The sequence below is a fragment of the Rhipicephalus sanguineus genome, chromosome 5 (genome assembly GCF_013339695.2).
Source record: "Rhipicephalus sanguineus isolate Rsan-2018 chromosome 5, BIME_Rsan_1.4, whole genome shotgun sequence".
Taxonomy (NCBI): domain Eukaryota; kingdom Metazoa; phylum Arthropoda; class Arachnida; order Ixodida; family Ixodidae; genus Rhipicephalus; species Rhipicephalus sanguineus.
The window spans coordinates 199248439-199320527 of NC_051180.1; the positions used below are offsets into that span (position 1 = coordinate 199248439).

The 72089-nt window shown below is 46.7% G+C and overlaps 1 long non-coding RNA gene across 1 annotated transcript; it reads left to right on the forward strand.

The window, feature by feature from the left end:
- The first annotated feature begins 21090 nt into the window (after positions 1-21090).
- Positions 21091-25750, forward strand: LOC125758514 (uncharacterized). Its single transcript, XR_007416148.1, has 4 exons — positions 21091-21258; positions 24851-24936; positions 25005-25150; positions 25602-25750. It is a non-coding gene; the product is annotated as an uncharacterized LOC125758514 (long non-coding RNA).
- Positions 25751-72089: the final 46339 nt, after the last annotated feature.

Consider the following 72089-nt stretch of genomic DNA (forward strand, 5'->3'; position numbering starts at 1 on the left):
TTGCGGAAATAAATAGATCGTCGTGGCTACCGACTACCTCACCCGGTACGCCGAAACAAAAGCCCTGCCCAAAGGCAGTGCCGCTGAGGTAGCCAAGTTCTTCGTTGAGAGCATCGTCCTTCGACACGGCGCCCCAGAGGTTCTCATCACCGACAGAGGTACGGCGTTCACGGCTGACCTAACTCAGGCGATCTTGGAATACAGCCACACAAGCCATCGCCGCACCACCGCGTACCACCCACAGACCAACGGCCTCACCGAGCGTCTAAATAAGACCATCGCCGACATGCTGGCCATGTACGTCGACGTCGAACACAAGACGTGGGACGCCATCCTTCCGTACGTGACCTTCGCGTACAACACGGCCGTACAGGAAACGACGCAGATGACGCCATACAAGTTGGTCTACGGACGGAGCCCGGCAACGACGCTCGACGCCATGCTACCAAACGTGACCGACGAGGAAAACATCGACGTGACCACCTACCTACAGCGCGCCGAAGAAGCACGACAGCTCGCCCGCCTACGGATAAAGAACCAGCAGACGACTGACAGCCGCCGCTACTACCTTCGACGACGCGACATGGAATACCAACCCGGTGACCGTGTATGGGTATGGACGCCAATACGCCGACGAGGACTTAGTGAGAAGCTTCTTCGACGATACTTCGGACCATACAGGGTACTTCGACGCCTCGGCGCACTCGACTATGAGGTTGCCCCTGACGGCATTACGAACTCTCAGCGGCGCCGTGCGCGACCTGAAGTCGTCCATGTCGTGCGCCTTAAGCCGTTTTTTGCGCGTTAGCGAGCCTGGGGACTCTATTTTTTTTTCCTTCGTTATTGTAATTTATTTGTGTATGCACTTCACTCTAAGAAAAGATCGAGTAAAAAGGGCGTCTTTTTGTCCCACAACAATAATCGTCATCTGGCTTGCTTGCGTTTCCTTTCTTGAAAACTCGGCGCTGGCCACTTTCCTACCAAGAATGCTATGTCACGCTGATAGCGCGCATGTCGTTCGTGACCAGAAAGTGCCGGGCGCGCGGCGATAGTGCAAGGAAAGGAAGGCAAAATAAATGACGATTATTGTTGTGGGACAAAAAGACGCCCTTTTTACTCGATATTTTCTTAGAGTGTTGTTTTTTTTCTCTTCTATGTTCTTTCATAAGCATCGGGACGATGCTTTTTCAGAGGGGGGCAATGCCACGCCCACTTCTTGTCTTGTTTTGATGTATTCGGGTTTGACCGGCAGGGACGGTTATCAACGCTCGACGCTGTCCGCGAAGTAGTGTTCTAGAAGCGTCGCGATTGTAGTAGATCGGTTTGTTAAGATTGCGCCCCGCACGCGAATGTTCCAGTTTTGTCTAGAGATAACGCCGCCACCAGCGATATTGCTGGAAAGTTCGATAGCGCCTGTATAAAAGCCGACGCGCTTGATCGCTTGTCAGTTGATCGACGGACGACGCCCTGTTCGCCGCTATCATTGTACAGCGTGTATTGCTGTAGTTCTAGTTCTCATTTTCCGGCCACAAGTTCGGCCAAATAAACAGTTTCACCCTGCAAAGGCCGACTGCTGTCTTCGTCGACGTCACGACCACGTGACAATATGCTGTCTTCTAACAGCGTCGGTTGAGCCTCAGCACAAGACTCACGAAAGAAAAAAAGTCTGTCTACCGCTGAAGGCGAGCACAAATTCGTGTTATAGCGAATAAATATCGCCTTCATAGCCGGATTGCCCTGCAGCGTGGCGATATTTCTTCTCGGGTCATCTAGATACCGAAACGTTTGCGCCCTGCACTTGGGTTGTTCTGACTGTTCAGAATCCGAAGCCTGTCCACATCTTCGGAATCCTAAGCCGTCTGACCCTATCGGCTTCAATGAAGCTGTCACCACCACCGACGCTACCAGCACCCATTTCAGAAAGCCGCAACAGGCGAAGTCAGCTTTGGCGGTGGGGGCGCCTGCTACCCCAAAAGACCGTTTCACGCATGTAATCAATTAGGAACGCACCCTGACATCGGAGAGGTGGCTGAAAGCGCGTCAAAGATAGCCATCTTCTAGTCCCTTCCTCCGCGACTACGGGAACTGCTTTTGGAAGTGCCGCCGCTTCGAGAACTGAATGCACGCGAAGCATTGCAACGCCTGTAAGGCGGTATCCGCGCGGGGGGTCGCGAAGTAATAGCTTGCCACCTGAAAAAAATTAGGCGTGCTGCACTGACCTTGAGAGACAGCGACTTCATCGGCAGAGGCCGACAACACTGCCCCCACGATTCTGCCGTCTGCGGCGTCGCGCGCTTTACCACATGGACCATTCTGTGCTTGTGCGGAAACCATCGCCGCCCTATCTGTCGGCGACCGGCGGAGCGCCTTTGCTTGTCTTGGCACAAAAAAGAAAAAAAAACGCCATTCCCCCATTGGGAACAAGCCTCAACTCATTTCCGACACAAAAAAACAATGTAACGAGATACCCGTGTCCAGCATAGTATCGCGATACATCGTAAATGTATTTTACTACTGAGATACAAATACATTTTTCAAATGTATCTCGATACAGAAATAGATACTCAAAAGTATCTCTCAAATACTATCGCGATACTCTTGTATCGCGATACTGCCCAGCCCTGATTACAGTATACTCTGTCTTTACCTTGCTCATGGCTGATTCTACGTCTTCGTAGAAGCGTGGACAATGAACTGCTAAAGTTTTCTACAAGCTCACCAGGAAACAGGTCTAGCAGATCTTGTTCTGGCTGCTGCTGGGGCTTGCTGGTTGGTTTGCCCCATTTTCGGGGCTCGCTTGTGCAGGAGCTGTCCTCATAACCATTTATGTACAGGCACGCAGCAGCGGCATGCTTCCACTGGCGCTGAATACCGGCTTTGAAGCTGCATTTCGCTTTGCTTATACACTCTTAGAAAACGACCGCTTAAAACAACGCATATAAGACGGAAAGTAGGTCAAATTTTCGACGCTTATAAATGGCTCTTTAAGCGGCCTACTTATACGGCTCTTTTATGCGGCCCCTGGCTAAGCGGCTCTTTCTTATGCGGCCGAAGTTTATGCGGCTCTTCCATATGCGAGGCCACCTCGTTGCCAGAAAGCCGTTTAAAAGTGACCGCTTAAAGTAACGCATACCGTCGATTTGGTTAAGCGGTATTTCAGGTAAAATCTGTCCGGCTTATATACGGTTCAATATGCGGTCGAAATATATGTGGTACTTTTCGCAAATTTCTAGAAAAAAGTAATTCTTCTACATTGTAGTTGATCCTGCAGTGTTCCTCTTTTTTTTTTCTTTTGTTCTTTTCAGCCTTCCAACTCATGAATATGCATTTACACATCACAAGAACACTGCACAGAGAGTCACAAACCATGTATCAACACACACACTCCACCACGGGGATTTGAACCCAGGCCAACCGCGTGACAAGCAGACACTGTAACCACTACGCCACCGCACCACACGATCTGGGTGGACTTCCGCGGCTTTATATATGCACTTCACGTTATCTTGGACGATTTTGCGATCGGCTACAACGCTATAATTTTGCATATATGAGAGGCATCGTTCGCGTATAATGCGTGTGTATACGAGTGCACGACCTTAAGCGAACCCTCGCGGGCAATCATAGTCAGTTTGTGTGTGGAATTATGCTTCTCGTCCGACGGCTTGCGCATCCCGCACGGAGACAGAGGTGAACAATGAACGATGCGTTTCCGAGTGCATTTCCATTTGCCGGCATCATACAGCAGCCGAACGTGCCCTGATGTGCAACCAGCCGCAAAAGAAAAGTTTTCTGCGATATTTGACGCAGTACAGGCGGTGGAAGTCAGCTGATCTCATCTCCACTCGGCGAAGAACAGTCTCCCACGTACTTCGCGAGCATCGCGTTGATGTCGGCGCGTTTATACGGACAGTATTGTGTAGAGGTTCATCTCAGGGAATCAGATTAAAACGCATAATCGCTTATTCGCGCAACAGATGGGTTTGGTGTAGTGCAGCGCGTACGGGGCGACGGGCCATCTTTCAGAACGGCCGCGCTCATTTCTCTCCGACAGGCATAGTATAGACGAGAGTGAAACGTTGTTGAGTCGAAAGAACAACCAGCCTTCGCAGAAAAACAATGCAGTCTTCCGAGCTCGAGGCTGACGGCGCCGATGAGCGATGCCGTGGAATTGTGCTGGGGAGGACGGCGGTTCTGAGGTTGGTCGTTCTCGTGGTTCGTTCGTTGTCGACAGTTGGAAGTGATGCTCCCCTTGGCTTCCACAAACGATGAAACGTAGCGCATGAGTGGCGCAGAAAGAGCACGCATGAAATCGCTTGCATCACCCGTTAGAACATACGTTTCCCGCCAAGCGTCGCATCAAAAGAAGCTAGCAATGCTTGGAATCGAATGAAGTCACAATATGATCCAGCTTTCAAGGATAAAACCATGCTATTTCTTCGAAAGTCAGAAGTGGCCTGAAGGATTCAGAAGGATCATGTGAGCAATTATACTGAATAATGCAAAGATTAACTTGAAACATTCTAATATTTAATGGGCGCCGTTAAATCTAAATAACCCCAAAGTAAATATGCACTTGTTTTGCACCTTGAAGTTTCATGAACGTTAAGCTCTACAACATGCCTCAGTTGACCGCATATCAGCGCCGAAGAGCGATCTGGTGGAGGCCCTGTGTTGGGGAACATGGCAGGTTCAAGGTTGTTTTCGTATTCCACCCGTTGTCGACGAGTGAAAGTGATTCTTTCCTTGGCTACGAGATGTGATCGGAGCGACAAAGGCCAGTATTACTTCACTCCATGTCATCCAGCCGAGTATACTCTGAGCTTAACGACGCTTTAATGTATAAACTAGCAAAATGCTGAAAGTGGCTGAACTCGGGCAGTAATCTTGACTTCTAGGAATAAATATTCACCTGTCTTAAAAATGTGCTGTCAGTAGCATCCTGCTTGATTCGGATCATGGGACACGACATGTAAACGTATAATACTAAATAGTAGATACAGAGGAGCAATTCTTATACTCAATAGGTGTCATACTTGCAAATAACAGCTGCAAATAAAAAGCATGCTTTCACACTAATAGCACAACCATAAATGTTGAGCTTTACGTGTCCCAGTCAACCTCCCTCATGTTCGATACCAGGGGCGTAGCCAGAAATTTCTTTCGGGGTGGGGGGTGGGGGGAGTCAACTATGCTTTATGTATGTTTGTGCATGCGTTTGTATGTCTGTGTGTATATATACGCAAGCAAAATTGAAAATTTTCGGGGGGGAGGTTGACCCCCCCACAACCCCCTGGGCTACGCCCCTGTTCTATACCATGTAGCTTTACGTGCACCTTTATTTAAATATCTGCTGTCATGCAACATCCTTAGCTTTGGCTAGTACAGCAGCTAATACAAACTGTGCTTGAAAATTAAAGACTTATTGCCAGTACCAACACTAGCTATACACAAAAACATTCTGCAGTAGTTCAAGCACAAGTGTTGCAGCTTTTTTTCAGAATTAGCAGCTCATATTGCGCTCACATAAGCATGCAGACATACACGTCTAAATGTGCAGCTATTATTCTTTTTTACGAAGAACTGCGCGAAATGAACTGGCACAAGGAGAGACGCACGGACAAGCGTCTTCCTTGTGCCAGTTAATTTCGCGCAGTTCTTTGTAGTCATGAATTACCAACTTGCCCAGCGATCTATTCTTCGATATTAGCCTTTACGTGCAGCCCACTTCCATGGCAGTTACCACGGCACACCATCTGTCAGACATCGTGCCACATGAAGGGTATTCGCATAAGTACTAGATTTGTCCTTCACTAAATGTTGAGACCTGAAATGTATTTGTTCTTTTTAAAGACGATAGTCTTTCTTGGGGAACTTAAACGCCGAAATTTTGGTCTGTCTTTCTGTCTGTCCTTCTGTCTGTCCTTCTGTCTGTCTTTCTGTTTGTCGGCACGTCCCTCGATTCAGCCACTCGGCCAAAGTTGAACCACTTGCCCAAGGGCCAGCCATCGTGAACGGCTGACTAGGTTCATACTTGTGTACATTGTTGATCAAAAAGCAAACATTACGCATATCTGAGGCGCAACATCACTAGGTAAGTATTAGACGGTGTGTTCCTTTAACAGAAAATACATAGATACGCAATTTTAAAGACCTTGATGGTATGCGTTTAACGTTGAGACTTAAAAGATTGCCACAGCTGAAGCGATCAGCGGTCCAAGCCGAGCAAGCGCGAGCGCCAACAACAACCGTCTTCGTCTTCTTCTTTCGCAGGCGTTCTTGTCTGCGCCCTACCATGTTACAAATCACTCCCCCGCGGAAAAGGAGCCATCCTGGCGACCTAAGGAACAGGTACAACTGGTGGGTCATAATGCGGCTTCAGTCGATCGACGTGAACAGTCTCGCGGCCGCGACGACGGCGGTTCGTAGATGATTGAACAGGCTCAATCATATAGTTAACTGGGGATGCTTGACGTAGGACACGGTAGGGGCCTTCGTACTTAGGCAGTAGCTTTGTGGAAAGGCCAGGAGCGGAGGTGGGAACGCGAAGCCACACCAACGTTTCAGGCGAATACGACTGAGGAGGCAGGTTTTCGTCGTGACGGTCCTCCTGGCCCTACTCGCCCTACAATGTTACAACCCTAGTTTCTTAAGGTGAGCTGAAAATGCGACTGCGCTGAAACTTGTCTTCCTCCGTGCCCTCTGCACAAGCTCATGTTGTGTTTCGGTTTCGGTTCAGTATTGCATTGTACGAATGACAGGGGGCGCCGCTCTGGCATTCCTGTTTTACCCAGGCGACGTGTAAAGTTTGTGGAGAGTACTCGTTGAGTGCGGACGTTTCTTCTCCTTCGGCGCATCGCGCCAAACAGCGTGTTCGGGCTGGCCGGCGTCCCCACCGGTTGCGTTGGTCACCGCCGGTCTTCGCCTGCCGCTGCGCCGGGACTACCAGCCCGCAACACAGCACTCATGTTTCCCGACGTATTGCCAGATGGCCCATATCTCACGCAGCGCCTCTTCTATCGTCTTTAGACGACATTTGCAGCGAAGCACGCAGATACGCGGCCAATTTTTTTTAGATGTGAAGCATCTTATAGCAGAGTTCAATCCGGTGGTGGTGGCGGTGTGCGGCGTGACCACCCTTACTGCGCATGCGCAAACCCTCTCCACTTCCCCTCTCCACTCCCATCTCTCCTCTCCTCTCCTCCCCTCCCCATTTCCCCCTCCCCCTCTCCACATCACCTCTCCCATCTCCCTCTCCACATCACCTCTCCCCCTTCCATCTCCCCCTCTCCACTCCACTCTCCCCTCCCCTCTTCCCCCTCTCCACTTCCCCTCTCCCCTTTCCCCCTCACCACTCCACCTCTGAAACGCGGGCTCTACATGCCGAAACACTGCTTGACATGCCACCCTCGCAGCGCGAGGGGCTTCCTTCGCGGCTGAGAGGCTCGCATGCACGCAAGAGTCTCCACCATCCCATTCCCCTCTCCTTGTTCTTTTCTTTCTTTTTTTTTTGCCGGATCGTTCAATAAAGTTGTTCACTCACTCACTCACTCGCATCGCCTCATGGTCCCCTTTAGCGGGAGATGGTGTGATTTCTGGCATCATTTCAAAACATGACCTTTCCCTTGCAGTGTTGAGACATATCTTTGCAGTATGTTAGGCATTGTGTCCAAATCCATCACTGTGCAAGACTGGCACTTATTTATGTCTGCATGGGTCCCTTATTTGCATTCTGTGCTCCAAGCCCTTCCCTTCACCAATTACTGTAGAACTGTGGCATTTAGGTGTTTCACCTGGCAACGCTAATTGTTGTTACATTTTGTGCCATTTCTTCGAGTACCCATGGCATTATTTAGTGCATTAAGTGAATGAAGGAACATGTTATGCTGCTGCACAGCTGCACACTGAGCAGAAAAATGAGATGCAGAGCCATGAGAGAAAATATAGAGAACATTGTCACGGTACAACGCAAACACAAGACAGTGAAAAGTTCTACAAGAGTAGGACAGCTTGTTGACACAAAAAATGGCAGGCGCAAACATGTCTAACAAGACTGAAACTTGGGCTAGTTGGTTGTCCTTCATGTACAACAGAGTGCTGTGTTTCGTGTACCTTTCCTCTGTCCGTGTGTGGTTGCACTGCCGGTTCATCATGAAGGACAAACATGATGTCTTCGGCAAAATCCCAAAGACCCACTAGGCATTGATGTTCATTGATGTCGCCATTGTCTTTCTCACCTGCAGAGCACACACGTCAATACATATACAATAGGATGTATCGTAAGGGTTTTTCACCTATATGCTCTGTTGTTGGAGTAATAAGGCATTGTGTGTACAAAATAATGAATGTAAAAATGAAATCACCCTAATAGATATGCCATATTCGTTATTGCTTAATTCTCAACCTCCACGTTCCACTTCAGCACCTGTGCACATAATGGCCCCCTAAAGGATCTCGGCAGTAGTTATCTCATGAACGTATCCTTTCAAAACAAATAAGGGGGCAGTCCACTTGTTATTTCTAGCAAGCTACCTTAGCAATTTGGCCTTGAACGTGTGCACTTTCCTTCCAGTTGTGTCCCAAACAGCAGTCAGTGGCCTATCGGTTATCAGTAAAAATTTTCTTTATGAACAGTCTTACAAGTTCAGTAATGCAGTATTGTAATGGATGTATCATTCTGACATATAGTTTATGCATTCAAAACTCTTCAGTTGAAATTCCTAACCGGTTTCTCTATCAGTAATGACCACAATTGCTATGCAACTCTCGGTACCATCATCTGCGTGCATGGATTGATGCATTCTGCAATGCTTCAATCATGCATCTTATCACTGGCCCTGTGATCTCACAAGTCACCTGTGTCCTTCTCTAGACAGTAACAGCTATAAATATTTTGCATAACTTAACTAGTTTTTTGTCCAAACAGCATGACTTACCTCTATTTGCACAGTCAGTAAGCCTGAACACACAGTGCACACTTTTGTAGTTTGACATATTTTATTTTCAATTACAAACAAAACTGTGCAACAATGTATACACCAATGCAGCGTTTGTAAACTAATAAGCGAATCTTACACTTTTACAGAAACAAGGTAACAAAAAACAACTGCGAAAGAGGTGATCAAATAATTGAACAGAACGAGTGTTGTTTTTTTACAATTTAGGGGTTTCAGGCCTTCTCATCTGACGAGAATTAATTGATAATGACCTAGCTTGAGTTTCAGCACGCCTATACGTAGAAAAAACTACTTTCTTGCAGAGTGCAGGTCAATACATACATTAAAAATTGCACCACATAAATGGCAGGAGCTACCTAAATGCCTTCAATTATAATTGCTTTACTTAAACACAATAAGATAACACAGAATTGACTAGAGTAACAAAGAAGTATTGCAAGTAAGTGGGCCTTGATCGACGCCATATATGCATCCTTGGAAACAGACGAAGGGCTTGAGGTGTGCTTCCTGCCTGTTTCTGGCACTTAATTTGCAATATGTGAGTAGAATACAAAGTGAAAAATATTCTGTTCTATATCATGAGCTGTGTAGCGAACGTAGGTACTATGATTTATCACAAATGTATGACTAAACTAGATACCCTCTATATTAGTAGGCCTGAAGTTTGAAAACGCAGCTTTTCTCTAGGTAGTGGCTAATAAAATTTCAAAACATGGGTATCAGCTGTGCATGAACGACAAGTGATATGCTAATATAATGCCCTAATAAGTAGGACTTTTCATAGTACATGCATCAGAAATAATACGATGACTGTGTATGTTATACTCCGAGAAAACCTACAAAATGAACAATAAATATGTATTATGAACACACACACATACACACACATACAGTTATTATTGCGCATGATGTCTGCAACAGATTCCAATGCTAATGTACCTGCTACTCAGGTATCCTCAAAAGAAAGAGCATTGAAAAGTGCATGAACATAAAGCAAACTTAAATGTCTCTAAAGTTTGTGAAAATTCAGCTAGCCAGCAGCCTTATCTACCCAGCCTCACAATGTAACAAAAACACACAAACGAAATAAAACTGCACAAAAAAGAAGTTAGGCGTTGTCCTTGAGCTTGTCGAGAATCTTCAGCAGTTTACTGCTTGCCCAGCAACGTGGAAAACTCTCTTCCTTGTGCAGCAAACTTTGAATTAGTCCCAATGTTTGGGCGAAAGTAGACGGGTAGGTAACATCCTTTATGTAATGTACGGTCAAACACCAGAAAAGTGTCTTTTCAAGCGTGCAGTCATCTTTCATGGTAACACGCTCGTCCTCAGCACAAAAGATAGGCTTTGTTGCCGAGCTCCAAACAATCATGGGCCCTGGCAACCCATGGACATCTGCAAGATACTGGAAAAAAGTAATAAAAACTAATATATGTTTTATGTTCTGCACAGCACATCTTCATACAAAAAGTTAACAATTCAGAGGTAGTGGATGGATGAATGCCAGCACTAAAATATTGCAAGCTTTAGATGCAAAACCGTGCATAAATTGAGATTGTTATGGGCGTGGTTTATGCCAGAGTAAATAAATCAGTTTCAGCCACCCCGATACGCAGCTATAGGTGCCACTGCTTGAAATTTTGCTAATGCATCCAAAGCAGCCACAAGTACAATGTCAGATCTCACAAGTGTATAAGCAAGCGTTTCTTTGTGTTTCACACGCAATGTTCATATCATATATCTGTTCCATGAAAATTGGTAAAAACAGCAGCCAAATGAGTGTACTGAGACCATAAGTTACGGAAAGCAGAGCGTTGGCTTGCTTCAATAGTAGGCTGAAATGGAGGCCTGAAGCCACCTCTCAATGATGACATATCCCAGGGGGTGACAGATGGCATGTGTGTTGGGCATGTCCTTTTGCACTAAACTTGAGTGCTGTAGTGTCACGCTCACAGGGCAAACCTGAAAATACCTGGTTTCTGTTTCTGTTGGGAAGTGGAAGTACCACAGGACAATCAAAAAGGCCCGAATGGATTGCCTACATTGACTTATATGATTGCTTATGTGTGTACGCCGTTGTGCATACAGATGTACTTGAACTACCTTAAACTATTTTAAACAAAGGAATTGACTGGGCCCTATTCAATTGCAGAAAAGGAACTTTGCTACAAACAAGGTGGACGTAGCGACAGAGTCCACATTGAAAAACTAAAGGCTATGTCCACACTGGGATACACAGAAGTTCCCACTCATCATGTAAGGTGGCTACGCATAGGCTAGTATCAATATTCTTTGCAGCACCAAGGAAACAAACTTCAATCTGCATGGATGTTCTAATACTGAAATTTGACATATAATCTTTCGTTGAGTGAATGATACAAATTACATTCAAAGTCAATCTCACAGTACTTTAGTAGACTCAAAGGGCCCACTTTGTGTACAGAGATGCATGCAGTGAATGGTGCTGTTGTATATAGTCTAATATCACAACTTTGCAGGTCCTTTCGGCTGTCAATGCACAAGTCTGAGAGTGGTGCCACCACCTGCTTATTGAATGTTGTATTTCTTTCATTGAAACTAAAGCTCTTTTGCAGAAAAACATTCTTGTATTCAAAAGTAATAAATGCGAAGCATTTCTTAGCGAACTTCTGCGACTTTGAGCGTATCTATCTATCTATCTATCTATCTATCTATCTATCTATCTATCTATCTATCTATCTATCTATCTATCTATCTATCTATCTATCTATCTATCTATCTATCTATCTATCTATCTATCTATCTATCTATCTATCTATCTATCTATCTATCTATCTATCTATCTATCTATCTATCTATCTATCTATCTATCTATCTATCTATCCGCTTACGACTTTGTGCTCTCCTGGTCGCTTGGTTAATCGAATGTACACCAAAATTGGTATGGCGTAACATGACTGTATGACGAACATAAATGACAAGTCATAACATGAAAATCATGACACGCATGTCATGTACAGCATGATTTACATGCTACGCTTATGGTGCGCTGGTGCCCGTTTCGCTGGCTTGATATACACCAAAATTGGGATATTGTGACGTGACTGTGTAACGAACATAAAAACACGAGTTAACATGAAAATCATGACACGCATGTCATGTACAGCATGACTTACGTGCCACGCTCATGGGGCGCTGGCGGCCGTTTCGCTAGCTTCATCTACCCCGGAATTGGTATTGTGCGACGTGACTGTGTGATGAACATAAAACACGAGTTAACATGAAAATCATGACACGCATGTCATGTACAGCATGACTTGCGTGCCACGCTCATGGTGCACTGGTGGCCGTGTCGGTAGCTTGATATAAACCAAAATTAGTATCTTGCGACGTGACTGTGTGACGAACATAAATAACACGAGTTAACATGAAAATCATGACACGCATGTCATGTACAGCGTGACTTACGTGCCACGCTTATGGTGCGCTGGCGGCCGTTTCGCTAGCTTGATATAAACCAAAATTAGTATCTTGCGACGTGACTGTGTGACGAACATAAATAACACGAGTTAACATGAAAATCATGACACGCATGTCATGTACAGCGTGACTTACGTGCCACGGTCATGGGGCGTTGGCGGCCGTTTCGCTAGCTTGATATAAACCAAAATTAGTATCTTGCGACGTGACTGTGTGACGAATATAAATAACACGAGTTAACATGAAAATCATGACACGCGTGTCATGTACAGCATGACTTACGTGCCACGCTCATGGTGCGCTGGCGGCCGTTTCGCTAGCTTGATATAAACCAAAATTAGTATCTTGCGACGTGACTGTGTAAAGAACATAAATAACACGAGTTAACATGAAAATCATGACACGCATGTCATGTACAGCATGACTTACGAGCCACGCTCATAGGGCGCTGGCGGCCGTTTCGCTAGCTTGATCTACCCCGGAATTGGTATTGCGCGACGTGACTGTGTGACGAACATAAAAACACGAGTTAACATGAAAATCATGACACGCATGGCATGCACAGCAACGACTTACGTGCCACACTCATGATGCGCTGGCGGCCGTTTCGGTAGCTTGATATACAGCAAAATTGGTATCTTGCGACGTGGACTGTGTGACGAACATAAATAACACGAGTTAACATGAGAATCAGGACACGCATGTCTTTTACAGCATGACTTACGTACCACGCTCATGGTGCGCTGGCGGCCGTTTCGCTAGCTTGATCTATCCCGAAGTTGGTATTGCGCGACGTTACTGTGTGATGAACATAAATAATAGGAGTTAACATGAAAACTATGACACGCATTTTCCTTAGTGACATACAAGACGATGTATGCAGCTCTTTGCTGGCTGCTTCGCATTACATCGATTCCCACAATGCGTGGGATCTGCCGGCTTTTTTGTGTTTGCATATAGCATAATTGGGCATAAAATTACCCTGAATATCTCCTTTCAACGTCGTCTTGACAAACATGTATTTATCGTCTGGTCAGACAGAATAGCTTTTTTTTTTAATTTCATATGCTGCGCCGAAAATTGCTGCATAATTGTGACAAAATTGTCGTGCGAAAGGAAATTCTTCAGTGGAATGAGCTAGCTATAGACTTAATTGTAATTTATCAACTCTCCACCAGAAACAAATATCTAAGTTATATCTGTTGCAGTACCTAAACGCAGATAAATAGTTACATTGTTTACGAATGTTTTACGATAGTCGTGCACGTACAATACTGATTCCGTTTTTGAGCAATATATGAGACATAGATCCGCTTCAGGTGCACAATTGTAGATGCTGCTTGATATCGTTCTTGATTCGCGAACCACATAATAGTGAGCAACAGTGTTTGGCTTTCTGATAATTTGCGACCTTCATGCATTTCGAAGAAAAGGTCCGAGCAAGAGGCTCTACCGATGCGCCTTTCACAGATCTATAGAGACTCGTTAGGAGCGGTGCTTTGTTTCTTACAGCACAACACAAAATTGGGAGCATCGAAATAAACTCACCCAGTCGTGCATGGTTCACGGGGCAGTGCCCGCAGTAGGAGCACCAGGCAACTTGATGTGGCAGGCCTGGTTCCCCTGGCTGGCGGCTGTACGCGAGCAATCCAATCTGATGCACTCACAGTCATAGGCGTGCGCACAGGGGGGGCAGGGTGGGAGGGCGCAAAATCCGTCCCGTACATTGACCCTCCTTGTCACCTAAGAGGGAGGGGGGGGCGCAAAATCTGCCCCATACTTGGACTTAATAGGGTGGGGGGCGCTGCGATGAACCTTCGCCCCCCCCCCCTAATGGGGAACCCTGCGCACGCCTATGCTCACAGTCACATCGCACTCACACGTGCCATCATAACTGCACGCTCTTCTCTGAATGCCTTTGACGTCGGTCGAGGTGTACATCCCATGCAGCAGGGCCTGATCGGCACTGCCGAAACGTTGAAGCACGCCAAGACGATCGCGGGACGGAATTCTCAAACGAAAACAGAGAGACCACGCAAGGAGCGGAGCCCGCAAAAGAGGGACAGGAACACCGCGCGACGCGCAGTGGGAGAGAGAACCTGTAGGAGGAGGAAATAAGTCAGCAGCCGTGGAGTAGGGGAGAGAACGCGATCAAAGGTGAAAACCGTCCTTCGGCACGTTGAGTGTTGTAGGACGTCGCGGGCGGTGTTGCGTGATAATTGGTTGCGTATTCACGAGTAAGCAGAAACAAAGGCACGTCTCCAACTATGATATCCTTAACCCCCGTTTGTTCCCTGACCCACTCTGCTCTCTTCCTGTCTCTTAAGGTTACACCTATCATTTTCCTTTCCATCGCTCGCTGCGTCGTCCTCAATTTAAGTTGAACCCTCTTTGTAAGTCTCCAGGTTTCTGCTCCGTAGGTAAGTACCGGTAAGATGCAGCTGTTATATACCTTCCTCTTGAGAGATAGTGGTAGACTACCATTCATGATTTGATAATGCTTGCCGAATGAGCCCCATCCCATCCTTATTCTTCTAGTTATTTCACTCTCATGGTTCGGCTCCGCGGTTACTACCTGTCCTAAGTAGACGTACTCCTTTACAACTTCCAGCGTCTCGCCACCTATCGCGAAGCGCTGTTCTCTGCCAAGATTGTTCCACATTACTTTAGTTTTATGCATATTAATTTTCAGACCTACTCTTCTACTTTCCGTATCCAGTTCAGTAATCATGAGCTGTAATTCGTCTCCCGCGTTACTCATCAATGCAATGTCATCAGCGAAGCGCAGGTTACTGAGATACTCTCCATTAACTCTTATCCCTAATTCTTCCCAATCTAGGGCCCTGAAAACCTCCTGTAAACACGCGGTGAATAGCATTGGAGAGATCGTGTCTCCCTGTCGTACGCCCTTCTTTATTGGGATTCTGTCGCTTTCTTTATGAAGGACTATAGTGGCTGTGGGTGCGCTGTAGATTTCTTCCATTATGTTTATATAGGCTTCGTCGATGCCCTGATTCCGCAGTGCTTGCATGACTGCTGATGTCTCCACCGAATCAAATGCCTTCTCGTAATCTATGAAGGCTATGTATAGGGGTTGGTTGTATTCCGCGCATTTCTCTATCACCTGATTGATAGTATGAATATGGTCTATTGTTGAGAAGCCTGTACGAAATCCTGCCTGGTCCCTTGGTTGATTAAACTCTAATGTCGTATTAATTCTGTTAGCAATTATTTTTGTGAATAGCTTGTAGACAACGGACAGTAAGCTGATGGGCCTGTAATTTTTCAGGTCTTTGACGTCCCCTTTCTTATGGATCAAGATGATGTTGGCATTCTTCCAAGATTCTGGTATCCTCCCTGTCGAGAGACACTTCGTATACAGGGTGGCCAGTTTCTCTAACATAATCTAGAATTCAACTAATCTAGAATTCAACTAGACGTGAGGAAGGAACGGCAGAAACTGATACGCAAGAAGCCGATTAATGAACTAGCTCTGCGAGGGAAAGTACAGGAATTCAGAGTTTCACTTCAGAATAGGTACGCGGCTTTAACCGAGGAAACCGACCTTAGCGTTGACGCAATGAATGATCATCTGACTAGTATCATTAAGGAGTGTGCAGTGGAAGTCGGGGGTACAGTCGTTAGACAGGACACTGGTAAGCTATCCCAAGAGACGAAAAACCTCATTAAGAAACGTCAAGCTATGAAAGCCTCAAATGCAACAGACAAAATAGAGCTGGCGGAGCTTTCGAAGTTGATCAATAGGCGTAAAGTAGCCGACATAAGAAAGTATAATATGGAGAGAATTGAGCATGCTCTAAAGAACGGAAGAAGCCTCAAAGCTACGAAGACAAAACTGTGCATAGGCAAAAATCAGATGTATGCGTTAAGGGACAAGGATGGCAAGGTCACAACCAATATGGATAGAATAGTTGAGATAGCGGAAGAGTTCTACAGAGATCTGTACAGCAGCCGAGACAGTCAGGATGATAACGTAAGAAGCAGTAATATCCCAGAGGAATCTGACATCCCACCAGTATTAACAGGAGAAGTAAAGAAAGCCCTAAAGGGAATGCAAAGAGGCAAAGCCGCTGGTGAGGATCAGGTAACATCAGACCTGTTGAAAGACGGTGGAGAGATTATGTTAGAGAAACGTCTACAATACGAACTTGTATACTTTAAAGAAGAACGTTGCGAGGCGAACGAGGTGACTGACGTAACTCGGCACGGCCGCTGTCTTTCCAACCCACGTGCTTCCCACGTAATCAGATACGATCGGCGAAGATCAGGGAGCGCTGGCTTTATCTCGAGTTCACCGGCCGCATTCGGCGCCAACACAGGAAACACTACACGACGTCAACGTGGACTTGGAGCTGAGCACGCTCGCTCGGCGCTGTTCATATAGAAGTTTGTCTCTCGCTTCTCGCCGCGGCGCCCATCTCAATTTCCCGCATAAAGCAACGGGCCCCATATAAGCGTTGCGTCCGCTCGCGGCCGCATATAGCGGGCCCAGCCCGTCACCGCAGAATTTGTCACGCTTAATGGCGGTTGAAGGACCGCTAATATGGAGTAGCTTGTGGTGGAATAAAAATGGGCCGTTTGTGTGCTGGACGTTATACGGGACTTGAATAAGAGTGTATGTAGCTGGCGTTTCGCAGGGCACAGGTGAAGAAACAGTGGCAGTTTAGTTGTCTGGTTGCGTGAAGTTTTAAGCAGCACTATTACGCTATTGTCAGCTGGTTTTAGAACATTATCTCTTTCCTCCCCAGCCTATACAAAAGAAACATATGCATGCCTCAAAAATACGTCATCCATACACACAAATACAGTGACTCATAGTTACCCCACAATAACTTTACAATAAGTGTAACGGACCTTTAGTGAGTGACGAAGAGTGCACATGAGCGTGTTAACAAGTGTTGGTGAGTGGTAACAGACGTGTAGGGATGATTGGGGGCTGGTCAGTGAAAAAGAAAATTGGTAAATGTGGGTGAGCATTGGCAAGATTGAGAGAATTGCGACGTGAAAGAGTGCAGACAAGTTCGGGTGAGTACATATATAGCCTGCAAAATTATTAATCATTGAGTATCAACTTTCTGCTGACCTGTGCCCAGACACAGGTTCCTTTGAGAGTGAACAAATATTCGATCTATTTTTGGTGGTAGCACCGCATTGCTGGCAGCACCGTACTGCTACACAAATTAGCATGGGCATGCAACAGTCTGCCACAAAAGGTAAAATCCTATTGATGTGATACACATCAATGGTTAGTGCGAGTGGTTGCAGTAGGGAAATGTAAGTTATTGTGCTCGGCACATCAAACGTCTTAAAATGCAGTCAGTATGCATGCATGTTCAGAAGCTATGCGCTTGGCTGTATTGCTGCTTCAAAAGGGGGCTTTGTTTTATATGAGAAAGCGCATTTGGTAATCTAGCAGAAATTACAGCACAGGGACCCTTTACGCTTAAGCTCGACCAAAACATGCACCTGCCAGGTCAGCTGAACTGTGCTAAAAGATAGCTCCTGATAGTCTACAATGATGTAAGAAAATCGCACATCAAGCAAACGTTGAATTTTCGCCTTGTTCATTATGAGATATAAACTTGACAGCGTGATCAGCCTCGGAAAGAGCAGGACGCACTTGTTTGAGACCACCTTCTTCAGTGTCTGCCAGGTTTTCATAATCTGTACCAACTCGCCCACCTACCAATCCTTCTGCAATTTCGCTTTGTAACCATGCGTACCAAGGGCAGAAAAAACGTAAGTATTGCTGATGTAGCTTACGCTTGTAAGTGAAAAAAAGCATATTATCCGGAGAACACTGTTTACTGCTCTATTTAATCTTGTGACCAAGCACAGCTGATCAAACTGCGCTATAAAGGCAGCTATTATTTATAGATACACGCCGTTGCCCGTAAGTCTACAACTAAATTTCGTTTCGTTAATACACCTAAAGCAGAGAGACGTAGACGTAAAGTAACCATGCAGGGTATTTAACTCTGCTCTCTAAACAGTTTATATATAAACACAGGCACGCAAATATGGAGGTGCCGGAACACCACCTCTCGCTCGTTCGAAACGAGGTATGCCCCAGTAGTCAAGCGTAAAAGCTATAAATCGTGCAGCAGAACTACAAAAAATACTTATTTATTGCACAAGCGAACGGGAGTTGATGATCTTCCAGTCGGAGACCAGCGCCGAAGATATACATTGCCAAGAGACCGCACTTTCAATCAGTAAACTCGCTCGGCACATGAAACCTCGCAGTGACACGGTGACACTCATTCAACACAAAAGCAAGCAAGCTTCGCAAAGGAAACACATCAATAACGCCTGCCGTTGATCACTGACAGTTCTGCGCTTTCGGGAGTACGACAGGAAAGAAACAAACGTGTAATTTACTAATGCTCCCGCCAAGACATTTAGCCACAAAGGCGTGAGCCCAAAATGAGAGGAGCCGTGTGTGCGCGCGCAGCCAACGAAACCAACGGCAATCGTCACCGTGCCTGCAAAGCATGACCCCTTTGCGACTCCATCTTAAATAAAATAAACGTGGTGAAATAACTCAATTCGGTGTATACCTCTAACTCGACGTCGTAAACGATCTTGTCGGACACCAGCGACACGCAGTTGGCTTTCACTGTCGACATCACTGTCGACAATTTGTTGAATGCCGTACACATGTGGAAGCAGACGCTCCCATTTCTTGAGGTTGCCGCCACGAAAAAAGCTGTCGGCGTCGGCAATCTTCTTGAATCCGCATTGCAATCTTTGCATCGCTGTTCCGCAAGCAGGCGACCTGCCGCCGTCGAAAACTGGTCGCCGTGAGCACGCGCAGCGAAGGAAAGCGCGGGCACATCAACGTAAACAATGCGGAGAGTGCGCCTCGACGCGACCACACTGCGCGTCATTTCCACTTTGCGGACGCTGTTAGCAGGCCCAGGTTTTCTCGTCCGCCGCTGGTTCATGTGTGTGTGTGAATTTGGGGGGGGTCTTTCAGGGGCTCCGGTGGGGGCCGTCGCTTCCACAGGTTCAAAACCAGTGGGGGCATGCCCCACACTCGAGGTAACACCCTCCCTCGCCTTCTCTTCCCCTGGTGCCACCCTTGAGGCTAGAAACTCCTTTTATAAGTTAAACGGTGCTCTTCCTAAACGATACAAAATCTTCTGGAAGCCTGTGATTTCTGATACTCTGGTTGTCAGTGTTTTGTCTGTTTTCGTCTGGTTCAACATATCTGAATTCCGTCCTTAAATGGTTCTCGAGGAGGTATAGGCTGGCGCTCTGTCCTCAGAGCAATATATATTTCTTGAGTGAGCTCCAATTTTTTTGCCGACCTATGCGCACAGCACCAGAGCACCATGCCGCCGAAAACATTGGTCACGCTTTCCAAGCTCTTGTTGTTTCTAGACGCCAGTGCACATGAACTGGTTGTGAAATGAGGCTGATTGAAGTGGGAACCTTAAACAAAACGCGCTCGGGCCGCCGGCTTCCTGTCGTCAGAGCAAGGTTCCGTGAAGCAAGGTGGCATTACGTGATCCAAGTTAGCACGTCACAGGACTACAGCGCCCGTGTCTCCAGTGGTGGGCCTCGTGTACAATAGCACTAAAGAGATGCAGAAAGTAGAACTGTAGTGGCAAATTACGATCACATTCATACCATTCTTACTGTGAACTCAGCTTTAACAAGTAGGAAAATAAAGACTGAAGGATATGTACTTACGCCCCGTCACGTTTCTCGTAGTGGTCACAAACGCAGTCCGGTCGGGATTTGTCGAGAGCTATTCATCGTGATGTCATCCTCATTCGTTTTTATTTTGCTTCTGCCGGTGAGCGCGGTGGTAATAACAGCATGCAGACAGGTGTAGTTTTACCACAGTGATGCTGACGAATCGTTTGTACGAGCGAGCTTCGCAGCGATTCCGCGTCGGATTTCACACGTGTGCTCCCGCAGAGAACTACGGAGCTTCTATGGTTTTGATCACATGGTACATTTCTCCTCCTCACCTGCCCTTCGGATGCGTGCCACGGGCATGGCCCTGCTCTCACTGCTCTGCCGCGACTCTCTTTTTGGAGAACTCGATCAGAGGCGCCATGCCTGTGATCGGGTCCTCCAAAAAGAAATCGCCATAAATAAAAGCGCAAAAATAAAATACGCATGTACATAAACAGTATTTGGCAAAAAAATTGTAGCGCAGAGCAACACACGGAGAGACAGAGAGGACGGGACTGGCGCTATCCATAGCGCCAGTCCCGTCCTCTCTGTCTGTCCGTGTGTTGCTCTGCGCTACAATTTTTAAAGACGATAGTCTTTCTTGGGGAACTTAAACGCAGAAATTTCGGTCTGTCTTTCTGTCTGTCTTTCTGTTTGTCGGCACGTCACCCGACTCAAGGGTCGGTTTCTTCGTATACCTCCCATAGGACGCGAAATTCAAACGCTCCGCCGACGCAAGCGCCGACAGCGCCGAGAGCGCTATTGAGTTACGCCCCTTGCAGAAGGCCGCCAAGCTCAAAGGGCGATGACGTAGCGATTACGTTGCTTACGTCGTCAGGGCAACAGTAACAACAGCCGCTCGGCGTGTATCCGAAACATATCCCCTAGGATGGCTGGGACCCATACTGCGCCGCTATTGGCCGGAGATGGTCACGTGACCTACACGCACTTCCGGGATTTTTTTTTTGTTTTTGTTTGTTTTACGCCAACATGGCGGCGTCCATAAGCGAAGCCGCGCCCGCCGTAGAGATGACGCCGATATGTTTGGGCTTTTGGGACGGCGGCGTTTATGTCCGCTGTCGGCGGGCGTGGAAGACGCGGCACTTGTACGCCTTCGGATGTTAGCTGTTTTAAGGTAAGTAGTTGTCTTACCTGTGGTATTTACGCTGCGGTCTTCTGTTCCGCGCGTAATCTACATGTGTTTCAAAGTTGCAGTCTTTTGTGACGGGGTGCTGCTTCTTGCTATACCGCACGTTCACCCAAGAGTCCTTTGTCATCTTTTTCTTATGACGCGATGCACCGCCTTCCAGCTTTCGCGCTGTATAGTACCACTGCTTATGAAACGCATAGTAGCGGTTGGAGCCTTGGCGTTCTCTAGATACAAGTATACTCATTTACGAAGGACACTGAGATGCGCATAGCGGGTGCTCTCTCCCCCCCCCCCTTTTTTTAACACAGACTAGTGGGATGCTGTCAACATTTAGCAGTAAAAAATACACGGTGAAGATAAATCGTCTTTCGAAAATAGTAACTTAGCCTGTCCGATTATCTCTTCGCCAATCCGTAAAATTTCAAAGCCTTTGATCACTCTATCACATTAAAAGTAGGGAGCGCAGTTCTCCTTCTCATAGACTGATGGTTAAACTAACGTCCAAAAAAGATTTGTGCTGTTTTGAAAAATTGAAATAAGAAGCAGCAAACGGTACATGCCAGCTTCAATGCATATCTCTGTCATGTTGAATCAGACATGCAGTGCAAGTAGTAGTGTCCACTGTTGCCCATGCAACATGAATATTGAGGAAAAAAAGTGTATTATTGTGAAACAAAAGTTGGTTATTGAATTCAAAAACATAATTGGACAGTACAGACACGCATGATATTTGCAGACACAGTTATTAGAAATATTGTACACATTCCTTTTATTACTGTCACTGAACATATTACACATGAGTGCTGCTGATACAGATATGAGAAATGAACTGCAAATATGTTTTGCATGAAAAAAAGAACTGCGAGGAAGCATAGTGAAATGACAGACAGTATGAAAAGACAAAGACAAAAGGAGACAGACATGTGCACTCATAAAAAAAAAAGAAACGCTCTATATTTCATGCACTTCTGAAAATGAAATAATTTGCGAGTCAGTGCACACGTCTGTCTCCTTCTGTCTGTGCCATTTCGCGCCGTTTATCATTTCGCTGTGCTTCAAAACCAACTAGCCCACAAACAAGCATTAACTGCAGGAAGCTTTCCTAGACTGTGACATGTTTTGAAAGAAATGACTGTGAGAGAAGAGTACTTCACAGTGCATGTTATCCATGTTATCCAAGACATAATGTCATGACCACATTGAAAGGACACTTTCGGGACCCTATTTAAAATACTATGTTAGACGACAAGGCTGAAGATCTTTTACTTGAAGCAGGATTAGAACACCACAATACGTGAAGCGGTGTTAAATTTTGGAACAAACTGTGTGTTCTAATACCTTGAAGAGATGCCATAAAATTGCACCAGAACACCATTCACAGAAAGACGTGCTCTTACCCTTTTCTTAAATAGTGTGTTCCCTCGTCCGGTTGATGCAAATGCATGGTCCACCCGATGTAGCTTTCTTTATGGTCTGTCTGCAGCTTAGAGTTAGTCTTAATCGTTCTAGTAATTTTCTGCGTGGTATCATGTTGTTCAGCAAGCATCAACTCCCCCAAGAAAATGTTTTTGAACATCAGTCTTGCCTTGGAGGTAGCACTAGGCATACAATACAGCTTGGTAAGCACAGATTTGAACGTGAAAATCTGATTTATTTGTTTGTTTGTTTTAGTTATCTCGTACGTACTGTCGGTCTTGGGCAGGAGTGAATATAAAACGATGCAAGAATAAATGAAACAACATGAGAATACATAAGAGAAATTGTCGTGTACGGAACCTTACTGCTGCATGTGACAGCACTCTGCACTGCACACGACAAAGTAAATGTTAAATGGCATAGCTAGTTTATCAAAAGCAAGCAAAGAATACTATTACACACCTAGTTGATCAGAAACAAGAAAAAGAGATATGAGAGGAGAAATCACAGCAAGCAGTACGAGATTGTATCTGAAAAAATCACATACACAGCATCTTAATGTCGTCGCGTATGACAAGTAAGGAGTAAAAAAACGCAGCTACTTAAAACAAACAAAAAAGAATTACCGCATATCAAAGGTGTATGACAAGTGTAAGGAAGGCCGCGAAAACTATTAACGGGAACAATCGAATGCACTCAAGAAAAACTAACTAATTCGGCATTGAGACACCTCGGCAGGCAGATCCTTTGAAATATGGGTACTACTGCGAATGAACATGTTTTGTGCCGATATTCGCTGACCTTCATTGGATGAAAGGCCCACGTTTGCCACTTCTGTACTGTTGGAAAGCACTGTTTCTTATCTGCTCCTAGTTCTGTTGATCTATTCCTACTATCTATGTCAACCATTATAACTCTGGATTTCAGTAGGCTAGGGACTAAAATTTCAAAAAGATTAGGCAGGATCTGCAGTATAAAATAATTCTTTTTATTGCTTGTCATTAAAAATGAAATTACCAACAGGGACATGCCCAGCACGAGGTCCTTTCAAATGGCGTGGTCTAATGTGTACTTAGGGATGTGATCAATTGTAACCAATTTTCCGCAGCTTCTGGAGCAACTAAAACCTCACTTTCGAGCAGGAAAGCAGCCTTTCGGAGCAGTTGCCAGTCACGCATTTTCTAACACACATTTTGTCGCTAAACACGAGTAGTTTACCATGTTTAACAAAATAAATGTATGCACACATGCATGTATACTTGTCTATGATGTCCCAAAAGGTGAAATTAACCCACAGCATCTCGACTTTCTGCTGACAGCCCTAGATTTCTATATATCCATGACATCAGGCTGCCCAACATTTCCTTGTGATACACATCTCATTTGCTAATCAGAAAGGCTTCCCCTGATGCTTCAAGATGCATAAGTTTTCCACTCATATACTGTTTACTATCACAAAGAACCAGCCTTGTGATGACGCCTGTGCTTTCAATGCAGCCTAGGCATTCGAGTTAAGTGGAGAAGTACATGCTGTCGCACTTTATGGCCAGACTCGTTAGGCTTTTGGTTCTTTTGCAGTTAATAAATAATTGGTATATTGTAAATTCAAACAATGAGCAACATGAAATTTGCTAGAATGAAAGGTTTCGCATTTTATTTAAACAGGTTTTCTTAACTTGCACTTTAGCTGAAAAGTATTTGTATTGTATTTCACCGTGCTATCCCAGCAAAATCCCGCCGCCCACTGCAGTGGGCTGACATTGTTTATAAATTCTGTCCATTGTATGATATTAAAACTTCAGTGACCTGCATAAATCCGTTAGAAGTCAGAAGAAATAGATATCAAAATCAAATTTTTTCTAAAATTACCGAACTCGAACACCATGTTTTAATCACATGTGCATACTTCTTACTGTAGTTAATACAGTCAGTCCTCACATAAAAGACTGGAGTCACACAAAAACTTGTAAGTCTGTGCTTGTTTGTCTCACTTCCTTCTTAGTCTCCTGCCCCAACAGTCAATTCAACCAAGATGAACGCTCACCAACTAGCCCAAATTTCTACACTGCTTACTCATGATACATAGCAACTTCAGCTTCCACCTCCCCCTTCCAGTGTTGCGGTCTGGGTCAGTACAACAAACTCTCATACAACCTTCCAGGTTGCATGAGATGGCGGCAAGCACTGTGTTCATGTCTTTGCTGCTCAAGGTCGTCACAATGGGCAAAGTTGTAGCACAAATGACGGGTAGGTACGAACATTATTGCTGCAATTTACTTGCTCATCACCATTAACTCAATTTAATACATATGCAGACCCTCGTTGGTGTTCGCCCAGCCGTACGTACTTTGCTAACAGCCGCCCTACTGCTCGTTCACCGTCACCCCAACCACGCCGCTATTCCATGCTGACCAACTAAGTATCATCTCGGACGGAAAACGAGATCATGCAGCTCCTAGAGGTAGTGCTGCATCATTTTCGACTGATCCCAATCCTCTGTTGACACTCCCTACGAACAAGAACCTAATAGAAGTGCATGTTGTCAGTATTTCTTTCACGGCATTAGTCGATACTGGAGCTCAGGTGTCCATAATGAGTGCTCTCTCTGTCGCCGACTCAAAAAAGTACTCATGTCTGCTATAACTAAAGCCGCACACGTCACCGATGGTGGAACTGTTGCCTTCACTGGGATGTGTACAGGTTGAATAAGCATTGCCGGCCACCATGTTCCCGTCTATTTACGGTGCTCAACAATTGCTCTCACGACCTAATAATTTTGCTTTTGTGTAAAAATGTTTGAAGAGGAAGACCTTAGAAAGTTTTTGGTACTGGGAAAGCATAGAACGACCCTGCAGTCTGCTGTACGCAGTTTTTTTTAATTTCCTTTGTCTTGCTCCTATTTTTACTTTCAGCAGAGAGCCAGAAGACTGCACTGGAAACTCCATTCAACACCATATTGCAGAACATACAGTGATGTGACCCCAAGGCCCCCCGAGTATTTTCTGACATTGTTCCCACTATTGCAATAAATGATGAGATCACACACACTCTACTAGAATAAATGCAGTTGTCGTGCGCTTACAGCAAATAAAGTTCTTCAAAGTCTAATTTGTTTTGTGACTCATTTATGTTGCTTCCCCAACACCCACCATTATTCACAGCCAGGATACTAACTACCAGATGGACTGGTCCCACCCATGAAAATGTCATAGCTATTTAGCAACCACAGGAGATATACTTTTGTAATTAGAGCACAGGGTTTACGAAAGGACACAGTACATGGGTCTGCAATTGAAAATACACTATCTGACCTTGGAGTCACTGAAAAGTAAGTAGTGTCTGTGGCCCAATCTAAAATGAGACATGGGACAACTTAGTTACAAGATTCCTTGAGTAAATTCATTCTGTATGTGAATCTAGCAGTACAAATACAAATGAGGCTTATGAGAGCTTTGTTCCTTTATTAAAATATGCTTAGTATAATGCTTTACATTTCACATGGTAAGGGCTTCCAAGAAAGGTAGAAAGTCGTGGATTCCTTGTAATTCTCTGCAAATGTTTCATAAGAGATGCTTCCATATGTCATGAGAAAAAAGGACTAACAGTATTTTGGCAATGAACTAATGCAGATATAACAAAGTGCTTGAATCGAACTGAAGATGTGCAGATTAGAACCTCTACCACAAGGTAGTGCTCTAGTTGAAAGACGTGACGTGCAAACATAGACACACGAGAGAAGACATTGCAATCACCGCCTAAAACAACTGAAAAGGCACACAGTGGCCGAAAAGAAAGTACCTAGACACGAAACTTATCTGCGCATGCCCAGGCAAGATGTGATACCTATCAGTCCGCACACGTGGTGGTACACATGAGAGATAACCGTTAAGGCATTTAATTTCTTTATGCGCGTTAACTGACGGCTGGCTCACGCGTGCACTACCATTATTATTTACACGCCATGCCTGAACTATCAGACGTGTTGCTTCATTCCTGTGCCTGTAGAAAACTGCGCATTCATCGAATTTTGTCGTGCATTTACACTCTCAACAATGTCAAGATAGATGCATGCATCATTAACTTGCATAAAGCAGAAATAAAAATCCTGAACAGTTATCGATAGGTATCACCTCTTGCCTGGGCCTGCGCAGGCAAGTTTTTATGTTTACTTTCTTTTCCGCCGCTATGTGTCCTTTCAGTTGTTAGTCGGCGTTTGTGGTGTCTTGATATCTCTCTCGTGCCCGTGTTTGCACGCCCTGTCTTTTAACATGAATGCGAACTAGCTCAGCTCTCTCTTATTGTAGTGCTCATGCCGATTTGTCTCTTCCTGAATGAATTTCATCCAATTCATTATAAGTAACATAAAAGCATCAAATATGGAAGCATTCCTAATCTGTATTTCACGCCTGTCATGTCATGACAATTATAAAGCGCCTTGTTATCCATAATAAAAAACACAAGGGCCTTTTAGGAAGCGTAACATGAGTAATGCATATTTCAAACCAGGACCGTACGCAGGAATTTTTTTCGAAGGGTGTTCGTGTGTAGAACGGCTAGCTGCGGCAACTGATGGTCGCTGTGAAGGCATGGAACTATTTTAGTGTCACACGAAAAGTTAAAGCACGAAAAAATTTTGGGGGGTGTCAGAACCCCCCCAACTTCTCCTTAGTTACGGCCCTGTTTCAAACCCCCGTTCATATATATGTCTAATAAATACACTAGTGCCAAATAATGCCAAATGTCCTATAATTTATTCAATTAAGAGCTTACTTGACCTGTTAACCATCCTTGTCCATTTCATTCAAAATTTGTCACGCTTTTTCCCAGAAAAAGTACTATAGCGTCCATATAACTTGTAACCTACTTTGAAAACACACACCTATTTTGTAACAAGAGTCGGTATTTTAGAATAACAGAGAGCTGAGCTAGTTGATACGTTTTCATTCTAAAAAGACAGGGCGTGCAAACACGGACACAAGAAAGGAGTCAGGACACCACAAAGCACAAACGGCATTTGTGGTGTCCTGACTTCTTTCTTGTGTCTGTGTTTGCACGCCCTGTCTTTTTAGAATGAAGAGTCGGTAATAGTTCATTGAAGCACTTTCACAGATACTTTTGCTTGCATCAAGAACCTGCTATATATTATACTTTTGCTAATAAAACAGCAAATCGTTAACGAAGTATTGAGCCTTAGCAAACAATGTATTGTACTAGCAATCTACTTACTGATGTGATAAGCAAGCCTGATAAAAAACTAGACACAATATACAATTGAATGGAAAGTCGCAGTCAGTGTAAAATGATAATATACAGAAAAATAGCAGCATGGTTTACAAGTTGAAGAGGTTCCAGCTGGCATTTGGTTTCTCGTTAAGAAATATATGTGCTGTTGGGCAGGTAATGATGTATACATCAGAATAAACAGTGCACTGTTCTGTTAGACAAGCGGAAAGGGAAAACAAACACTTTTTAAGGATGAGATGGGATTTTGCTTGCTATTTTAATGTCATTAGTGAACCTTGAACATCACATTAATAAAGAAGAGTCTGTGCTCCAATTTCACGACATATGTCGTTATTTCTGTACTTCATATTCAAGTGGTATGTGCATCCATTTACTGGAGTAATTACTGGAGGGCAGGGGGTGGGGGGTAGTTCTAGGGGTGCTGTATATTTTGTCTTTGCATATTTCTTACAGTAAACATGTTCCTACTATAATGTACCACGTTGAGAGTTTGCAAAATATAGGTATATATTCTCCAAGTACATCATTTCTTGAATCGACTTCTGCTTTCTTCTGTTCGTGCTCTTTTTTTTTCTGATCATGTCGTTAAGTTTGTTAACCGTCCTTCATTTCAATGTATGTCCTGTTTTGGTTTCGATATTTGGGCCCTGATGGGCAATCAATTGGCATTACTACTTGGTTCTGCATGTCCAATTCACTGTGATGGATGCATTGCATGCTGACATGTACATAACATGTCCCATTACATGTTGAAGTAGTAGTTCAATGCAGCAGAGCACCCATTAAAATTACATTAGTTCACATAAAAGAGTATGCTTTGCTCCCTGCCTTTTTCAAAATGAGGTACTACACTTACCAGAAGCTTGGAAGTTTATCATTTAGAAAACGCAATTCCCGAAGCATGTTTCTTTTTTTTTACATTTGCGTGCGCTAAATTTTAATTTTAACGGCATCGAGCTGTGTTGTGAAGAATGAACAAATATCCACAAAGTGCCTCCTGTCTTTTCTTTCTCTTTTTTTTTCATCGTAGCTGAATAAGAATGCACTCATACGCCAGCAAAATTAAGTTATAGGGTTTCTTGCGTCGTGTCAGTTGTTATTGTTATTATTATTAGGTTTTAATACATAGAGAACACGAAGGCACAGAGGAAACAGAGAGGGTACAGGCTGACAACTGCCACCTAAAGGAGCACAATGCCTGCCTGCTCCTTGAACGGGCAGGGGGAACAGAGGAAATGAAGATAGGGGGGAAAGAAAGCGGAGAAAAAAACAAATAACACAGACGTAAACACAAATTAGCACGTGCTCGCTGCATAACGAATGCGGGACACTAAAAATTGTGCTTAGTGTCTCACATGACCCACATGACGGACTGTCTACACGTTCTTGACGGAATAATATCCCACGCACTCATACAGAGCCAACTTATATAAGAGGGCTCTGTCACGACGAGGCAATTCACGACCACGAATACGGGGAGGGAACAATCCGCTTGCTACACGCTGGTCAGGGTGCTGCTTCAGATGATGTCAGCGGATGAACAGGCGAGCGTTGTCAAACAGGCATGAAATTTCTCGGCAGTCACATTCGTTGTGGGCACAACTTGAAGCTAGGTGATCGGCGTCTTTATTGTCATCAATACCCACATGCGTAGGCATCCAGTAGGTCCAGTAGCACATGAGGGACAACCCCACGAGAAATAGCACACGATCGCGTTATAAAGCACGCCAAAGGGGGCGACGCCGTGTACACGCTCCCGAATTAATGTTGATTACCACTTCATCCATCGTAAAACGATCGCTTGTCAGCAAAAGGCTCAAACATTTCAGCGTCATCTCTACGGCGGGCACGGCTTCAGCGCAAAACAAAACGCGAACGTGGGCGCCGCCATGTTGATTGAAAACAAACAAAAACAAACAAAACAATACCGGAAGCGCACGTAGGTCACGTGACCATCTCCAGCCAATAGCGGCGCAGTATGGGCCCCAGCCATCCTAGGGGATATGTTTCGGATACACGCAGCCGCTCGCCTCCACCCCTCTTTCTCCTTTTCCGCACGCCGTTTTCTTTCTCTTTTTTTTTTTGCGCGCTTGCTTTTCCTCCTCTCCCATGCCGCGCGACGTTTTTTATTTTGTACGCTTGCTTTTTCTCCGCTCCTATGCCCCGCGCCGGGATTTTTTTTTTTTTTTTGTTCGCGTGCGCTCGCGCCTGCTGTGCTTGGCCGCGCATTCGCGTTTGCCCGCAGCAAGCATGTGCTAGAGCATAAAGGATGAATCCACCTACAACATTTGTTACCTCTTTTTATTGTTCTGTTTCCGAAACTCAAGATTTGCATGCAATGGGGCACGATACAAGTTCAGGAGAAGAACAGAAGGGAAGAATTCACAGTGTGTGCATGACTAAACACAAAAGTTCATTGTAAAATTTAGAAATTAAAAAATCGGACACATTGAAAAGTGTAGGCCCTTTGACGTACACACATATACGAAACACGATTTTCATTTGGTGCAATACCGAGCAAAGTGCAGAGGAGCCTCTGATGAGAGGTAATCATGTAGTTTAAAGAAATGTCAGTGCATGACAAAAACATAACGAAGCGCGAAATATGTAAATATGAAATAATATTGCAATGATTTACTTATTAACCGTTGAAATGATACGAAACACATAACAACCACTTACATATTTGCTCAGATTTTGCACAAATATACATGAAATGCTGGACACCTTCACCAGATAAACAAAATGAAAAAGATAAGATTTAGCACAGTAAGTAGTACATTGCGCTAAAAAGAGCAAGACACAATATATGGTACTTGAACACTACTTTAAAGTTAGCTGGTGGCAACGGGATGCAGGCCATGGTCAGTTTATGCAGCGGCACATGACATTCGAAGAAAAGCGTATTACTCAACGACCAGGTGAAATAAGCCTATACGCAGCTTTTCTTTCACCGCGAATACAATGCCTAGCTGAATATAACGCCACTGAAGGGAGGACGTCATATTGGGTACACTGAGCACTTCATTGTGATAAACACAAACAGTAAAATTCTGCATATAGGACATGTCTCATGCCTACACATGAATCCTTAGAGCGGTTTTTCCATAGGTAATAACAGAGACAATATATAAACACACAAACTAGTCTTCAGCCGTAAGTACATAGCATATTCACGCACCGAGAAGAAGCACTGGGGGCAGGGTAGAAAGCTGGTCCACTGGAGTTGCGGATCGAGACTTCGCAGAGCGCTGATTCTACAGCCCCCTCCTTGGGCAAACGCATCAGTTCTTGCCTTCTCGAATACTCCAAAAAGGTTTCCGTCCTGAAATAAAGCAATTGAAAACTATTAATTCCAACGATACAAATTACGCAGTCGCATGAGGCAAACGTAGTTTCGTCATCTCGGCTCAGTGCAAGCTGCGATACATTAGGCAGTTTTAGAATAGCGTACGCTATGTTAGCGTTTGCGGCTCGCTATTTCCGTCACTACGGGAGCCCGCAAGCGGTTAGCGTACGACGCATGCACAGTTGCGCGAAAAGCCAACGCAAAGCTTTTCGTACGCTATTCTAAAATTGCGTATTGAGTCTCAGAAACGCGTATTTAAACGATGGCAAGTGATAAACAGGCAAAAAAATGCAAAACGCACTTCCATCACGCAGTTCTGTCATAGACGCAAAAGTTAAACTATGAGTCTCAAGTGCTTTAATTTCATTCCTTCTAGGAACAGCGACATTAACAGCAACATCGTGCTTTTCACGATTCAGCCGTAATTAAAAAGCAATAACTGTGTTGTCCAACTGCAATTCGTAAATGTGTGGCTGCGAACGCAAGCCGCATGCTCACCTTTAGTTTTTCGGAACCTCGAAGAATCTTGCGGAACTCGGCCGGTCTTGAAGTATCCGTGCACCGTTGCATGATGTACGAATGGTGCGTGCCGTTAACCACCACGGCGGCAAGAGCGCACAACACGCAAACACCACAAAAACTCCACACGCCGGCCAAAGCTCGCTTGATGTAACGGAACATCACGAAACTTTATGTCAAGGCCAGAGACTAGGACGGGCTCCTGTACGGCGGCGACGGAGCACGGTTGACGTAACGACCACTCCGATAAGTCTCAAGAGCGAACAATGACCCGCCAACCACAACGGGAGACTTGCAGGTGCCCGCCAAGCATAGCCTGCCTGCACGGCCAGCCTGGTGCCCGCTCTCAACACTCGCTTCGTGCTACAACGGAACTTTCGAGGAATTCAAAACTAACGTCGCGGCGCGCGCGCGGCCTCCGCGGCTGGCGCGGGGCGCACAGCTTTGCCGGCACGGCGGCAGGCTGCCATTGGTTGCTTTAATTTTGAATCTCCATGAACACTAGCGCCAATTTCGCCTTCAGTTAGTGCCCCTTTCAAAAGGCCGCCGAACAAGCAAAAAATTCAAGATGGTGTCGGTGACGTAATCATGACGTAATTCTTTGGGACGCCGGAGCGGCAGTGTTTCCGGGTATTGCCCGACTCAGCCACTCGGCCAAAGTTGAACCACTTGCTTACCGCCCACCCATCTTGAACTGGTACGGCTGTTCATACTTGTGAACGTTTTCGATCAAAAAGTAAATATTACGCATATCTGAGGCGCAACTTCATTAGGTAAGTATTAGGTGGTGTGTTCCTTTAATAGAAAATACATAGATACGCAATTTTAAAGACTCTAGCTTCTTAAGCTGCGCTGAAAATGCGACTGCGCTGAAACTTGTCTTCCTCCGTGCCCTCTGCACAAGCTCATGTTGTGTTTTGGTTTCGGTTCAGTATTGCATTGTGCGAATGACACCGGGTGCCGCTCTGGCATTCCTCTTTTACCCAGGCGACGTGTAAATAAGAGAGTTTGTGGAGAGTAATCGTTGAGTGCGGACGTTTCTTCTCCTTCAGCGCATCGCGCCAAACAGCGTGTGCGGGCTGGCCGGCGTCCCCACCGGTCGCGTTCGTCACCGCCGGTCTTCGCCTGCCGCTGCGCCGGGACTACCAGCCCGCAACAGAGCACTCATGTTTCCCGACGTATTGACAGATGACGTCCATATCTCACGCAGCGCCTCTTCTATCGTCTTTAGACGACATTTGCAGCGAAGCACGCAGATACGCGGCCAATTTTTTCCTTCAGAAGTCATGAACCAACTAGTTCAACAAAACGTATTGCTAAGTATTTGGCAATTGGACGCCTCGCATGCCGTCGACGAAAACGAGGCTTCGCTGTCCATCGGTTGGAGCCAGGCCTCGTTCGCAGAAAGAGCTGCCGCTGCCGCGAGAGCACGGGGGATCGTTGCAGACTCACTGAAATGCAAAACTCCTCGGTTGCGAAAATCAATCTCACCCACGTCTTCAATTCTTTAAACAATCTTTATTACTCGCTTCCACATAACAGGCCACTGAAATGCATCAATGTACGCAATGAGCTCCAAAGTTATGAAGATCGGTCTCCGATCGAAACGTCGACTATAAAGTTAAAATACTTATAACCTTGCGGCAACCGAAGTTACATATATATATATATATATATATATATATATATATATATATATATATATATATATATATATATATATATATATATATATATGCACGTGTACCCAAATTATTGATAGGGCAGCCATCAAATGTGAGAGAGGGAACTGATTGAAGCGTATCAAGGGAAACAAACAAACAATAAATAAATAAATAAATAAATAAATAAATAAATAAATAAATAAATAAATAAATAAATAAATAAATAAATAAATATCGTTACCACGAAAAGAGCTAGGTGAGAAAGATTCATTATCACGAGCCATTTTTTAGGAAATGTACTTAAAGGGTATCATGAGCGCAAGGGCGGATCCAGCTACTCATTTTAGGAGGGGCGGTCGCTTGAAGAAAACTGGAGAGGGGGGGGGGCTGACTTTTGTTTGTAGTAGTTACTATTATTAAAAGAACCCCATCACAGCATAAGTACTGTTAATTTGTGCTTAAAGTGATTCCACACATTTGTCATAATCAGGTTTCTAATCTTAATAAATTGGAAGAGTGACTACAAATTACGGGCTTCAGATATATGGCCATTTTGCTGCGCCTTTGTTAGAAATCGGATGGCGTGGCCGGTGCGAACACGAGTTGGTGTCTTGCCGGGCAGTCATCAGGATAAGTTGACGGAAGGAAGAAAACTATACAAGTATTTACATTATTCAGATCACAGGGAACAGGCACGGTGCTCTCCGGTGCACCAGCACCGGATTAAATGAGCAGATTGAGGTCCACCCTTTTCCCTCTCTCCACGCGGTCACCAGAATTTAACTAATCCTGGAACCTTGGTAGGGTCATAATGATGAGCACACACCTGCACTTCAAAATTCAATGTCCCGTTGACCACGCAGGACTTCAGAGGTTGAGGACCGCCATATCTCACGATCCTTTCTGGGATTAGGAGGCTCGATGGCCTCGCTTTGTCAGCACTTGTACGCCCATTATACGCTTGGACACAAAAATTACATCATCTCCCGCTAAAGGGGACCATGAGGCGATGCGAAGCCGGAGCACTTGCACGATCGCGTTCCATTGTCGTTCGTTGGGCATGCTACCGACCTCGGATCGTTATTAACGGTGTTATCAACGTTGTAGACGAAGGTGAAACGATTAACGAAGGTCTTTATTTAGCAGTGTCTAATACTTGAGGTGTGCAATTTGCTTTGATGAGGATGGTTTTGTGGTCACTGAAGTGAACCGTGAGGGGATGTTGGTGCAGTCGGTGGATCTTGAAATTGGTGAAGACGTGATCAATGCATGTGCCGTGAGTGGTAGTTCGCTGCCCTTCGCTTCGCAGCTTTGTCTTGAGTGGACGCAATTGGGCTGATGCTGACGCGTGCTTGCGTCAGTCCACTCACTGACGGGACTGTTGCTTCCATCACGCTTCATCGAAAGCACCGATGGAGTCAAGCACGGTCAACCAGAGCAAGCGCTGCACCAGCGCCTCCTCTATTTTTCTGTGCCTGGGCGAAGGAGCGGAGCGCAATGGGAACCGTCCGACGGCGTTAGTGCGGCTTTTCGCCGCAGGGCGCCGCCACCGTAGTAGACCAGCCGTCGCGTCGTCGCTCGCGGAAACTAAAGCCCCTCCATCGCGTCTGCTGCCGCTTTTTTAAGTACCGCCATCTATTGTTTCGACGACGACGCCCACTTCCGGTTACGGAGCTTCCGGAAGGAAGTTCTTGAGCCACTTCCTTCCGCTTTTTCCTTCCATCTTGTTTCTTCGCACGCATGTGCACACGCGAGAAAGCAAATATTTCATTCTCCATTTCGCAAGTGTTGTTGTTTTGAGGTTCGTCGTAAACTGCCTGCCGCCGAGCGAGTTTTCGCTCGGTGTTTCTGCGTCACGAGGGCATGGGCGGCCATGGGTCGGGTGCATCAACCGGAAAAGCAGCAGAAACATCATGGCGGCACTTCGGCTTCCGCTAGGCGGGGAGCCGGTGTAAAGGGAGAGGGGGAGGACGAGTTGGCGCTACTTAACCTAGCCGGCGGAAAACGCATGGAGGGGCTTTAGCGGAAACGAATGCCGTGGCTGCATTTGAAGCTGCTGTATGGTTCAGTTTACGGCTGTATTCGCGTTGTTTAGAGTATAATGAAAACTTGTAAACTGGAATCATGACGCACTTGTCGTTCTGGGCAACCAGCCCATTTCGAAGGCATGTGTCTTTCGCGGCTATTTATTCGAGACGCTCGCGCGTCGTCTGCTAGCCCGATTCCAGGAGAGAGCGTATGCCAGTCATGCGCGGACAATTGTTTTGTCACCGTTACGTTCGCTTGACTGAGAGTCGGTTATTGACTGTCTGAAAGTCGATTTTAGAAAGCAGCATTTGCCAAGAGCTAATAATGAAAGCTTGGGCGCTTAAAGTTTGCCGATGCGTGTTACCATCTACAGGTGTAGCACACTATATGCAAGTCATGACTTCATGCGCTAAATAGCATGAAATGTCACTAAGCTGCTTCCAGCGGCAATGTACATAATGAGTGTCGGTTGTTTCGCCGGTAGCGCATGTAGTGTCCATGGGCTCCGATTCTTCAGCTTCGGGTCCTAATGTCAGCGCTGCATGCACATGGCGGCGATCGCGAGGCAGCGTTGCTACTGGTACTACATGCATTCGTTGACTGTTCGGACGCAACACGGTCACGTTTAGGGATACTTGCGATGCTTGGTTCAGTTGTTACCTTAGGCTGCAAATGTAAAGGGTAGTCTGCAAACCGTGACGCCACTGCATCCTTCGAAAGCCGCCGCTTCTTATATTCTATGAAATCTTTGCGTCGTAAACGGCGGCTGCATATTGTAGTGTAGTTTGAAGATGTATTAGGAGACCAATTATCCCGCCTAATTACTGCAAGCCACCTCTACCGAACACCAGCGGCAGCTGGAATTTCATGGAACGACAGCCGAACAGTGTATTAAGGCGAAAGCCTTAGCTGCCTCATCAAACGCGAAAATTGACCGTCGCTGGCGTCAGCACGAGTGATGCAAATATAATTACGTGATGACGTCATCATATGACGCCACAGATCATAAAATTTTGTGTCATCGTCGTGACGTCACCTAACCTGACGTCGTCATATTACATCTTCGCTTGGTCAAAATGGGCCGATCACGGAGGCAGTGCATGCTTCCGCTGATGTGCAGAAAGCTTGCACTGCCTCCGATCCTTGAGGCTGTAAGAAAACCACGTTAGGCGCAGAAATATCTCGGAGGCAGGCAGGGAATACATTGACTAGAAGAAAAAGAAGAAGATGGCTTTCGCCTTTCAGTCGTCTTAGATGAATGCATAAGGGACCCTGTGAGATTTAAAGGGAAATAAAGACAATCGTGATTTCTTTCAGTTCCATTTGCAGAGTGGAACACAACAGTATGACATACTAAGGCATTGGGGCGGTTGCGATAGACTGAAATAGGAAATAAAACGCGAATACTATCACACTCGAGTGCAAGTATCGAACCGGCAGCACGGCCTGACAGTCTGCCTGCGGACTACTTGCAGCGCAGATGGAAAGACACGCGAACATACGGCATCTGCATTCTTTGCTGTTTCGCATCTATTTTCAAGTGGTTATAGCCTCGATGATTGATCAGAACACGACTTCATCCATGACACAATAAAAGACCATCTAGCATCTTTTTATTGCCACCACGATTAGAGCGCGATGAAAACAGCGCGCCGCTATGTTCGCGTTTCTTTCCAACCCCCTGTATCTGTGAAAGCCTGCAAGAAGCACAAATGCAATTAAACCCAGATGGATACACGAATTCGGGAGCTTCGTGATACGCGCGGCCGTTCAGCGCCAGCTTCCCGTAGTCTACTTGCACAGCGCCACCACGCGGCAGCGGCGAGCAGACGCGGAGCGCACGCTCGACGGCCCGAGGAGAGCGTTCGCCCAGGCACTGAAAAATAGAGGAGGCACTGGCTGCACTGAACGCGCGCTGCGCTCTAGCCGCTTAGAGGAGGAGAGTAGCGCATGCGCCGCGAAAGCAAAAGCGAGAACGCAGGAGAAGCGCAAGCAAGTGCTGGTAGAGAAGTGGAGAGAGTAACGCGCAGCTGTCGGAGAGCGGGAAGGAGGAGAGGCGCGCATGCGTAGTGTGAGTGCGGACTACAACGGCGCGTGCGGATTACCACGCCGTCTTACACACCCTCGAGCAAGAGATGCGTCGCATCTAAAATCATCCGTATGGAGCCGAAGATACGAAAGAGACGACTAGGCAGATGCACGGTGCGCTATTAGTCTTTTAGCAAGTCACGGAAACACGGTACGCAAATAGGGTACGGTATTACGGTAGCGCTCGCACTACTTTACGTGTGAAATATTGACTAAACGTCCGTTTTCAAGCAAGAATAAGGAATATGTTTTGTGCGTAATGATGAATAATAACGTGTACACTGCTTTTTCGCGATATGGGTGCACAGCCTTTTCCGTTTACTTCACTTTCGCCTGTTGCAGCAGACAAAAACAGGATAATCGAGCAACCTTGGAGCTCTTTGCGTACATTGATGCAGTTCAGTGGCCTGTTATGTGGAACCGAGTAATAAAGATTGTTTAAAGAATTGAAGACGTGGGTGAGATTTATTTTCGCAACCGAGCAGTTTTAAGCTTGTGAAATTTCCTCATTTTGGTGCAAATTTGTCTGGAATGTACTTATGTCCAAGTAAATTATTATGTTTACATTGAAAACAAGGGTGCGTTTATCGGGTCGTGCATCGCGCCTTTGTGAATGGACCTACTTTTTTTTGCAAAATGGGAAAGTCTTACAGCAGCGGTTCCCAGGAACCAAAGTCCAGAAAGTGTTCGGATAATGGGGACGATTTCGTAGAAGTCTTACAGTGTGGTGCCTCGGGGTTGCATTCTGAGTTTGTCACAAATGGTCGGAATATTTGAAGAATGTATATCGCCTCTCGCCATAACACGTGATATTCCCTTCTAGGATTTCGGCGGGTTCCTTGATCTTAAGCTCGATTTCAGCCGTGATCATGTTTGCTGGACATATGAACCAGGCTCGTACAAGCAATCCTACTGTTCTCGCCTTCGCACAGTAAAGTTGTTAAAAAGATTATTATTCGGGCCTGCTTCTCCAACGCATAAAAATGCGGAAATGCGTTAGTGCGGCTTCTGTTTTCTTACCAGGAAAGAATTTTTGTTTCTAGCACAGAGGTGATCTGCTTAGATTAGCTGTGTGTGCTTTTTGGGGTGTTTGGTTTTGTTTGTCTTCTGCGCATGCGTCGTACGGTCAGGGGGGAAGAATTTTTTGAAATAAACGCCAGTTGTTAGTGCCACGTCTCTGCGCTCTGTCTGTTTTCTGCCGCTCTGCTGTTTTCCATTTTTCGACGTTTTGTGGCTTCTTTTGTAGTTAACTAAGTATGTACCAACTTGCCCAACAAGCAACTCTCCTGATAGAGTATTGTCCTTGACCTGTGTTTCAAAACACGACATCATCAGCCTGTGTATCTCATTTGTTTAGTTGCTCATTCTTTTCTTGTCATGTCGAGAGTACCCAAGGAAACGTAAACAATTATTTGTGTTTGTCTGCTCAGTGTGGCATTTCAGAAAGAATGTTTTTTAGAAAGTCAGGATATTTATGAACTCGGTCTACTTGCAGCACAGAATGCTTTGTTACATTTTATTATTAAATGTAGCACTTTGATCCGCATTATTTCTTCGAGATAGTGGGCAGCAATTACCAAGAAACAATGTTCACGCATGAAAGTGATGCATTCCAGTTTCTAGCTCATACACGTGGCAAAAGCAAGAAAATACCATGGCATACCAACACACACAAAGCTACATGACTTTATGAAGGCCATAATCATTGCATTTGCTGTAATTATGCAAGTACAGTGTGCACTGGATATTGACACAGGGCACAAAGTTTCATGTTAAAGACGTTTATGTAAAATCAGGCGATGAAGTAATTTTATTTACATTCACATATCGATGACAAAGAAAGGCAGCAGCATCTAGGAACATTGACAGGATGTCCACTGTTTAGGGAAAGAGCATATGTAATTTTTGTTACAAACAGTTACATGTACTGAACATTTTTTACATGCAGACGTCCCAAAAATTAACACTTGAAAATCGCAAGAAATACATGTGTTTTCTTATTCTTATTTCCCTCTTTATGCAGGAATATTCCGGGAAAGCGGAGGGTATACAAAGTTGGAGAGGCTCACTGGAAATGAGGACTTCGTGGTGTACGGGGACCCTGCGTACCCACTTCGCCCACTTCTAATGAAGCGATATGGTGGCTCACATCTGTCGCCTGCTCAGCAGGCGTTCAACTGCGGCATGAGTGCTGTCCGTGAGGCCGTAGAGTGGGGATTCGGTAAAGTCCTTGCAGAATTTGCATTCTTAGACTAAAAAAAACCAGAAGCTTCTGTGGCAGCAAGTGGCTGCAATGTATAAAGTTGCCACCATACTGTCAAACTGTCACACAACTATTTATGGCAGTCAAGTGTCCAGCTATTTCAGCCTCCAACCACCTAAACTGCAAGAATATTTGAAGCCAATGTGTCCATGATTACCTGTCATGTGTTTTTTGCATGCCTTACAGTAAGTGAAATTTACTAAAAAGCAAAACGATTTTTCGTGTACTATAGTTAAGTACGATTTCACCCTCCTGAAAACAACTGTTACAGCAACACGACGCTTCGTAAGCGAGAAAACGCATGAAAAGAAAATGCGGGTGGCGACGCCACCTTGATATTCCTGCACCAAACACTGTGACTGAAGAAATTTCGAAGGTGTCTCCTGGGTCCTTCGTAGCTTCCAATTGGTAAAAATGGAGTACATTGCAATCTGTGGGTGCTATATTCTCAACACAGAAGCTTTTAAAAAATTTCATCGATCCAACGCCACAAAAATACCAAAAATATATTTTGGAATTTCTTACGACATGCGTTGAGGTTCTGGCGCAAAATTTAAAAATGAAACCTCAATTTTGATGTTTTTCGCTTACAATGAACTTATGATAGTGAAACACGTGGCATTTAAGTTCTTAGAGTGCAAGTTGTCAATCTAAACGAAGTCATTGTTCCTCTTTTGTGTCCCTTTAATAACACAGCTCCATGTACTTGTCTGGATATCACGAAAAATCCAGGTAAATCGCCACATATTTAAGGGATTGCAAAGACACGTTACATTCACTCACTCCTGTACGTGTTATTGTTTCCCTGTCCTACCTTAGCGTACTATTGCAAGTGCTGTCGGATCACTTCTTCATGCTCGCGTCTTCAGTTCACATTCGGCAGCAAGTGTCCTCATCGTTGGTCATATGTGCTTTTTGTTCTGATGTGTATTTTTTTATCCATTTGTTGACTGAAACGATAGATTGTGTAGTATTGTAATGTGATGTCCCCACTCCTGCCATGGCTCCCAACAGGCAGCCGGTAGCATCAGACAAAAAAAAAAAATTCGGCAGATCCCACGTACCGTGGGAGTCGATGTTATGCGAAGCGTGCGGCGGGAAAGTGACTATGGCGTAATTCCTTTTCACTGAGTGAAACGTTACAAAATGACTATAAAGATTTCTATAAATTTTATACGCACTCATATATGTTGAAGAGCCGCATATGTGTTATATAACCAGTTGTTTGCAGTGGTAACGCTGCCAACGACAACGTAGGTATTATTAACACCATAAGCGGCAAGCTGATATGCAGTGCTTATACCTGTCCCTTATGATGGAAACGCACGCACGTTTCACCAACCCGTGTACATGTGTGGAAGAGGTTCTTGACACTTCTTGAACGAGGTTATTATCACCGTGATCAGTGAGCACCAGCAGCTGGTCATGGCTAGTTATCAGATCCGGTCGTGATCACGGTGACGAAGAGTCCATGTGTAGTGAAGTACGATGTATAGTACAGCTGTTGGAATTCGTGGATGCCTCGGTCATTTCGTCGACAAATTGTTTGTCGATAGAACCGGCGACTTTTCGGGACCTGAAGTCAGCCTTCACGTTGGTAAGGTATAGTGCTACGTAGACCTAGATAGTGCTACGTAGGCCAGCATCAGTGGATGACACTTGTCGTATTTGCAGACTACCTGGGCGCAGCGGCCTACGTAGCATAGTCTACAAAGCGGCTGCCACTCACTCTCGCATCATCCTTGGTCAGCATGAGGCCATCGCCCAGCCTCGTAAGGAATGAAGAGGGCACTGCGTCGTTCTGGCGGACTAAGTGCAGTTTACGGTGCGGTGATGTGAATACCATACGTAACTTTCGTTAGTGTATCCCTCCGTGGCCGAGCAGTGCTTCAATATAGCTTTCGGAATCATAGGAATTCAAATGTAATGTTTATTAGACTGCTATAAAAGCGGAGCCAACACTGGAACCACAGACGTTAATCTGATATGACGCCTGTATCGTAGGAGTACACATCGTAGGAGTATCACGTAGTGTTTATTGCTTTCTTGTAAAATTAGATAGCCACCACCACAACCACAATTAACGTTGCACCGGTATTACGCCTGCATAGGCTGTTTTTCCAAACCAGTTTACAGACCTCGCGTGGCTCTGTGGTAGAATACCTGACTGCCACGCAAAATGCTTGGGTTCGATTCCTGCTGGGATCGTAATTTTCATTCTTTCCATTCGTCGGGTCGACGCTGTCGATGTCGGGTTTTCTAAACGTTCTCGCCTTTAAGTTACCAATGTCTGTTCTCGTCATTCCAGGTTAGACATAAACTGTCAATCACCTGTGGCGCATACCCGTACACCGCGGCCCGTGGTAAACGGGTATGTGCCACACGTGTCTGTAGGAAAGGGTTTGACGACGTACGCGTCAGGATTTTCATATTATTCATGTCATGACCTGACAGTCATATTTGTCAAATCATCTTACCCTCCCATGCCAATTTTGGTCAACACCAAGTTAAGGGGGCGATCATGAGAGCACCCAGTCGTAGGCGGCTAGATAGATAGATAGATACGTAGATAGAAACGCTCAAAGTGCCAGAGGTTCGCTAAGAAATGCTTCGCATTTAAAAGTTGGCAGGAATCGCTGAAATAACAACACACAGTGTCCCACTGGTACCGCAAGCCATGTCCTAGGTTTAACTTAATTTCTTGATTACTGTAATGCTGCTGTGTAGAATAGCAACATTCCAGGCATTATCATCAAACATTTACCTTTCACTCTACATTTTCATTAGCTAGTGGTGACCCTTTAAAGTAATTTCACTTAGGAGTGGTGAAAGTCATGTATTAGGGCCCCACAGGGCAAATGCCGTGACCTAAAATCTCTTTAGCATTCATTGAAGGGACCCTGGAACCATGTAACTTCGTGTTCTGCCTGCTGAGTGCTCTCATGCTTAAGAATCTCATTTTCTTTCATGACCTGTCGTATGTTAAAAGATTTGACATTGCTATGTTGTTCATTGCATAGGTATAGCCAGTAAGAACTATCATGCAATATCTTGCACAGAGTGACAGGGCAGCTCGCTCAAGTGCTGTCCCTTTCTTGATTACATGGAAAGTGTAATCACTTTACTTTGCCTACATTACACCAAGTTGTGATTGTGTATTGCACGTTTGTATAAGCTAACGCAGTTTTTTGCGACACTTGGATGTGTATCGAATGTAAACATTCGACACATGTCTGTTTGGTTGGGTATGTAAACTGGGTAACAATTTAAACTCCAACCAAAAAGCGCGTGAAGGTGCGTAAACGCGACGTTTCGAAAGCAACTAGGTTCCTTCCTCAGGGAGGACTGGGGCTACGTTGCAGCGGCGTCTTATTCATTATCATTCTATTGTTGCCAATAATGATTGAAAATGTGTATTTTAGGTGCATGACTAGTCGATGTTTCTGCATTGGGGTTGGTGTGCTTGAAACAAAGCTTGCTGTCATGTTGAGAATTTCACTTTCCTGGCCTACAGACATCTCCGCAATAAATTGGTACACTCTGAAACAAGGTAGTGTTTTTACGGAGAAAATGTCATGGACCACGCAATGTGGCACTACGGTGTTACATTGTTTGTGTTATGGTGAAGCTTCAGTAAGTTGTGACTGTGTGAGAAGGCAGTGCAATATATCGTCACTATGTGATGAAGACAGGACTTTTCCACTTCTTTAATGAGGCATGACCTGTAATCCAACTGTGGAGTCTCCGAGAAAAGTTAGTCAACTTACATTTTTACAGTAACTTCTGTCTGAAAGTGTTATCTTCCCTCTAAAGCATCACTCTTCAAAGATAGCCTGACACACTTGTGATAAAGCACTAGTGCCAATTTTACCAAGTGCAATTCATTTAGGAGGAGTTTCATTTCTTAAAACTGCCTTAGGCGAAATAAATTTTCTGCGGGTGGCCTTGCTTATTGTGACTGAGTGCATGAACTGTGGTTGTTTGTTATAACATATGCAATGTGTCGTTTACAGTGTACTTCTTGTTGTTGTTTTATATGCTATTTGCTCCTGTTTTCTCACTTGTGACTGATGTACCCCTGATTAGAACATAGAAATGGTTCACAGTATGTATAAATAATTTTTACCACATTCCATCTGTTGTGATTGCAGCTTACAAAGTTACGATCTGCCACAATGCACAGCACACTACAAGTAAATACGTATCAAGTGTCACATTAAAATCATAATAAGATCTAAGAGACGCTCGTGCCAAGAAAAGTATAGGGGATGTTTATAGAAGTGATTGTAGTGTAAGTGCTAAAAAATGGGCAAAAAGATAACTTTTCCATGGGCAGGGAACGAACCTGTGACCTTCGAATAACGCATTCGATGCTCCAACAACTGAGCTACCATGGCGCCTATCCCAGTGTCCACATTTTGGGGTATATATGAGCATTTAAGGGTGGGAATGTCAGTCAGTGCTGCCAGTAGCGATGACGGCAAGTGTGGAACTCTTTTTCTGCCTGTTTAGTGTCACGCACTACGTCATGGCAAACGTTTCTTTTTGCGCACTTTTCTTTCTTCACATTTACAGTACAATTACTTCTAATAACATCCCCTACACTTTTCTTGGCATGATTGCTTGTTAGATCTCATTATGAATTTCATTTGACACACGATGCATATTTACTCAACTTGCACTATGCTATGTATTGTTACATATCATAAGGTGTCGAACAACAAAAAAAAAACGAGCCCTTGATAAACACTTCTTTTCTGAACTCGCATGAACAGTTGTTTATATGATGCCAAAATAGTACACTGAAATGATGGTATTCAATATGGAAGCCAAGACTTCCTCTGCATACATGGCAGGGCTGGGCAGAGATACCAGAAAAAGTATTCCGGAATACAGATATCGAAATACACGGTTTGGAAGTCTAAAGTACAGATACTGAGATACATTTGTAATTGACGTAACAGGATATATCAGAGATACTTTTGCAAAAAGACGAAAAAAGTATTCCGGAACACAGACACAGCAATACAGATTGAAATACTTTTTTCTATGTCGGGTATTGTCATACTCCGTACAGACATTCGTTGTGAGCAGCATAATATTTAAAATGTGCAGCGCATTGAAACATGCAATTACATTTATTCATTATTTCAGCACAGACTTTTGAGACTCTGAGCGTCATTGAGGCAGTACAAAGGAGGCTTACACGGCACATAATTGGTAATAACGACATATTTACACATATCAGTTGCAATAAAAAACTATGCTTTATGAGAGCAAGAGTCACGCGCATTTCACACCGAAATCGGGATACTTGGCGGCAACAGCATTAGCTATGCTAGAAGTAGCATAGTTCAAGCGAAGCGCTGGAACCATAAACAAACGAATTGAGAAAAGGTACGCTTTTACTCACAGCGTTCACCATGTGTTCGTGACAAAAAAAATAAAAAAAAAATAATAAGGCTCCTGAATTCCTTGCTGCCGCTGTAATGATGGCGCTTAATTCAACGACCTTCTACTTAGTAGACTAGCAGTTCAGGCTAGTTGTTTTCCAGTTTTGCTAAAATGGCCTAGCATGAAGCAGAAGGAACACATAAACAATGAAGAGGAGCACTTACTTTCAGTTGAAGGTTTAGTGTTTTCTAGAAACATAGAAAAAGCAGAAAGAAGAATGAACAAAACAAGGAATGCGAAAAAAAAAACACAAAAGAGACCTCCTTCCAATTGCCGTGTAGCCACGCTGGCGTCTTCCAGAAATGCTTTGGAGAAAGAAGTATCGTTGATGGCACACGGCACCACACACCGAATTCTTTGGGTGGTTTGTGGCTTCCGCGACAAGCTCCAGTTTGTCAAATGGGCACCGCGAAAAAGAAAAGAGGGAAAAAAAAACAAGAGCAAAAAAAATTTCTGCTCGTTGAATTGGCATGAGGGAAGACATTTTAAAAACGACGCTGTTGGTTGGCACCCATTGTGCAGTATACAATGCTCCTCACAATCAAAATATCACTGCTGGAATTCAAAATGGCAGTATAACATTGTTGGCAAGCTCAAGCAGGGGATCATTCAAACACATTCCAGCTCTGCCTCAAGGTGCACAATGGGATGCGGGTAGCAAAGCGACTAGCTTGCTTTCAAGAAGGTAGGAGTCAGTTTCGCTTTCAGCAGAAAATGTAGAAATGGTGGGTGCATATATCTCGCCGCAGACTGCCAAAGTCACAGCAGATGGTAAACTGTTGCGCGGAAAGACGTAGACGGGGAACACAAAAGACACACACGCAGCGCACACCGTGTGTGTCTTTTGTGTTCCCCGTCTACGTCTTTCCGCGCAACAGTTTACGATTATGACAAACCAACAAGCCCAAGTCGACACCCTCCTCAAGTTCACAGCAGAAATTTTTTTCCATTGTAAACACGTCTCAGCTCATTTCCCCCCCAAAAATTAACGAGATACTCGTGTCCACTTCCATTGTAAAGACACACGTCTCAGCTCATTTGCCCCCCAAAAATTAACGAGATACTCGTGTCCTGGATAGTATCGCGATACGGCCGATACATCGTAAAGGTATTTCATTACTGAGATACAAATACATTTTTCAAAAGTATCTCGACACAGCAATACACATACTCAAAAGTATCTCTGAAATACTATCGCAATACTCTTGTATCGCGATGCTGCCCAGCCCTGATACATGGTGACTTTGCATGAATATTCAATTTTGAAGTGCACAATAAATTATTACTTATAACACAAACAATAAAAACAATATTTGGAATTTCGGACCTGTGCTTACAGGTATGCACCATGACTTCCTTATGCCACTTCTAACATCTACTGTACATTATTCCTCGGCAGTAGGCCCTGCAGAATGCTTAAGAACGCTTCCTGCTGCGCAGCAAGAAGACGACGTTCTTCAGCCCGTTCTCGCCTTTCTTCTTGTTTTTCTTCGGCCCGCATGCGCCTTTCTTCTCTTCTCTCTTCTGCCCGTGCTCTGCGGTCCTCTTCCCTTTCACGGGCCATCATAATTGCTAGCTCTTTCTCCCAAGCTAGCCGTTTTTCTTCTAAAGCAACTTTGCTTTCCTCCAAAGCAAGCCTGTGTGATTCCATCAGCATTTCTTTTTCTTTCATGATCAGCTCGTGATTCATTCTTTTCAGCAAAAATGCATGGTCAGCCAGTTCTTGCTGTCTTTTTCCTGCATGGTGGTAGTCATCAAAAAATAAATCAGGCAATTTTTTCAAGGCACTTGTCATAATTTTTGCTCCATCGTGTTGCCCTTTCAAAGTTATATCTACATCATGTCCTTTGCCTTACGATATGCATTTCTAATGCCAAGGTGATACCTAGCTTTACTATCACATGTTATGTTTTGGCAGTGTTGTGTTGAAATTAATTAGAACGAATCAATCACTTGCAAGTGCTGGTGACACCCTGAGCGTTCTAATGACACACTTTTGTGAAACACAACCTCCTTAAGTACACCGATGCAACTACATGTCAGACAAAACATGCTGTCGAACCCCTTTGGGCTCCACCGAACCTGCTTTTTCATTCATTTTACTTTGGCTGCCGTTACTTTTTGCTGCATTTCAAACACAAACCACATATCAGTACGTGTGGAAGTGGGCCTAGAATATCAGCCATGCTTGTTCATACTTCATAATTTGAATAAGAGAGAGCTCAGCTAGTCACCACGTATTTATGCTAACAAGACAGGGTGTGCCAACACAGGTACAAGAGAAAAGACACCAGAAACGTCGTTAGATGTTTTGACTTCTCTATTGTTTCTGTGTTTGCATACCTTGTCCTAGCATTAATATCTGTGCACATTACACTCTCCACCACCTTTTTCTTGAGTTCATGTCACACGCATAGCCAGTAATATTTTTCGGGGGAAGCCCACTTATTGAAGGCTCTGAAGAACACCTACTTTCATTATTTATTTTTGGTAAAACACCCCCTCCATCCAGATTTCGAGGGTGGGGCTACGGCACTCCATCAGGCTACAGGCCTAGTACATATCATAACTTATTGATTGTGTTGTCTCACTGCAACAAACTGCTGTGGGGTGATTCGGCTGTGTTGTGGCTACATTACTTTAAGGTCAACTCGAAACAATGCTGAGTGGAGTCCACGCAACACTGATTGAAGTAAGGGTTTGCCACTTTGGGTCAGCCCCTGTAACTGGCATTTGTGCAGGAGTGATTGTCCTGCCAGTACGCCTACTCTCATTATGGGTCGCACACAACTTTCGTCACACCAAAATTGCAATATCGCTTATTATACCGAAAATGAAAATATCTACCACGCCTGGCGTAGCTTGGTGGGGCTTGTGAATGCGTCGCTTCGGCGCTCCTACACCCTGCTGTTGCGGAGGCAGCCGCTGCAGTCTCGGTATCCGCGCCCCTTGGCGGTTCGGCACTCCTACGACCCGCTGTTGCAGGAGCTATATCTGCTGAGCGGGCATGCGTAGCCGCAGCCGACTGGGGCTCTGTGGAAGCCGGCCGAGATATGCCTAATGCACATTCACTTATGACGTCGTCCCATTCTCTTTCGGCGTCATCAGGGGTGACCATGCGAGTCAGCAGCTGCTCCGGCGTAGCGTAGGCAGTGGGGCCTGCAAACAGAGCACCCATGAGCGCATTTCATTGTGGTGTGCTTCCATCATTTAAGGTATGTCACCACGTTTAAAAATGCACTAAAAAGTGTTTGGGATTTCATTGCTTCAAGCTCCCTGTCAATTCAAGAACATTTACGAAAATTAATTATATGGTTATCTTGAGCGAAAGTTACGGTCACTGTTTCAACCCCGAGGACGCACCTCAAACCAAAACTGTAGGCCCCTGGTCCTAAGCCTCATTGAAGGCACGAAGTGCCTTCAATGAGGCTTAGGATGTCTTGGAGCAGCTGGTTCCGCTCCGTGTATTCTTCTTCTGTAACGGACCTACGAACATCAATTAATAGCAAAGTCGCACAACGACTAACGCACCCTATTTTGTACCGTGCTCGGAAACAACCATCCAGACTTACTTTTTTTGGTTTCGCTGATCATTCTCCGAGTACCGTGCCAGCAACAGGTTCAGGCGCTCGCGCACACAGCGCGCTGTAAAAGGTTTTTTCAGGGCTTCCCTGAGGCGCCAAGCTATCTCTTCCCACTGCTCCGGGTGCCTAAACGGATCGCTAGTTTGTATTTCCGCTAGCAGCGCAATATCGTCGCTCAAAGTAAAATAAACTCGATTTGGGCCGGCTTTGTTGCTCTCTGCGTTCGACGCCATCGCTGCCGTTTTGCTATCTCGTTCCTATATCAATCGAGATATCGCGAGAGCGTCACGCCGCGTACGCTTCGCCTGGTCACGTTTACGCACGCCGCGTTTTTTATCGGGCGTACGCGCGCATCTCTGGAATCGATGCGTTACGTACTGCACATGCGCAGTTCTCTCCCGTGGCAGTGCTGCGTACGTGGGCTCGGTACGTACGCCCAACTAAAAGTGTCTATTGTTATCGGCTTTCAGAGAACGTAGCATTAGCGCATGTGCTTCTTTTCGCCAGACCTCGTGCATCCTCAGGCGAACGCGGCAACATAAAATGCATTAACTGGGGGAAGACAACGGACGTGACGAGCCCGCTGAGCGTAACTGCGCACGTGTAACGCGGGCCGTCTCACTCACTAAACAATCACAGCTTATCACCCTCTAGCTAACGCGGCAGCGAACTCAGCGGCAGCTTGAAACTGGCGATACCAGCAATTGCACTGTCACGGCCGCTGAATGAAAAAACGCTTTCCATCGAACGGCCATGGCACTGCATTCGCTGCGCCGACTTTGTGTTTGCTTGTCGTGTTTTGCTGCCATGGCACTGCAAAGCGTGCCAATTATTATTACGTTTGGATTCAGAGAGCTACGTGATATAGATAGTTTCTCCGAGGAGCTAACCTGAAGTAGGGCAGGGACCTCCTTGAAGCGGGTCACGTTCACGGCGTCGTGCAAGAGGTGTTGCTCGGCAGATCAACAATCACGGGCAAATGCACCCCCCAGAAAAAAAAATACCCCATCTATTCACAAAAATCACTTTTGTCGTCGAACGAGCGCGATCCACCGTTCACGCCGATTCCGTTCATATTCTCTAAATGGAAACCGGTAAAAACGCGTGCCCGGATAATTCCTGTAGGTGTTATTGCACCCAACAACGCAGCAATTATTCCTGGAGTTCGGCATTCCTACGAACAGCGCAACCGACACAAAACGAACTGCCCGCGAAAATACCTCGCGCCGTCACAGCCGGAGCGTGGAGCGAGCAGGCGTGATATCGCGGAGCGATGTTTTGTGCTATTGGGCGCGAGGCCCACCACTGGAGCCGCGGGTGCTGCAATCGCTGTGGCGTGCAGGGTTGGATCACGTGATCTCACCTCGCTCTGGCAAAGGGAAGCGTGCGGTTGAATGCGTTGTTTTTAACCGCGATTTTGTGGCGTTTTCTCTTTTGAACAGCATTCTTTTGCTCTCACTTTACGTATTTATGTGTACGGAACCCTAGAGGCTACACAATCCGGAAAAGTGCAGTAAAAGTTACCGGCGGCCTGGTACTTTTCGGCTCCGTGCCACAGTGCGCTATACGTACGCGAAGGAACCAGGCGTGAGCTTTCACTTATACCCTGCTTTGCAAGAGCATGATGCCGCTGTCACCTGTCAGTCTTTTTTTATTCTTATTTCTAGACCATGGGGTTAAAAACTTAAAATGGACACCGATCACGAATGTTCACATAAAAGCAAGATGTTTCTGCTCCCACACGGAAGCCTTGTTCACAACGATAAATGAATGCGCAAACAGTCCAGTTATGTATGTTTTAAAATATGACGTAGCAACATGCGTACACGCGTGGAAAGTTGCCGTCATTACGTTTAAGCGTGTGCGCCGTTGTCCGGATTGTCAGAGATTCAAGATTATGCCGAGAAAAGTCCAGCTATTTTCTGTATCCGTTATTCTTGCCCTATCCCAGTCAATTTCGTGGCCAGTTGCTTCTGCGTGCTCGGCCATTGCTGTTCGATGAAACCTTCTTTCTTACGTCATACATGTACTGCTTGAATCTTTGCTGAAAGTTACCTGTCTCGCCGACGAGACTTCCACCACACACTGTGGTGGAAGACTTCCACGCCCCTCCCTCTTTCGATGAAACTTCCACCGCAGTCCGCGTACCCCCCCCCCCCCTCCTCAGGTGTCCATTTTAATTGTCCTCATGTGATACTGATTCACCTTCTAACAGCAGCAGCGAAGTGCCATACTGCTTATCAATGAAGCTGTAAAGGCTGGACGCTGATATTTTAGCTGAAACATGCATAATGTTACCATTTAGACCACGGTAATCCACACCTTGCAGCATGCTCATTCAAGTGCGCAAAGTAATATGGCCGGCTGGCACACGGTGCATTTTCTATCGCAATCGAGCCTTATCGGGACCGTATTTTTAAATCGCGATTGACCCCTTTGTAGAAGCTGGAGAACTGAGTCAATCATCGAAAATTTGCATCCCTATGTGGCTCGATGGCGATCGAAAGTGCACCGTGGGGCAGCTGTAGAAAATTTGCGCAATAAGGAGCAACAGGTAAATAATAAGATCTTGCAGCAGAGAAACTTGTGCTCATGTGAAATGTTATCTATCTACAACTCCGAATGAGGTACGGGCGTGCATATGGCTCTGTTGCGTTTGCCTCCAATCATATCATAACGGTTGCGGCTGCGTGCAGCTCTAAGCATGCTTGGTTGCTTTCCACAAAGCGGAGAGTCCGCTTGCGTCGTGCTTGATAGAGATATGTGCGCTAAACAGGAATGCAAATGTGCGCATGCTTGTCGCGGCAGCCGTGGCCCGTTTTTAGATGCTAACATACAATGAACGAAGATACATGGTTGCACGCATTTCTTGGAGCAAAAATATGTGTATTAGACGCGAGCACGCGCTAAAGACCATTTGATGCTTCAATTCGACACAAGATGGTTTGTAACCTTCTACAAAAGCAGCGCGCTTGGCCTCCGTGGCTTCCATGTAGGCGGCCATATATAGCAGACGACGTCGGCAGTCTGGGCGTTGTCTAAGGTATTATGAGGAGCGTAAATTTTTTTTTATAGCACGTGACTTCTAACAAACGGCTTGGGCTTTGGGTATCTTGTGTGTCTGGTTGGGAATCCTTTAAGGCACATGACTTAAGTGCTGGTTCACTTGGTAGCACATTACAAGGCACTTGAGTAGATGAAGTGTTCAAATGGCATGCAGCAGCATTTTCAGGTAGTGGTTCACATCGCATATTTACACGGTTGCAAGAGATGACACTCTTTGTTGTGCTAGTCCTTGTTATGAGCATCCGCAATGGCTTTCCCCTTTTTTCGCTTCCATCTACTACAGAGCATTGGATGGGGTAGCTTGTTCTTTCGATGTTCGACTGATCAGCCTCTGGTAAATGCTGTGGTAACGTTTGCTGGCTCAACTCTAATGGGCTAGATTCAGCATTTGTGCCCATGGCCGTTAATGATTTCCTTTTGTTTTTCTTTCGTGTGCTTCTGTGTGCAGTCACAAGTGCTGGGGATGGATCTTCTAACCGTGCATGTTTTTCTCTCTCACATTCACTTTTCTCAGCTGTTTTGTCCTGGTGGCTAGCTGGTGTTGCTTGACATGCTTCTACATCACATGCCTCTTTTTCATCATTTGTGATGGCTTCTGTGCATCCGGGTTGTGAAGCAGTGACCATTTCTTCGCTGACGGACTTCTCTCGTTTCCTCCTGGAAGGGTATCGGTGGTCTTTACGCTCATCAATTGGTGGGGGAGAAACAGCAGGTGCTACTGCTCCTTTTCGAGGTGATTGTACAGTCCTTTGCACCATGTCGTGCATGCTGCACTCATTTTGAGTGCTTAAAAATTCAGGCTGTGGCTGGCAACTTTGCTCTTGCTCCCCTCCTCCTGCTGACTTTGTGCGCCCTTTCTTGGCAGGACATGGAGGAGATAGCCTCTTCTGGCGAAGTCTACTCCTTCTGCAAGTGTCCACTGCAGTATTTGCTCCCACAGGCAACTTTCCTTGGTAGGGACAATGGCTAGCATTCCCTCCTGGATCTATAGAAGATGGGCATGTGCGGCCTCTGCGTGGACGCTCCCAAGACCCTTGGTGGCTGCTCTTCTCATCCACAGCTGGGCTCAGCACCACTGGCACTGCAGCAGCCTCTTCACCACCCACTTGATCTTGTGCACTGCTGAAGGCCTCTGCACGTAAAACAGTAGTGTTTCATTTGAAATAAAACACACTTGGCAACATGGATGCCTTTCCACAAAACCTGTCTACCAGTGACCAACAGGACAGCCTTTGTGGACTTTCAGCTTGGAAAATAGCTAACAAGTAGTTTATTTTTGTGGTGGGGCTAAGTATTTTTGCATTAAAAAATCCCTTCATAGGGCAGTAGATAAAGCAATGGAAGGGAAGGCAGCAGCAAGCACTATGACAGTTCACCTTTTTCGTTGTGCTTCACCAGTTTCATAAAAGTTGGTTCTAGGATTAGAGACAAATTAGTGTAGGTTGCAGGATCGCGGTTGTAGGATGCAGCGATGGCGTAGTGGTAGAGCATCAGCTTCGCATGCAAGAGGTCCGTGGTTCGAATCCCGGTGCCGGACAATTCCCAACCGGATTAAAAAAAAAAATCCGCGTGATGATGGAATTGTGAAAAAAAAAGGCCTGGGGTGCAGCCTCACTGGCGACCACAGCCACCAATGCACTCCCTCACCAGAGCAGGATTGGCCACCCTGGTGTAGTACTTGGCCACTACCTCCCACATGAATACACCAATTAACCCTCGGCCCTCAGTCCCCAGCGGCTGCGAAGCAACTGACCAAGGCGGCGGTCAGACCTGCGACGCAGCAGAGGGTGCTAAGAATCTCTGGGTACGGACAGGCCGCCATTGGAACCTGAATTTGGCTACGTATAACGCTAGAACCTTATCTAGTGAGGCGAGTCTAGCTGTACTATTCGAGGAATTAGAGGGTGTTAAATGGGATGTAATAGGGCTCAGTGAGGTTAGGAGGCCACAGGAGGCTTATACAGTGCTGAAGAACGGACACGTCCTATGCTATCGTGGCTTAGCTGACAGAAGAGAACTAGGAGTGGGGTTCCTTATTCATAAAGATATAGCTGGCAATATAGAGGAATACTATAGCATTAATGAGAGGGTGATATGTATCGTAATTAGGTTTAATAAGAGGTACAAGATGAAGGTGGTACAGGCCTACGCGCCTACATCTAGCCATGATGATCAAATAGTTGAACGCTTCTACGAAGACGTAGAATCAGCAATGAGTAAGGTAAAGACACAGTATACTGTACTGATGGGCGACTTTAATGCAAAAGTAGGCAAGAAGCAGGCTGGAGGTCATGCAGTTGGGGAATATGGCATCGGCTCTAGAAACGCCAGAGGGGAGTTACTAGTAGAGTTTGCAGAACGCAATAATTTACGCATCTTGAATACCTTCTACAGAAAACGGGCTACTCGTAAGTGGACGTGGAGGAGTCCTAATGGCGAAACTAAAAATGAAATAGACTTCATAATGTGCGGCCATCCGGGCATTGTACAGGATGTGGAAGTAGTTAACAAGATCCGATGCAGTGACCATAGAATGGTAAGATCTAGAATTCAACTTGACGTGAGGAAGGAACGGCAGAAACTGATACGCAAGAAGCCGATTAATGAACTAGCTCTGAGAGGGAAAGTTCAGGAATTCAGAGTTTCACTTAAGAATAGGTACGCGGCTTTAACCGAGGAAACCGACCTTAGCGTTGACGCAATAAATGATAATCTGACTAGTATCATCAATGAGTGTGCAGTGGAAGTCGGGGGTACAGTCGTTAGACAGGACACTGGTAAGCTATCCCAAGAGACGAAAAACCTCATTAAGAAACGTCAAGCTATGAAAGCCTCAAATGCAACAGACAAAATAGAGCTGGCGGAGCTTTCGAAGTTAATCAATAGGCGTAAAGTAGCCGACATAAGAAAGTATAATATGGAGAGAATTGAGCATGCTCTAAAGAACGGAAGAAGCCTCAAAGCTATGAAGACAAAACTGTGCATAGGCAAAAATCAGATGTATGCAATAAGGGACAAGGAAGGCAAGGTCACAAACAATATGGATAGAATAGTTGAGGTAGCGGAAGAGTTCTACAGGGATCTGTACAGCAGCCGAGGCATTCAGGATGATAACGTAAGAAGGAGTAATAGCGCAGAGGAATCTGACATCCCACCAGTATTGACAGGAGAAGTAAAGAAAGCCCTAAAGGGAATGCAAAGAGGCAAAGCAGCTGGTGAGGATCAGGTAACATCAGACCTGTTGAAAGACGGTGGAGAGATTATGTTAGAGAAACTGGCTACCCTGTATACGAAGTGCCTCTCGACGGGGAGGATACCAGAATCTTGGAAGAATGCCAACATCATCTTGATCCATAAGAAAGGGGACGTCAAGGACCTGAAAAATTACAGGCCCATAAGCTTACTGTCCGTTGTCTACAAGCTATTTACAAAAGTAATTGCTAACAGAATTATTACGACATTAGAGTTCAATCAACCAAGGGACCAGGCAGGATTTCGTACAGGATTCTCAACAATAGACCATATTCATACTATCAATCAGGTGATAGAGAAATGCGCGGAATACAACCAACCCCTATACATAGCCTTCATAGATTACGAGAAGGCATTTGATTCGGTGGAGACATCAGCAGTCATGCAGGCACTGCGGAATCAAGGCATCGACGAAGCCTATATAAACATAATGGAAGAAATCTACAGCGGATCCACAGCCACTATAGTCCTCCATAAAGAAAGCGACAGAATCCCAATAAAGAAGGGCGTACGGCAGGGAGACACGATCTCTCCAATGTTATTCACCGCGTGTTTACAGGAGGTTTTCAGGGCCCTAGATTGGGAAGAGTTAGGGATAAGAGTTAATGGAGAGTATCTCAGTAACCTACGATTTGCTGACGACATTGCATTGATGAGTAACGCTGGAGACGAATTGCAGCTCATGATTACTGAACTGGATACGGAAAGTAGAAGAGTAGGTCTGAAAATTAATATGCATAAAACTAAAGTAATGTGGAACAATCTTGGCAGAGAACATCGCTTTGCGATAGGTGGCGAGACACTGGAAGTTGTAAAGGAGTACGTCTACTTAGGACAGGTAGTAACCGCGGAGCCGAACCATGAGAGTGAAATAACTAGAAGAATAAGGATGGGTTGGGGCTCATTCGGCAAGCATTATCAAATCATGAATGGTAATCTACCACTATCCCTCAAGAGGAAGGTATATAACAGCTGCATCTTACCGGTACTTACCTACGGAGCAGAAACCTGGAGACTTACAAAGAGGGTTCAACTTAAATTGAGGACGACGCAGCGAGCGATGGAAAGGAAAATGATAGGTGTAACCTTAAGAGACAGGAAGAAAGCAGAGTGGGTCAGGGAACAAACGGGGGTTAAGGACATCATAGTTGAAATCAAGAAGAAGAAATGGATATGGGCCGGGCACGTAGTACGTCGGCAGGATAACCGGTGGTCATTAAGGGTAACTGACTGGATTCCAAGAGATGGCAAACGCGTGAGGGGGAGACAGAAAATTAGGTGGGTAGATGAGATTAAGAAGTTTGCAGGTATTACGTGGCAGCAGAAAGCACAGGACCGGGTTGATTGGCGGAACATGGGAGAGGCCTTTGCCCTGCAGTGGGCATAGACAGGCTGATGATGATTTAGCACTCCGTATGATCAGTGACGAAGCCGCCGCAGTATTTTACTGATTTCATCGAAGTGAAATGCAACGAGAATAATATTAGAGGGGACGCGAAAGCGGCTGCGGGCTGTGCCAGAGAGGGCTGGCGGAGCAATCCAACCTTGCACGTCACAGGGATGCCTCCGCATGGTGGCGCCACGGTATGTCCTCGCGCCCAATATTATTCTTATCGTTCACCACCTGCGGCTGACTGATCGCGTTGATAATGCGGACGGACCGTCGCTCTGGTCACTGGCCAAGCGCGAAAAGCACGAAGGGTATAGTCATCGTAAAAGGCATAGTTCCTCGACTTCACCCCATTGCGAGTGCGTCAGAGCATCCCGCCAAATCTGCGCTTCTTGCCGCTAGGGAGGCCTTCGCTCGGGCAGCGGAGTTACGTCTGCACGGAGCCTATAGCGAGCTTGTGGAGAAGTACAAGGCGTCGATCGAAAATAAGAAATCGGACACACTGTCGTTTTGAATATTGACGAGTAGACCGTGGTCATCGAGGCGTCGGAAGAGCAGACGAAGGTGCCTGTGGTGCTCTTCGGCGTCGCGGTAAAATACCAGTATGTCGTCAAGGTAAACGAAGCAGAAGTGGAGGCCGACGACGTCGTCGATGAAGCGCTGAAACGTTTGTCCAGCGTTCCTCAGGCCGAAGCTCACGAAGGGAAACTCGAACAAGCCGTTTGCCGTTTTCGGGGCGTCATCCGGATTGACGGGTATCTGTGTGCAGGCCTTCACGAAGTTTAGCACGGAGAACACGTGGCAGCCATGAATGCGATGGGCGAAGTCCTGTATGTGGTGGACGGGATACCTGTCCGGGATGGTGCGCGCGTTGAGGGCACGGTAGTCCCCACAGGGCCGCCCGCCTTTGGTCTTCTTCGGGACAAGGTGGAGTGGCGAGGCCCATGGACTGTCAGAGCGGCGGGCGATTCCTACGCGGAGCATGGCCTCGACCTCTGCTTTGGCTATGCGCATGCGGTCCGGGTCAAGGCGACGGGCGCGACAGAAAACCGGGGGGCCTGAAGTGGTCAGGATGTAGTGCATGGTGGTGTGCTGCACTTTGCGTGGCAGTCCGCTGGGGCGCGTCAAGCCGGGACATTCAGCGAGGATGGCGTGTTACGGCGAATGATTGTCAACACTGAGTATCTTGATGCTTGGCTGTTGGACGGTCGTTCGCTGGCCTGGTGTGGTATGTCCCGTTGTCGCATCGATAAAGAGGTCGTTGCGGCAGTCCGGGAGGAGGTTGTAGTGAGCCAGAAAGTCTGAGCCGATGATTGGCTCTGCGACGTCCGCGATGACAGAGTTCCAGTGAAGGTCACGGCGTAAGTTTCTGAGCTGGATGTGCAGGCGGAGCGCGCCGTACGTCTTGATTGTGGGGCGCTTTGCCGCACTGAGCTCGAAAGACGTAGGTGGACGATGACCTTGAAGGGGATCGCGGGTAGCAGCAAATGACGGAACCGTTATCGACAAGGAACCGCTGCTTCGTGATTTGGTCGGGGACAAAGATGCGCCGGCCTCTAGGTTGGCAGCTTGCGGCCGTCTCTACGAGCTGCCGTTGGCGTTTTCCGAATGTCTAGCGGAACAGGGTGGTCAACATTGCTGGGCTCTGTCCCTGAAGCATTGGTGGTAGTAACACGGGCCGTTGTTGTCGGGTTGTCACGACGAAGTGGCGTTACGGTCACGGCTTTGCGTGTGGTGGCGCTGGTGCATCGGAAGACGTTCACCCAGGCGTTGTTGAATGGAGGTGAGCTGTCGATCGATGTCGTCGATACGGCGTGCAAGCTCTACGGTGTTCAGCGGTGCATCGACAGCCTCGATGGTGGGCGAGAACTGCGGCAAGGAGACCTCGACGACGCGATCAGCAATCTCCGCAAGTTCCGGCGGGAGTCGTTGGAGCCAAAGGGCTCGCAGGAAGGAATCCTGGACTTGCATGTTGCCCGCGAGCGCACGCATGTGGCGCAGAAGCTGCGAGGGTTTGCGCTCAGCAAGATCTGCGGATTGAAGTTGTCGTACCTTCTGTTCTTCCGAGAGCGACAGGCGGCGGATAAGTTGTCTTGAGGTGTTCATAGAGGTCGGCCGTTGGTGGGTTGGCAAGGATATCCGGGACATCGCTGGCATTACGTGCGTCCAGGTGGGCGACGACGTAATCGTAGCGGGTCCGGTCTTGCGTGATGCGCTCCAGGGAGAACTGGGCCTCGACCTGGTCGAACCAGACCTCGGGCGAGTCCGCCCGAAACGGCGGGAGCTTGACAGCGACAGGCCAGGTGTCGTATAAGGCAGCGTGCGGGATGCCTTCTGTGGGAGCTCTGACGTCCTCAGCGGAACCGCCAGGCACGGGGGGGGGTACCGTAGGAGAGGAGAAACATCTGGCGTCTTTCGTTAAGCAGCTGGCGTCTTTTCGTTTTGCTTTAGAAACATCTGGCGTCTTTTTGTTTTGCTTTTAGAAAACATCTGGCGTCTTTCGTTGGTTTATTTCATCAATCAACGGCGTTTTGAACAAAATTTTTTATTGTTTAATCACGCACAGGAGAAATCTCACCAGGCACTACCTTGGAGGTAAACAATGGCTGCTAATGGGAATGAGAGACAGAAGAAGTCGGCTTTTAGCTAACACTTACACTTCTACTTCTAGTAACGTTTCCTACTGGAACATGCCAATGGCTGCTAATGGCGAATGAGAGACAGAAGAATTCGGCTTTTAGTTAACGCGCACGCTGCGAATTTTTTATTGTTCAACAACGCACAGGAGAAATCTCCCACCGGCACCACTTTGGAGGTCAAGATCTGGTACTAGCATTAAGACTGGTTACGCACTACGACGGGGACGAACGGGTGCCGCTTTAAGGAGCTTCGCCCCTAAAAGGAGCGCCTTGAGAACTCAGGTGACGATCGAAACTTATGGCGAATACCACTGGTCGAGCCGGAGCAAGTTTTCTTGCTCCGCGTTCGAGAATCTGCGTTCCACTGGTCGATTCGGATCAAGTTCGCGTTTTCCACTGGCAGATTCGGAGCAATCCACTCCGCGACGGAGCGTTCCGAGTTGCTCCGTCTTGCAGAGGTGGATTTACGTCGAAGAAGAGATTTCCATGTGCTCATCCATATTAGGGGCGAAGCTCCTTAAAGCGGCACCCGTTCGTCCCCGTCGTAGTGCGTAACCAGTCTTAACGCTAGTACCAGATCTTGACCTCCAAGGTGGTGCCGGTGGGAGATTTCTCCTGTGCGTTGTCGAACAATAAAAAATTCGCAGCGTGCGCGTTAACTAAAAGCCGAATTCTTCTGTCTCTCATTCCCCATTAGCAGCCATTGGCATGTTCCAGTAGGAAACGTTAGTAGAAGTAGAAGTGTAAGTGTTAGCTAAAAGCCGACTTCTTCTGTCTCTCATTCCTATTAGCAGCCATTGTTTACCTCCAAGGTAGTGCCTGGTGAGATTTCTCCTGTGCGTGATTAAAAAATAAAAAAATTGTTCAATACGCCGTTGATTGATGAAATAAACCAACGAAAGACGCCAGATGTTTTCTAAAAGCAAAACGAAAAGACGCCAGCTGCTTAACGAAAGACGCCAGATGTTTTCTAAAGCAATGGTTTCCTAAACAATGAAAATTCACAGCGTACATGTAAAATTAAAATGAGCTGCAAGTGGTCATAACGCTCATCGAACCTTCAGTATAAACGCGCCCGATCTCACGTCGGTGATGATGTACTGGGCAGAATTCACGGAAGATTCACGGTTTACCGATGAACCTCCGCAGCTTCGCCCATTCATCATCATTCACTCCGTGGATATGCTGTGATTTTTTGTCAGCGCAACACAAGAAAATGGCACGCCTGCTTTACGCCACTGCGGGGCCAAAATGCGCGTTTTGCAGCGGCGACCCATGGAAACGCACAGAGCGGAAGCAGAAATAGTTCCCGGAACCAATTTACATGACGTGTGCATAAACAACTTCCGGAGCGACCTCACGCGTAGCATTCACGTGTTCCACTGGCAGATTTGGCTCGGTACAATCCGAGTGCTCCAGGATTTCGCCGGCCGCTCCGGATCTCCCAGTGGAATTCGCCATTATTTCGGAGGCAGAATTATTCTTGGCGAGCCATGCGAACGACGGAGCTCTCAATGTCTTGTCGGCCAGGCTAAGTGCCCTCCAAGTACAACTAAACGAAGTGGACAATGTCATTGAACCACTAGTTGTTGACGAAGACGCGGAACAAAATTACACCAGAACAATCGAGTACAACGACCGGATCGTCGCATGCATAGCGAAACTCAGCCAAGAAGCCGCAGAGCAAAAAGCAAAAAAAAAATTTGAAGTGGCTGAGCTCGGCTATGCCAGGATATACGTAGCGTTAGCAAAGGTTCAGCTGATTATTCTTAGCTTTCCAGATTGTCTAAGTTTATTAGCCTTCTTCTGTTCATTCTTCGTACGCTGAACCGCTAATTGCCAGGCAACTACTTCGGGATCCGATGAGATAAGCTTCTCGGCTCTTCTACGCCGTTGAGCAGCATTTGCGCTCTCCCTCTCCGTGGCGTTACCAACCTGCAAAGCCAGTCAGAGGCGCTATCAAGCGGCTCCAGCACAGTGTCAGACGGCGACTGCACAGCGAAGGCGAACAGCTGCGCGCGCGCTGGAACCAATACGTTTGCCATGGCTACGACGTCACTGTGGAAAGCGCAGACCGGCGGCAGCGAGTCGCGCGCGGCGGTGGCGGAGTCTGCACGCGCGCCGGCGCCAGTTTGTCTGCCGCGGCTACGAAGCCACTCCTCCTGAACCCGCACACAAGCAGCGGCGAGCCGCGCGCGGCGGTGTCGGAGAGCGCGTGAGATGCCAGCTCCGGTGACCCAGAGTGTGACATCACTGATCCTCGCGCATGTGCAGCACGGCTCATGACACTCCACGCGAAATCGGCTCCGGCTCGGCAAGTGTAGCTAACGCTACAAAAAACAAGCAGAAGTGGCCGCGACGCGGGCGCCGACCGACGGCCCTCCGAGGGCTGCGCAGACTCACGTTAAACTACCGAAGATCGAGTTACAGCGATTTAGCGGCGCTTCCAAGGAGTGGCAGTCTTCTGGGAGCAGTTTGAGAGGGCGGTGCACGAAAACGACACCCTCTCCGACTCTGAGAAGTTTCTGTACTTGCGGTCGTCACTTTCTGGGAAGGCTGCATCGGCCATCGACGGCATCCAGGTGACGGGAGCTAACTACAACACAGACATCGAGCTTCTTAAACAGCGCTTCGGTCGACGAGACCTGCTGATACAAGAACATCTGGCTCAGTTGCTCGAGTTGCCACCGGTACGAAACGAGAATGAGGCTATCGGCCTACGTCGACTCTATGACCATCCGCAGCGGAACATAGCCGCTCTCGCAGCGCTCGGAGTCAAAACAGATGGCTACGGTGCCCTGCACTGCTCCGCACTCTTGCGAATGCTGCCATCGGAACTAGTAGTCAACTACCACAAGGGACTCTCCGCTGACATTCAAGGAAGAAGGAATCGGCATCGAGAGTTTACGAGCGTTTCTCAAGACCGAAGTGGAGAGCCGAGAGAAGGCACTGCAGACTGGCCATAGCGAAGTAAAAGGATCCAGCTCAAAACATCGAGATAAAGAAAAAGCAAAACACCAAAAGGATCAGCGGCTTCGCTCTTCTCTGCGGGAAAATCGAAGCAGGTCGATTCATGCGCATTTTGCGATGCAAAGAGTCACACGACTCACGAGTGTCAGGCACAAATGTCACTCGATGAAAAGAAGAAACGACTCACTGCGGCTGGTCGCTGCTTCCGGTGCGGCGTAAAGGGACACATGTCGAAACAATGCCGCAACAAAAGGCTAAGTTGCAAGCACTGTGCTAGAAGACACCTGTCACAAATGTGTGACCCCACCTGGAGGCAACCTGAGAACACAGCCGCAGAGTTGCACTCTTCAGCGGAGCAGAAGTCGAAAAATGTGCCTACCATGCTGCTCCAAACAGCCGAAGTATGGGCAGAAGGACGAGAGAGAGTTCTGACGCGCCTCCACTTCGACGGGGGTAGCCTACGAAGTTTTGTCACAAAGAAGCTTTCCCGCGTACTGCAACTAGAGGTGATTGGTGAAGGGGACATCACAATCTACCCATTCGGAGGATCAGGCAACATTATCAAAGAAAAACGCAGAAGAGTGAAACGTTGGCTAAGAAGTCAGTAAGACCGCAACGAGCATTTCATCGAAGCTCTCGAAATACCAGAAATCTGCTCTGATCAACTGCGGGTATCTGAGAACATCTTGCAAAAACTACAAGCGGAAATAGATGAATTGGCAGATGTCACCATTGCACCAGCCCACCTGGCGAGAAGCGGCATTAACATCCTTATCGGTGCCGACTAATACTGGTCGTTCGTGTATGGTGACTTCAAGAAGCTGCAGGGCACACTTGTTGCACTGAAGACCAAATTTGGGTGGACGCTTCAAGGAGCCATTCCCTGCAGTAACTCAGCTGCCTGCTTCTCAATCGCGTCAGTTCTTCGTGCTGGAGTGTCAGATGACACAAGTTTGACCAACGAGCTGAAATCATTCTGGGAGCTGGAGAGCATCGGAATTACTGACTCTTGTGCTCAAACGAACGAGAAAAGCCAAGAAATCATCGACACGTTTTCGACATCGATCAAGAAAACAGACAAGCCCTATGAGGTGGCATTACTACGGAAAGCTCTGAACATTCATCTCGCTCACAACAAAGCGATCGCACAGAAGCGTTTGACAAGTCTTACGAAGAGGCTATTGAAAGATGACGCGACAATTATCGAGTATGACACGGCTATCCGTCAGTACCTGGAGCAAAGGTTCGCCGAACGACTTCCACCGGAATTAATCAATAACGACGAAAACAGAGTTTACTACATGCCTCACCGCGCTGTCTTCAGACCTGATAGCCTTTCAACCAAGATTAGGGTCGTATTTGATGCATCGTCTAGCGACACAGGATGTATCTCCCTGAACGAAGCCCTGGAGCCAGGACCAAACTTGAACCCAGACTTGCTGAAGGTGTTGCTTAACTTCAGAATTCACCACATGGAATTAAGTGTAGATATTTAAAAGGCATTCCTGCAAATTTCAGTGACATTGGCTGATCGCGATGCCCTCCGATTCTTGTGGTATGAGCACTTACCCACGAGGCAAGACCGAGATTCCGTGATAGAAGTCTGGAGAATGACACGAGTGCCCTTCGGTGTGACAAGCAGTCCGTTCCTTCTCGCTGCCACAGTGCGTCATCATTTGTCAACTACTGCGGGTGATTCACGCATCACTAAATCTATCAGTGAGAGCCTGTACGTGCATGACCTAATAACAGGAGCGAAGACAGAGGGGAACGCTGTAGACTTCTACCGAGGTGCACGAGACGTCATGAATCAAGCAAGCATGGCACTGCGCAAATGGAATTCAAATTCCAAGGAGCTGCAACAACTGTTCAACGACGAAGGAACCGGGTGTGCCCTGAGCTACGTTGAGTGTCCGACATCAAGTGTCTCACAAGTCCTCGGACTTGTATGGGATAAGTACAGAGATCATCTGGCGTTTTCCATGAAGGCGATCTTGGATTTCTTAGATCGAAACAGCGACACGAAACGATTAATCGTTGAGGCATCGGCTCGTACATATTACCCGCTTGGTCTTATTTCTCCAGTCACAGTGACAACCAAACTCATGTTCCAAACACTGTGGGAACTGGGTATTAAGTGGGACGCTCCTCTACCTGAAGACGTCAAGACAGCTTGGACGCAGTGGCATACCCAGCTATACTATTTAACTGGCGTAACAGTGCCAAGACGATACGGTAGCTTGCCCAACGATAGCTGGAAAGATGTGTACATTTTCACAGATGCGAGCCCCGAAGCTTACGGTGCAGTTGCGTATTTGCGCACCTATGGAGTCAAGGAAGCACCGATTAAGAAATTGTCTCTTCCAAGACTGGAGCTGATGGGCATGGTGATCGGTGCACGATTGAAGGAATATTTGGGGCAATCCTTAGGTCTCCCTATCGACAAATGGTGCATGTGGACAGACTCATCTATCGCATTGCATTGGGTACGAGGTTTTGCGCAGCAACGGAAGCCCTTTGTCGCCAACCGAGTTTTGGAAATTCAGGAGCGAACGGATCCAGAGCTCTGGAATCACTGTCCTGGGAACGAAAATCCCGCCGACCTCCTGACGTAGGGGAGTAACCCCGAGAGCACTCAAGTCAATCTGAGTGTGGTGGAACGGGCCTGTCTGGCTTTCACAGCCATCTACTTGCTGACCATGTCATGAAAACACCGCTGACATGACCATCGCAGAGGAGGAAAGAAAGACACTTCGAGTTCACAACGTGACAGTGAGGGAATCCATATTAACCCTGCAGAAGTACAGCTCCCTCTCCAAACTGGTTCGAGTTACCGCTTGGGTACTGCGATTTGTTCACAACTCCAGGCATCCCAACGAGAAACGCGAGGGACATCTTCCGACAGAGGTAGTGCAACAGGCGCACACTTGTTTGATACTTCAAACACAACTGGAGGCCTTTCAAAATGAACTCCAATGTCTTCACCGCTCGATACACATGCCAAGTGATTCTCCGATACGTGAACTCAGCGTGTTCTGCGACGACGAGGGCATGTCAAGAGTGAGAGGAAGGCTCAATGCAGCCGAAATTTCCTACAACGTTAAGCATGCGATTCTCCTTCCGCAGAGGCATCCCATCGCAGAACTTGTTATCAACGCAGCTCATCGCCGTCTCCTGCATGCTGGCGCGCTAGAGACTCTTACCGAACTGAGGGAGAAGTACTGGGTTGCGCGAGGAAGGCAGATGATAAAAAAGGCGCTAAGGAAATGTGTGACGTGCAATCGTTTCAACAGCCGTGCTGCTACTGAGCCAGCCGCTCCTCTGCCTCGGGAAAGGTGACACAAGCGCCACCCTTCGATGTAACAAGTGTAGACTTCGCTGGACCGCTGAACACGAAGGATAAACGAAATAACAGAAAGTCTTACATCGTGATTTTCACGTGTGCAGTTACGCGCGCAATACACCTTGAACTGGTGACCGATATGTCGACATCGAACTTCCTGATGGCGTTCCGAAGATTCGTCTCGAGAAGGGGGACCTGTCGAGTCATCTTTTCTGACAACGCTAGGACTTTCATGCGTGCTTCAAAGAACTGCAGAAACTGCGGTCCACAATACGAGAAGACAGCCAGAATGTTTTTCTTAAACCACCAGATCCGCTGGAGGTTTATAATTGAGAAAATGGCTTGGTGGAGCGGATTTTGGGAGAGAATGGTTCATTCCGTGAAAACATCCCCGAAGAAGGTTTTGGGAAGAAGCTACTGCAATTTCGAGGAACTCATGACAATACTATTTGAAATCGAAGCTATCATCAACTCTCGACCCCTGACCTACTTCTACACAGACGCGAACGAACCCGAACCTTTAACACCGTCTCATTTCATGATAGCTGAGAGACTAACCACTCTTCCTGACAGCTGCTCCGCCGCTGAAGTGGTTCAGAAACCTGGTCAACTCACGCGTCGCTGGCGCTACCGCCTTAGAATGGCCGACCAGTTTTGGCGTCGCTGGCAAAAGGAGTACCTGACGAGTCTCCGATCGGCACATTTTGCTGTGCCGAATTCGTCAAGTGCACTAAAGCAAGGAACCCTCGTCTTAGTTCATGAACATCTGCCGAGGCAGCTTTGGAAAACTGGAGAAGTGGCCGAAGTCCTTCTAGGACGTGATGGAAAGATCCGAGCCTGCATGGTGCGCATGCCCAACGGAGCAACATTGAGAAGACCAGTTCAACTCTTATACCCTATGGAATACACGGACGAATGACCAGAGGCTCATTCCGGGGGGGACTGTGTAGAAACTGCCAAGTTCAGCCTCTTTCTTTTCGCCAACTGGCAACCTTGTACTATCGCGAACTCGCTCGGCAACGAGCATCCCTATCGAAATAAATTTAGTTCTTTTGTTCATCCCAAACGAAGCGGTTGGTTCTTTTTTGACCTGCAATAATTTCCTCAGCCCCTTCCTCAGGCTGCGACTGCGTTGGTCATGGAAGCATCGCCGCGTCTTGCTCTCTCACCACGGCTCCGGCTTTCCCTTTCTGTATACCGTTCCGCAACGACGCTTCCGCAAAGCCCTTCGTTTGTTGACGTCTCCCATACTGCGCCGCTACGACCCTACGGCCCCTGCACAGGTACACACGGGCGCCAGCGGTGTTGGCCTCGGCGCTGTCCTTGCGCAGCGAAAACCTGGGTTCCCGGGATATGTCGTGGCATATGCAGGTCGTACAATTACCAAAGCCGATACCAATTACACTGTTACGGAGAAAGAATGCCTGGCAATCATCTGGACCCTCACGAAGTTCCGACCTTATTTGTATGGTCGCCCATTTGATGTCGTCACCGACCATCATGCACTGTGCTGGTTGTCGTCATTGAAGGATCCTTCAGGCCGTCTCGCCCGTTGGGCACTTCTCCTGCAAGACTACATCCGCGTGCTGTACCGCAACGGACGCCAGCATGCTGACACCGACACCCTGTCGCGCTCTCCTTTGCCTGACGATAATGCCCACAGCTCAGTGTCTCACTTTGCCGTTACTTCCATCGACATTCACACCATCGCTAACGAACAGCGCAAGGATCAATGGACTGCCTTATTGATAGACTTGCTCACTGATCCATCGGCCACACCATCCACTCGCGCGTTGCGTTGTCAAGCCCAAAATTTCGCCGTTCGCGACGACCGCCGTTCGCGAATACCCCGCAGTCTGCGTTCTGACATATGCGAGTCATTTCATTCTGATCCGCAGTTTGGGCACTCTGGGGTATCGAAAACTTACCACCGCATTCGCCAACGGTACTTTTGGCGAGGGATGTACCACAACGTCGAGAAGTTCGCTCCTGCATCGATTGTCAGCGCCGCAACATTTCAACGCACCTGTCGCCGGTAGGTCTTGAACCTCTACCTTGCCCTGACCAACCGTTTGGGCGTATTGGCATCGATTTGTATGGGCTACTTCCTCTGATTTCCGCTGGTAACCGCTGGGCCATCGTCGCTGTAATAATATAATATCTGGGGTTTAACGTCCCAAAACCAAGGTATGATTATGAGAGACGCCGTAGTGGAGGGCTCCGGAAATTTCGACCAGCTGGGAATCTTTAACGTGCACCTAAATCTAAGTACACGGGCCTCAAACATTTTCGCCTTCATCGAAAATGCAGCCGCCGCGTCCGGGATTCGATCCCGCGACCTTCGGGTCAGCAGCCGAGCGCCATAACCACTAGACCACCGTGGCGGGGCCATCGTCGCTGTAGACCACCTCACGCGATACGCTGAAACTGCCGTCCTCCCAGCGGCTACGCGCTAGCGCGCTATGTGGCCTCCTCCCTGCTCCACCGATTCATGCTGCGTCACGGTCCACCCCGGGAGCTCCTCAGTGATCGAGGCCGTGTCTTCTTGTCGGAAGTCGTCGAAGCCATTCTCAAAGAGTGCAACGTTGTACACCGCAAAACTACTGCTTACCACCCGCAGACGAATGGCCTCACCGAACGCTGTAACCGTACGCTCGGGGACATGCTCTCCATGTACGTCGCCGCCGATCACACCAATTGGGATGCCATTCTGCCCTTCGTCACCTACGCCTACAATACCGCCCCTCAGAGCACTACTGGTTTTCCTCTCTTTTTAGAAGCTGGCTCATGTTTGGGCTAGTTAGTATTCCATTTGAACAGCTCAATAGCGCGAACTTCAGGGACGAAAGACAGGAGAATGCGACACACACAAGCGCTAACTTCCAACTGAATTTTATTAAAGAAAACACATGAATATATAGGGTAACACCCTATTTGTTCTATGTGACTGGCGTGCCTTTAGAGAGATGAATCTTATCACTTAGTGAATGTGGTTATGTGGATGTGAAGCTGCGCAGGCGTGGTGTTACCCTATATATTCATGTGTTTTCTTTAATGAAATTCAGTTGGAAGTTAGCGCTTGTGTGTGTCGCATTCTCCTGTCTTTCGTCCCTGAAGTTCGCACTATTTAGCTGTTCAAAAAGAAGCTGGCTCGCCAGGTTCTTAAGCTGGGGCGATGTCCCACGCCGTCACCGTAAGCTTAGTTCCAGAGGCGACCGCTACAGGCGCAGCCCGCGCGAAAGAGAAGTCTTCTTCATCTTGTTCTTCGAGCGCCTTGATGATGATATTAACGCAGGCAAAACAGTAGCATGCGGCGCTCGCTCCACTCCGGCGCGTGATCTAGTTTGACAGGAGACCGCTAGAGGGCCACAACTGCGCGCTTCCTTCCTCTTTCGACAGTCGCCAGTCAGTGCGCTTCGATACTAATAACTAGAGACCGGATTTTAGGCAAACGCCTATTTTGTTCCTTGCGCTCCTATCACGCCGTTTTGATATATGAGCATGAATTAGAGGCTAAGGATGGCTTTTATAGTGTTTTTATAGTGCCTATAAATGCCTATTTTAGGCGATCGTGCCTAAATGCTTACAAATGCCTATAAATGCATATTTGCAAAATTGGGGCTCATATGGACGCTATTTGGCCTCAAGTTTCGCTCCCGGGTGCTGTTTGAGACCATTATTCATGTTACCGCGTAGCAATGACTGTCTGGGAAATATGGGGTTCAACCTAATCGTCTAGTTCGACCAACTACCCGAAACCACCGCTAGCATAAGTGAAGTGGGACACGCCGGCGAGCATTTGCCGCCGCGCTGACATGGCACGAGCGGTTGGCGAATGCGAAACGCGGATAGCCCTCAGCGGAAAGATTAAAAAGCAAAAAAAGAAAGAAAAATGTGATGTGCTGGCAGCTTTTTTTTTGTTTGTAATTTACTTTTTAAAGGGACACAAAAGAGCAAAACGATTTTTCTCGCATTAGTAAAGTAGTCTTCCACGATACCAAAAACACCACGCTTGCTGCGAGAAGACGCTTAATAAGCGAGAAAACGCGCAAAAAGAAAATACAGGTGGCGACGCCACCTTGGAATTCCCGCACCATTTGCCGTGACGTCACATATTTTTGACGGCGCCTGCTTGGGCCTACGTAGTTCCTAACCGGTTAAATCGAAGTACATTGTCCTCTGAGGGGGCCAGAGACTTGACATAACGAGTTGGTGGAAATTTCGTCGGGCCAGTGGCGCCAAAATACGTTAAATGCGCTTTGAAATGTTTTACGTCACGAATTACAAAGTTGGGCGCGAAATTTAAAAATGAAACTTTGAACTTGGTTTTCTCCTCTAATAATAAACCTATGGTGGTGAAATAAACTACACAAGTGTTCTCCGAGCACATTTTATTAATCTAAACCAATTCATTGTTTCTCTTTAGTGTCCCTTTAAGGTGTCCCCTGCAGTAGCGCAGCCAGGAATTTTTCCGGGGGGGGGGGGGGTTCAACCGTACTTTATGCATGTTCTTGTGTGCGTGTATATATATACAAACGCAAAACTGAAAAGTTTCGGGGGGGGGGGGGGATTGAACCCCCCTCCCTGCCTGGCTACGCCAGTGGTTCACTGCGCAGGGAGAAATTGGCTCTACGCGATTCGACCAGGCCATTAATGGAATCCCTCCCTTCTGGTCCTGCTCTGCCCTTCTCAGTGATGCCGAAACGACACCTGCAGGAGTGTGTTGACTGTGGACACTTGACTCGCCCTACAGAAGATACCGTGTTCTGCGTACCGTGCCGGACAGAGTACAATTACACGGCTATGTTCAACTCTTGGCGCCTTTGTGCCATCTTTAAGCAATAACATTCTTTTCCTGTCGTAGGTAGAGGTCGCGCTCGTCTTCTTTTGAAATTGTTTGCATTGATGTGAAAGTTTATTATGCCTATATGTACGATATTGGAGGCCTAAAACGTTGTTTTGCCTGCCTATTTTTGGCGTCTAAAACGAGCTTTCTTAATGCCTAAAAATTCGGCCTCTACTAATAACATGAACGAAGAAGACAAGGCGGCGGAACGGAGGGCACGCAAGGCAGCAGCTCGCGGGCTCGCCGCTAAGACCCTGCGGTGAGAGCTCGCGAGGCTGCAGAGAGACGTCAGCGTCGTGCGGACCCCGAGATACAAGGCCGGGAAGCCAAAGCAGCGCGGAAGCGACGGCAAGAGAACCTCGAAGAGGTACAGGCGCGGGATGCGGCGGCCAAGTTCGAAAGCGGTCGCTACCTGAAGTTGGCAGCGCCGACGCGCGCTTCAGGCGCGATTTCCTCAACCACACGTTCAGCCACAGCTGCAAGGTCTGCGACCGCTTGTGGTTCGACAAGAACCTGACCACAATCGCTACTATAACAACGTGTCACGTCTTTATATGACAGCAGAGGAATTGTACGGAGCATTCACTGTTTACCCGATTATCTCCGAGCCAGCTCCTCAATCATCATTCACTTCGCAGATATGGCGTGATTTTTTCTTACTGTATGGCAGGCACCCGTCGCACACACTCGACACAATCCTTTCATACCAGCCGGATCGATCTGAGAGTGCGCCTATTTCTGCCACAGCCAGGCTTGCTCAACAGTGTCGCGAACTTGCCGAGACCTTTACTACACACGACCAAGTGCGGCAGAGCTGCAATCGCGGTGACACAACCACTCCCTGGGGCGCTCGTATAGCTCTCGATCCCTACCACTGCAACTGGTCTCTCTTCAAAACTGCACCCCAAATACGAAGGCCCCTACCGTGTCGTCGAACGCACGTCCCCTGTAAACTACCTGACTGAACCCATTGAACAGTCTTCGGACATGCGCCGTCGAGGGCGCGACATTGTCAACGTGGAGCGCCTCAAGGCCTATCATGACCCGCTCATACTGACAAGCTTTTAAGTCGCCAGGCGGCTCCCTTTCCGTACCCGGGGTAATGGTAGCGAAGCCTTGGAGCTCTGCAGTGGGTTGTCCCCACAGCACCATGGGTCGCCCTCTTCGGCTCCTTTCGGAGAGAACGCAGCTCGTGCAGAGAGTCGGCCCCGCCTTGAATGTCGCTGTCGTGCCTCGTCGCCGAGTGTCCACCAATAAACGTCTTTACAATGCCAAATTACAAGCTGGAGAGATACACAGACTCATTACAAAGAAATTTTATTGACGCCCGCAGCTCGGATGGATGCGTGCCTTTCTGGTCTTTTCGTGCCCTGTGGAGGGGTTGCTGTAGACTGCATTGAACATCCCCCTGCCCTACTCAGACATGAGGTTTTGATTCTTGAACTCTTTTATTATCGCTTGAGGATCGAGCCTCGCTCTTTTTGGTCGGTCTGCAATTTCTATGCTGCAGAATTTAAATCTCGAGCTGTTTTTTGTCTCCCCTTGGGAAACATGTAGCATTTCTTTGTAATGCTGCCGTGTAGGTGATGCACCTGTCACATCTCCTGCAACGCTTTCAATTTGAACACATATAATAACGGCCGGACCATGGGGCCTCGGTTATGGTCGCTTTATTTGCAGCTGGAACGAGCACTGCAGCTT